General features: G+C 45.0%; 1 protein-coding gene across 1 annotated transcript; it reads right to left on the reverse strand.

Moving 5' to 3' along the window:
* Nucleotides 1–32,113: 32,113 nt before the first annotated feature.
* Znf365 (zinc finger protein 365) lies at nucleotides 32,114–56,534 on the reverse strand. The gene is made up of 5 exons (XM_057751927.1): nucleotides 56,243–56,534; nucleotides 53,093–53,851; nucleotides 40,911–41,091; nucleotides 35,886–35,923; nucleotides 32,114–35,166 (listed from the first exon to the last, which is right to left on the reverse strand). Exons 2-5 carry the CDS (start codon nucleotides 53,836–53,838, stop codon nucleotides 34,905–34,907), a joined length of 1,227 nt encoding a protein of 408 aa, XP_057607910.1. The 5' UTR covers nucleotides 53,839–53,851; nucleotides 56,243–56,534; the 3' UTR covers nucleotides 32,114–34,904.
* Nucleotides 56,535–60,948: the final 4,414 nt, after the last annotated feature.

A 60,948-nucleotide genomic window follows, 5' to 3' on the forward strand; every position in this document is an offset into this window, starting at 1 on the left:
CTTATGGACTATTTGGATAGGAGGTTTATCTGTGAAGGAAGAACTTTTTCTTGATAGTTAGAATAAAAAGGCTGTGGTGGCAGGAGACTGAAGGGACCCTGACCAGCACAAACATGGCTTTTCCAGGCCTTGGCCTTGCCCTATTCTCCCTGCCTTGCTAAAAACCATTAGATCGCATTACCTTTAGATAGAAGCGTAGGTCTTGGGCCAGCTAGGCTGGCACTTTCTCTCCCCACCCTCCAGCCTCCCAAAAGACCTCTCATTGGCCAAACCCCAGTGGAGTCCAGTCAGCAAGCCAGGCGGGTGTATCTGTGGGGATCAGGAACACATCTGGGGAGCAGAATAAGATGAGAACTTGGGCAATGGAGCCATGCATGCTACTATGTCAACTCTTCCCAGGACTCCAGGTCGGAGGGAATGTGGAATCTTCCCGGAGCAGTCTGAGGCTTCTCAGCCCTGGGAGAACCGAAGAAAGGGGAAAAGAGCTCCCCTAGACTTGGTAGCAGTAGCCAAGCCCCCATTATCGGTGATGTTGAAAAGGTTTGGCTGTAACAGATGAACATACTCTCCCCTGACTCATGCCACACTCCGTGGGGCAAAAGTTCAAGGGCACTAATCATTGCCTATCTAAGTTGGCATGATGAAGAGGCCTGGCTTGGTTTCATTGTTTATGTTAGCATCATTTCCTGGTCATGGGGATGTTCATCTGCAGGGAGAGAGAGTGGAGGGCACTTATGATCCTATTGCTGTGTGCGCAACTTCCCAGCTAGGAGGTCAGCACGGGGCCGTGACTACAGACCTTCTACCCATTTTCCTCTTGAAATCTTCAACTCCATTATTTGTGAGTTAAGAGCTACCATTTCGGTTTTCAAAACAACAGTGGCATCTATTTTCTGCTTAGAGAGCAGGGGAAGAAAAGCACCTCCTCTGGCTGGTTTTGACATTCTGAACCTTCTCCTCAAGGGAGACATACAAATGCCAAGTTATACCTCTGGACTGGGAACCCTCTCCAGCAAGCTAACTCCACAGATAAAAGCCATCGGAGCTGGGGCTGGCTCCAAGCGTGAGGGACGGGAGCCCAGGAGAGAGATTATTTGGGACGGTGTCCTTGGAAAGGCTCGATGTCCAGTTGTAGTGGATCCAAGGGAAGAAGCACTCAAAAAGATGCCATGAGTCTGGAGGGGTTTGGCCACTCTCTTCTGATCACTGGAGAGCGCAGTGACCAATTCGATGATTTCAAAAGACAGGGCTGGAACTTGTCATTAGAGAAAATCTGCTCATCCCAGACAGTGAAACTGGTCATTGATCCCTTCAATGCCCCATCACCTGGCTCAATGCTTGCTGTAAAAAGGGCCCCCAAGATGACATTTGTCTAAGAAACAGTAACAGGCAAAGCTGACCATTGTCAGGGTATCTGCCTTTAATAGAGTGTCCAAGGACCCAGAAGTTGGGAAGCTCTTGAGCACACAGGGGATGTTCCAGAGGGTACCTCTGTGGATCGCATTGACTCTGTGGGGGTGCTGCTTTAGAACTGGGGTTGGTCAACAGACACATGAAAAGGTGGGAGTGGGGGGAGTTACCAGGACAGGTTCGTGTTCCTCTCTAGAGACAGTTAGAAGTAGAAGGCAAGCCCCGTATCTGCCTCCCCTATTAAAGGATAAAGAATATCTTTCGGGCTACAGAAACAAAACGCCGCTGAGTGCAGGGGTCCAGATGGGGGTGGGGTCCCCTCTGAGACAGCATCTGAATAGTTGGGCTCGGTGGAAGAGAGATTGAGGAGCTGAGGGCAGATAGCTGGTGAGGCAAAAGGTATTTCTGCAAGGTTGGACATAAGGAAAGGGCCAAAGGGATTATTTAGATATCGATTTATAAGCGGTTAAACAAAATCTATGGCTTCAAGCTTCTATGGGTAGGAAGTAAGAAAACAAGTCCATTGTTTCAGCTCCAGCAATGGTAGCATAAGCCCGAGAGGACCCCATCTACCACCAATACGATCACCCTTAAGCGTCCCCTGGATTCTACATACGGTAATTAAAGCATGAAGTCTGATTGCGCACTTCATCCGCTCTATAAGTGTGAGTCAATGTATGGAATTTACATGCCAGCTTGGGTTAATCTTCAAACCTTCAATTCAGCAATGAAATTTTCCATTTCTCTTCCTGCTTGGGGTCCTAGCTCTTTAAATTCTATCCTTATTGGCAGGCTGTTGTCATGGAGAAAAATAACTTTAAGTAGCTCTTTGGAAAGTGTTGAGATGCTGTTCCCTGCTATTTAAAGACACCCCAGCGAAGCAAAAAGCACACTCTACTTCCATATAAGGCTCTGCCACTCCAAGACAAGAGTATCACTAGGGCTTGGTTCCACCCTCTCATTGCGGCGCAAGGCATGTCCCAAGTGTCTGAGGATCATATTTATTAAATATTCTCTATCCAGAATGAGAAGGCAAAAGAAAGGTAGGGTGCACTCTGTCATCTGGATCGACACACTGGGCTCCACAGACATTTCTTTTTCGTTTTTGGTTTTTTTTAAGACAGGGTTTCTCTGTAGCTTCGGGGCCTGTCTTAGAACCAGCTCTCATAGACCAGGCTAGCCTCGAACTCACAGAGATTCGCCTACCTCTGCCTCCGGAGTGCTGGGATGAAAGGCGTGCGCTGCCACCGCCTGGCTCCACGGCCTTTCTGAAGCAAAGCAAATGAGACCAGCTCAGTCCCAGACTCACCTGTTCCTCCTCTCACCTGTAGGACTGGCTGTCATGTGTCCATGAACTACATTGATAGAATCCATCTCTTCAAGAGCTAGGAGTCAAACATTTCAACACCTTAATTTTCTTCCATTCTACTCACAAACAATTTACAGGACACATGAAGAACACTTAGCCTCTGGCTGGACACCGGACATGGACGTATAAATGATGAGCCTGGCAGAGTAAGACCTAAGAGATAAGAGGGGATGGAGAGAGCAGATGGACTCCCCAGTGAGACGGAGAATGAGCGGATCCTGACTGTGGCTGACCAGGCTTCTTAGGGAGCATCTATTTCAACACACAAATCCCAAGTTCTTGGGTTGGCTCATTGACTCAGAGACTCTAGGAAAAGGCCTCAAGAAGCGGCAAGATGTTGCCCTGTGGAAAGTCCTGGATTCTCTATGATTCCTAACATCCCTGATCCTCTGTTTTGTTATCTATCAAATGGGAAGAGAGCACAGAAGGCACTTGGCTGCCTTTTCTAACAGTTCAGCTACTTGAAATATATGTGGGGAGAGAGAGAGAGCATGCGCAAGAGAGAGCGAGAGAGCGAGAGAGAGAGAGAGCGAGAGAGAGAGAGAGCGAGAGAGCGAGAGGGAGAGAGAGAGAGAGAGAGAGAGAGAGAGAGAGAGAGAGAGAGAGAGAGAGAGAGAGAGAGCATGTGTTTTAGATAATAGACAACACCCAAAGTCAGAGAGCTTGGTGGATAATGACAGAGCAAAGAAATCCCAATGGATGTAGTATGAACCCAAGCCGGGACTTGCAAGTCACAACCTCTGATTTGAAGCTCAGCCCTGTATCATGCTAGCCAGGTGGCCTTGGCCAAGCAGCACCACCTGTCTGGCTATCCATTTGTTAGCATTAATAGCAGTGTCTACTTATTGGAGTCGTTACAATGATGGCATCAGACAGAGGGAGCAGAGCACAGGGACAGGGCTCAATGATAGTGACAAGAACAATTCTCCCCGTGGGCGGCTTCTTTGTTATGTTTCCCATTGTTGGGACAGAAACCCCTGAAAGAGCAGCTTAAGGAAGGGAGGGTTTATTTTGGCTCACAGGCTCAAGGTGCAGTCAATCAAGATGGAAAAGTACGTGGCAGGAGCCGGAGGCCTCTGCTGTCACCAGGGCAAGCACGATGAATGTTCGCTTTCTCCCCTGTCTGTAACCCAGGACGCAAACCTATAGAACGGGACCATCTACCGTGGGTGGGTCCTCCCACCTCAGCTGACCTCATATAGCAAATCCCTCACAGCTGTGTCAAGGGTTTTGTCTGCCAGACGATTCTAGATGGCATCGCCTTGGCAATAGAGATTAGCCACCACAGGTGGCAAGGAGACAAAGGAAGTCCATTTGGGGCACAGCTCTGAGCCCGTGTGCACACGCTGCAAGGGATATGTCACCCTGGGTGCAGAGGGAGCAACTGGCTTGCTTGTTAGGAAGACAGAGGTAAGCTACGATGAGGTCAGATTATTCAGTGGTGTTGTGCAAACCCCTCAGCTTCTTGCAGCCAAACAGATCACTTCCTGGACATGGCACCCCGGGCAGATGCTTCACCAGTGACAGGTCCTCGGGCATTTTTCCTGCCCACACAGAGAATTCAGTTTGTGCTTCCCCAAAGAGTCCACCTGGCTTTGTCATAATGGGTCAGAGATAGCCCAGCTGACCTCAGCAGAAGAGGCGAATGCACATCTTCACGGGACTCGGTATGAGGAGACTCAGCCTTGCCCTGTGTTAAACAAGCAAGGTTCTTGCCAAGAAGAGACTCCGGGAGCGAGTAGAAAGCCGGTTAAGTTTTCATGAACTTGTAACGAATCCAGAGGTGCTCCAAGGGTCGGAACCTAAGATGATTTCCCTTGGTGCCTAGGCACCCAAGTCTTGTAGGATAAGCATTATTCTTGGTTTCTATTTCTTTTCTTGGTTTCTGTTTATTTACTTGACATCAAGGTAATTTTAAAAAGCTTCGTCTTCTTTGTTATCGAAGAAAATATTTTGCCTACTTGAGATTTTTTTTCTTTTTCTTTTTCTTAAAATGAAATGACTTGTTTTATCAAATAAACATGTTCGAGTCTAAAGGAATAACATTAGAGACTGAACCGTTGATGATACCATTTTCTTTTCTTTTTAATGATACCATTTTATTGTTTTTTATTTATTTATTTTCCATTCAAAAATTTACACTTCCTCCCCTCCTCCCATTCCCCTCCCACTCCCCTACTCACCCTCCTCCCTCCCCTTCCCTCCTTAAGAGAGGGCAGGGAACCCTGCCCTGTGGGAAGTCCAAGGCCCTTCCCCCTACATCCAGGCCTAGGAAGCTTTGCTTCCAAATAGACTAGGGTCCCAAAAAGCCAGCTGAAAAATGCCTTCAGTGATGTGGCAGGATACAAGATCAACTCAAAAAAAGCAGTAGCCCTTCTATACACAAAGGATAGAGAAGCAGAGAGGGAAGTCAGAGAAACATCACCTTTCACGATAGCCACAAATAGCAAAAAGCATCGTGGGGTAACTCTAACCAAGGAAATGAAAGATCTATTTGACAAGAACTTTAAGGCTTTGAAGAAAGAAATTGAAGAGGACACCAGAAAAATGGAAGGATCTCCCATGCTCTTGGATGGGTAGGATCAACATAGTAAAAAATGGCAGTTCTACCAAACGCAATCTATAAATTCAACGCAATCCCTATCAAAATCCCAACAACATTCTTCACAGACCTTGAGAGATGATACCATTTCCATGCGCCATGTGTATATGACTAGCTTCGCGAGGCACCAGACGGAAGTTCACGAACGTGTAGATTTGTGAATTACTGGGCAACTTGCAAAAAGAGTCCGACTCATCGTTTTGGAACAGGGCCTGGAAATCTGTTTTTAGCAAGGCTCGGATCGATTTGGAATGTTCAGAGCCAGTTTGGAAACCCTCGTATAGATGATGCGCGCATGAGTAAAGCCATACCTCTACTTCCAAGGACTTCCGGTTCTTCGTAGCCCACCCATTGAGTAGCTGGATGTACTTCCCCACTCCCAACTTCCTGCTTCCTCTCGCCTCCCTCACATTTACCAGTTTTGTGTACAGTCTGTAATCGCTGCACTGGCAGGGTAGACAGATGCAAAGGAAGCGATCTGCCCTCCGAGGACTGAACGCGGGGTCCGTCTCCGTCACTGTTGGGAAGACAGCTGACGGTCACCTGCGATAGACGTGCATTCTATGTGAAAAGAGCCTGTTAGCTTAAGGTCCCTCTCTGGATTCCAGGCTCCTAGATAAGCATATGAGTTTAATTACAAGAAGCCGCTTTGGTGGGGTACAGAAAAGAGAAAAAAAAAAAAAAAAAGAGCTCACAGTCACATGACACTTGTGTAGCCACTACTCCAACAACACCAGGCAGTTTTGAAGGGTCAAGATTTAAAATGAGATGTTTTAGAAGGCTTCTAATATTTATATTGAGTTGGATAAAATACAGCTGGTTCCCAGAACGGTAGATCAAATTAATAGTGACAAAAATAATTACGGCATTAAGTAAATGGCGTGCACTGTAAAAAGCAGGAAGGTGGCTGGCTGTTCAAGTTTACTAGCAAATAAAGCGCATCAACCGAGCACCACAACAGCGCTCAAGACCTGCACCGCCTGCGGGTCAGCTCCCAGCAAGCCAGGCTGATTCGTTGTCAGCTCTCGCCCCCTAGTGGTGAAGAGGAGACTTACCACGGCTCTGCGTTTATGAGCATTTTGGAAGTCAGAGGAAAAACAACCTGTGCACGGAACATACTACTACATATACATACTAACAAACACATATGAACACATGCTAACTTATAAACACACATGTAGTAATCTAACCACACACTAAAAACAAACCCATGCTAACACATACACATGAACACACACAGAAACATATTAAAAAGTAGGAACACACAGGCTAGAATACACAGAGCACACCCATACTATCATACACATGAACACACACACACAAATACACTCACGAACACACAAAATGCTAATGCACATAACAACACTACCATGCATACTAATATATACACATACTAACATGCAGAATACACCCCTACTCATACATACACTAACACAGAGACTCATACATATTAACAGACAAACATAAACATAGATATCCATATACTAAAATATACTAACCACACACCAAGACCCATACTCATTAATGCACACTAACATACACAAACATACTGATATACATATGAACACACATACCATACTAGTACTAATCCACACTAATCTATACATACTAACATGCAACACAGCACCCATAAATGCATACATATTAACATATATACATGAATACACAAGTATGCAAATTTAAGAGCAAAAGGCTTACTAGCCTCCCCTGAATAATACGGCAGCCTGTTAGCTTCCTGGAAAATACAGTTAGCAAAAGAACTCCTTAAAGGGCCTTTGATGTCGCCTCTATCACCACAACTGTTCCCAGAATCCTTCCCTTAGAGACATAAGGAAGAAGGCAGTAGGTGTCTCCTTCAGAAGAACAGGATTTCCCTCTCACATTTCCACAGTGACTTTATGCCATGGAGAGAACTTACAAAGGCAAAAGAACTGGGACAGTGGAGCTCGACTCTAAGACAAAATCACAGGCTGCTTCCTAAAGCAACTGAATTGGTGGCTCCTGTCGAGGCTGAGGCAGGGGGATGGATGGGACTTTGAGGCAGGTGAAGGACACATAATGGGTTTCAGTCCAACTTACCCTACACTGTGAGACCCCATCGCCAAAAAATTTCTTCAAAAGGAGTAAAAAATAAATTTATGGGGAAGAAGTGTGGCTCAGTGGTCAGAGCATCTAGCGTGCAGCAAGCTATGGCTTCGGTCCTCCACACCACGTAAAACTTATCACAGCGCCGCACAGCTGGAGTCCCAGAACTTGAAGCATAGCAACAGGAGGGTCAGGATCTGTGCTCACACACACAGTGCTCGGGCTCACTCATAGGCAGCCTCAACCACATGACAAAGCCCATGAACACTGTCTCAAAGAAATAAATAGACTAATGAAATGAGTGTATTTTCACAGCAGTTATATCCAGCCAAACTCCTAGTCAGAATCGCCAGATGCTTAAATGACTTCAGCCACATTTCCCTGTCTCTACCATCCTACTCCCTCAGACACCCACAGAAACGTGTATTTCTTTCTATGTGTGTGTATGGTGAAAAGATTTAAATATGGACGACTCACAGTGGTGTGTAGTACAATGCCTGCTCTACGGCGCTATGCACTATGGGACGGTTTGTGAGTCGGGGCAAGGGGCTGGAGATTGAAACACAGAGAGACACGGGTAAGGCCAAGAATGCCCACAGAATGCCCCTTTATTGTATCCCAGGGACGCTTACATAGGGTCTCCTTGACTAATAGCCACACCCTAACTCTCAGCTGCAAGCTCACCAGAAACCACTCCCCTGCCTTCAAGAACTCCTGAGGGTCTCGTGCTCAGAGCAGCTACAAAACAAGTTGTTTGCTCAGAGCAGCTGCAAGCATAGGAAAGCAAGGTGTTTACTCCAGCAGGCAGGGGGTCACAGGAAATTTAGGGTCTGGGGGTCCTCAGTCCGCAATAGTGGTGGGCGATCTGAAATCGCTGAGAGCAGAAAGGGCGTTTTCTCATCTGCGCATGTCCTTGTGGCATTGGACTCTCCTGCTCTGAGAGCTAACAATGAGAGCAAGGCTTCCAAGAAGATGCCCATCTGCTCAGAGGATACCCAGATGCGCCTCCACAACATCTTTTGGGTGCTGATTGTACACCACACATGGAGTTGGGCGTTTGATTCTCCTGACTACGTCACTGATAAGCCTGTGGGCGTACGTGAGATTCCTGACGCAAGGTTACCAGCTCCGGAACTAGATCTTAACTCCCGGTTGGCCATCCCTTTAGTTTTGGCTTTTTTGGTTAATTGGTTCTATGCCACGATAGGCAGGATATTAGTCATTTCAATAGTGTGGATCATCAAGGGCCTGGAAAGAGACTCAGGGGATGTTTACCTCCTCCTAAACACAAATTTCTACTGAAAATCTCTCTGCCTTGAAGTACTGAACTGGCTCCATAAATGACTAAAGTCTTTTTATAGGTCAACAAAAATTATCCTTATTTTTATGCATTATTGCCAATAATTGGACATACTGCTTCACTTTCTTATGTAGTTAAATTTCAATGACTATCAGCTGTGCCTGTTACTTTTCCTCCTAAATAAAAGGATTTGGCTCTGGGCTGGAGAGTTGGCTCCATGGGTAAAATGCTGACTCCTCAATTATGAGGGACTGAACTTGGATCCCCGGAATCCAAGTGACCTAGTAAACTTGATATGGCAGGGGAGGACGTCTCAACTGAGAGATAGCCTATATCATACTGGCCTATGGGGGTTGTCTTGATTGTTGATTGATGTAGGAGGGCACAGTCGACTGTGGGGGGCACCATTCTCTCTGCAGACGGTTCTGAGCTGAGGTCTAGCTGAGAATGGACCTGACAACAAGGCAGGGATCAACATTCCTCCAGGCTTCTGCTTTGAGTTTGCCCTGGCTTTTCTCCTGGCTTTTTTCCACAGAGGTACCCTGTGACCAGCAGCCCCTTTTCTTCCCCAGGTTGCATTTCGTCAGAGTGGTTCATCATAGCAATATAAAGGAAATTAGAGCACTGGGTACCTCCTGGGCTCAGTGACGGGTGTCCAAGGAGCACAGCAAACTTGAGCTTTGGTAGGAGACTGTGCCTCAAACCGAGGTGGAGAAGCTGTAGAGGGAAGGCAAGCCAGCATCAGCCTCTGGTCTCCTCATGTGCCACTCGGACAAGTCCGTCTGCATAGACACATGCACACACACGTCCCAGAAATGAAGAGGAGGAAAAGGGAGGGGGAGAGGGAAAAGGAAGGGGATGGGAGTTCTGTGTACCCTCTTTCAGCCATTAAAAAAAAAAAAAATCTCAGTAATTTAGCATCAAGTTTTTAGTTACTTTGTGGCAGTTAGTCGATATCCCAGTCTATTTAATTTGTATGGCTAGTGGGACTTTCCTATCTGTCTAGAAGAAAATTCCCATGCTTGCAAAATTGGCAGCTTGCCCAATGGGATTGCTAGTTTTCTGCCAACTGTAGTATCTTAGCTAAGGCAGCAGGTGGCGGTAGCTCCTTTGCACGTATATAAACGAACCTCACAAATACATGATCACAAATAGGATATCAGTGTGCATCATCTAACCCAGCCACAAAACTTTCGAGCTACATTTTGTCCCGCCTGCGGGATGTGTGGGGGTAATGCTGGCACAGTATTTGTGAGAGAGGCCAACCAATGACTGGTCCAACTTGAGATCCATGCCTCTAGAGGGAGCCACACCTGACCCTGCCTGGATGGCCAAGAACCAGAGGCTGGATAGTCCCGTGACCTAGGCTAGAACCAAATAGGACTCGCAAAAATAAATAAATAATTTAAAAGGTAGTGAAGTGATTCCTATGATACTCTGTTATATGTGCAGACTGGAGTCTAGCGGAATCATCGTTCTAGAAGCTTCATCCAGCAGCTTGGTGGAACCAGGTGCAGACCAGTAGTCAAACATTAGGCAGAGTTGGGGGAATCCTGTGGAAGAGGTTGAAGAAAAATTGTAGGAGGCAGAGGGGTCAAGGAAACCATAGGAAAACCCGCATGATCAACTAACCTGGGCTCACTCACAGAGACTGAACTGTATAGGTCTGACCTGTGTTCTCGGCATATATGTTATGACTTGGTGTTCTTGTGGGACTAACAGTGTAAGCAGGGACTGTTTCTGACTCTTCTGCCTGCTTTTGGGACCTTTTTTTGGCTACTGGGCCTTTTCCAGCCTTAATATGAGGGATGTGTCTATTCTCATTATAATTTGATATGCTGTGTTTGATTGTTATCCCTGGGAGCTCTGCTGTTTTCTCAATGGAAAAGAGGAGCGGATCTGGGGGAAGGGGAGCTGGTGTGGAGGAACTGGGAGAAGAGGAGGGAGGGCAAACTGCAATTGGGATGTAATATATGAGAACAATAAAAAAGGAAAGGAAAGAAAAAAGAAGGGAGGGATGGAGGGAGGAAGGAGAGAAGAAAGGGAGGAGGAGAGAGGGGGAAGGAAAAAAGGAAGGAGGAAGGTAGGAAGGAGGGAGGAAGGAAGGAAGGAAGGAAGGAAGGAAGGAAGGAAGGAAGGAAGGAGTGAGTTAGGGGTAGAGTTCAATCGACAGAGTGTTTGTCGTCTATGCCCAAAGCCCTGGGTTACCATACTTAGTCAACGGGTCAAAAAATATATATACTCATTTGATTTTGTAGTCTGAGGACTTAGACATTGCTAGGGATTTGGATGAAAATGTGGCTGCTAAGATCGATGGTAAAAATCACTTTCCTCTTAGTTTAACAGGATGAATGGGAACTGGTGCTGATGCTGCCGTCTCCTTCGGCTGAAAGCGAACTAGCTTCCCTTGGCTTTGGCAGGTGTCCAAATGCCTACAGCGCCTACTACCTTGCTGTCTCACCATTCCTGAAAAGGAGCTGCTAAGATTCCCCATTCTCCTGGTGGGAGAGCCTTACACTGTTCTAGCTCTCCCCCATTAGCCAGCCACCGGCTAGCAGGAAGCACATGCGCTCTCAATCAGATCTAAGGCACCTGTGTGGCCAAGCAGACTCTCTTCTTCGGGAGAAGCATTAAAAAGGTCAAGTCACCCAGAAACAAGTTGCTTCCAAACACTGGGAAACCTGGGCTCTGGGCTAAAATCCTGGTTAAGTCCTCGACCATCTAAACATTTATTTGGCGTGAGGGTTTTGCTATAACCCTCCCCAACCTCCCTAGGAAGAGGAGACAAAGTGGCTCTCTTCCTAATCATTCTCTGAGACCATTTCTCTGGGTCTGACAAGATGGCTCAGCTGCTAAAGTCTCTTGTTGCTGAGTACGATTACCTGAATCCCATACACATCCAGGGACCCACAAACAGAAAATCAATTCACTGGCGTGGTGGAAAGGGAACCACCACACGCGTTATCCTTCGGTCTCTGCGTATAAGCGTGTGGCATGTGAGTTACCCACCCCAGCCCTGTCACTTCCACCTCTTGCTTGTCACTTATCATTTGTCTCCCCTTGTAGAATACAGCACATCAAGCAAAGCCCTACAGCAGGGCCTGCCTGCTTCATGGGAAATCTCCAGAAATACTGCTGAATTCCCAAAAGGAGGCGTTTCCTTGATAAACAGGGTCCGATGCAGGAAAGGGTGAATTTTTAGTCTTCTGAATGAGGTTGCTCTTTTGTCAGGAGATGGAATTGTGAGAAGAAATGTAAGCTCCTTGAAGAAGCTGCCCAGGACTGGCGTTCCACGGAGGCAGCACCATGGTCATTCTGACTTCGTATATTCCACCTTGTATGGAGAAGGCTTCCCTTTCACCACCCCTTACCTGATGCAGGCATCCTTCCTCAGGTGTAGCCAGTTCAGAGGGGTGGGGGGGTTCAGAGCAGGTGAGGTCTTTGCCTGAAGCCAGTGTTGGCCCGCCCTGTTAACATTCTTGATGCCTCCCTCTCAATGACTAAAGATCCTTTTAAGTCAGAGTGAAAGACAGAAACAGGCTCTTGAGCTGTTTAAAGGACTGGTGTGTGTGTGTGTGTGTGTGTGTGTGTGTGTGTGTGTATGTGTGTGTTTGTCTGCTCTGTATGTTGGCATGGGTCTCCCCTGAGCTGGAGTGGTAGGTGGTTGTGAGCCATCTAGTGTGGGTGCTGAGAACCAACTCAGGTCTCTGGAAGATCAACAAGAGATCTTACCTATTGAGCCATCACTCACTCCAGCCACGAGACCCGTCTAAACTCTAGGATGAGTGACTGGACCTGGCCCTTTCTGAGAGTTGGTGCCCATGCAGAAAAAAAAGCAACAAACGGACCTTGAGTTGTCCAGGTTGGGTGCACCCGAGGCAATGTCCATCCACATTAAATCTTACCTCAGACCAATACTTCTCACCCATAACCTAGCTTGACTGTTTGATTCTTTTCTAGTTTAGAGAGAAATATAAAGAGAAGGGTCAGGATGCATTGAAGGACCGTTCAGCAAAATTAAAGTTGGCTGATATCTTACTGAGTGTTTCCTAAACTTCCAAACTCGTCTGAAAAGCAGTCACCCAAGGAGCCAATTAACATCAGTTCTCAGCCCTAATAGTTTACATTCAGCTCACGTGGAGTGAGGCTAGGCATGGCCCTATTTTTAACAAGTGTTCCAGGTGATGTTTTTGTTCAAGCAAATTTGGGAAATGCCAGTCTAACACAACCCTTTAACTGACCAAAATGAAGAAACTGAGGCATATAGAAGCTCGGGGAGACGTAAGCAGCTTCAGTTCTGATCTGGAAGTTTCTCCTACCTCACCATTTTAAAAAGTGATTTATTTTATCATTTTATAATTGTGTGTGTGTGCGCACACACATGCACACGCATGTTAATAGGTAGGTAAGTATGTGCAATTGTGAATGCACCTACCCGAAGAGTCTAGAAGAGGGAGTTGGCTCCCCTAGAGCTGAAGTTACAGGCAGTTGTGAGTTGCCCAACCTGAGGGAGCTGAATTCAGATCCTCTGCGGGAACAGAACACTCTGAACTGCCAACCACCAGACTCCCTCCACCCATTTTCCATCTAACTGAAAACGTCCGCACTGAATACACAGAACAAGAGAACTGGAAACTCCCTACAGCGGTTTTATTTCCTCAGTATTTCCAAGGAAATTCTTGGCCGATTGCTTTCAATATCCCCTCTTTCTCAAGCATCAAGACCTCCACTCCCAGTATATTCAAGGCCTACAGTGGATTTGGGGGTTTTAAAAACAAGGTCTGCAGGTGACATCTTGGGATACTTCTTGGCTCTCTGTTGGGGCTTTGAGGAGCTAACTTCAGCCTCTTGAATTCTACTCTGGAACCCTGTCCAGTACCACTCAGTACTCTATCAAGATGTTCAGAGTGAGGGTGTCTTCATCAGAAACGAAAAGCCATCACTAATGTGTTTTCACTCCCGAAGCCCATCTGTTCATGAGCAATGTGTAGTTTTCCTAAGAAGGACATCATAGTGTCAGTACACTAAATGCTTAATACTTAAAATCAACGAGACAGAAATATCCAGCAGTCAGACCCAGTTCTTCGCAACCAACCCGAGAGTAGGTGAGTCAGCTGCTTTAATGGCCCAAGTCAGTGAGTCATAGCCTACCATCTGAAGGAATTCACTTCAGGAACTCAACTTCTGGGGCTTCCAGAAATTTATTAAATCATTTAGTAACTCGTAAGCCCTTTCCTTAACCCTTTGAGTCTTTGGTTTTGTTTTGCTTGGTTTTGTTTCCTTGTTTTATGTCTGTTTATGCATTGTTTTTGCGTTTGATTTATTGAAGCTGGCCTCAAACCTATCACGTAATCAAGAATGACTTTCAATTTCTGACCCCCTCTCCCTTGGCCTCCTAAGTGCTGGATTACAGGTATGTGCTGCCTCGCCCAGTTTATATGGTCCTGGAGCTGGAACTCAGGATTTCACACATGCTGGACAAGCATTCTACCATCTGAACCACATAACTGACCCCATCTGTGTTTTTATTCATCCCCAGAGAAGTCCAAGTTGAACTTAGATCAAGCTTTTCCAAGGAGAAGCTCATACTACAGCAATGTCTACTTCCTTTTGGCTTGGTTTCCCTGCTAATCTGACCCTCAGAGGAAAACCAGAGTGTCGTGAGGCTTTCCCGGATCATACCCTTAGATGTCCTAAGCCTCATAATGACTGAAAATTGAGTGCCAAGCCTGGTTTACTAGGAGCGTGCTCAGTGCAATCCTTAGAGTTTAAAATGGAATATTCTGGGACTAGAGCGAGGGCTCAGTGGCTAAGAGCATCTCCTGCTCTTCCAGAGGACCCAAGTTTGGTTTCTTCATCTCTTGGGCAGCTCACAGCTGTGTGCAACTCCAGTCTCAGGAGATGTGATGCCCTCTTCTGGCTTGTGCACATATTTGCACACACATACACACAAATACAAATACAAATAATTCTTTAAGGGGCTATAGATACATTTGAGTGGTTAAGTGCGCACACTGCTCCTCCAGAGGACCCAGGTTTAGTTCACAGCACCCACATCTGGCTGTTCAACAATCACCTCTAACTCCAGCTGGGGAGATCCTGATGCCCTCTTCTGGCCTCTTCAGGGACTTCATACATAATGTACACAAACCTTTAGGCACACACATAAAATAAATACCTAAGTAAATAGATCTTTTAAAAAACACTTAAAATAGGATAGCCCAGAGGCAGATTTTTTTTCCTACTATTTGAAGCGAAGTTGTTTTCTGTGATTCTTTTTGATCTTACTAACATATTTGGAAGTCATTCTGACCTTCAACCGCCTCTGACTTGGTTCTTTCAAACTTAGCACTTTCGTGGTTAGATAGACTAGTGCTGGCTGCTCCATTATGCTGAGTGCTTATAGTTCTGCAACCTTGGACCAAATCAAAAATATAGGAATGCTGGTTACAGAGGTCTTCAAGACAGTGAGTGTTCACTCTCGAGGGATTTTGAAACATTAATTAAGTGAAGGATTTATAAGATAACACCTCCAAAATGCCAATGGTCAGACTACCTGCACCACATTAAGGGGTGAACAGCAAGTTGTTCACTTCAGAAATCTCACTGGGAAATTGGACCGCAGGATGGAGAGCCACTCGGTCCACAGGATCTCCACTACCAAGCTATTGCCATGTCTAAAAGCACTTCTGGTTTTGGAGGATGCTGAGGGTGGGATTAAGTAGAATGCTGCTTCATAGCCTCTCTGAAGCAAATAGAAAGATAGCTGGAGCCACATGACAGAGACAGCATGGGAAATATGACAAATGGTCCTCTTGACCCCTTAGCTCTCATCAGCACTGGCCTGGGCAAAGGCTGGACTCCTTACCAGAAGGGCTCAGATTCAAAGGGCTAAGGCCTGGACATTTAACCAGTTTCTACTCATAACTGCACCTCCAGACAACCCAGGTGATAGTCAAATCAATAAGAAGAACATTAAAAGTGGACTCAGAGATGTTCTGTATCTTGTAGGTGGGAAAGCTGAGGTCCCAGGAGTGGATTTGCCCAAGATCACAAGATGTATTCGTTACCAGCTCTAATACGATTCTAGAGGCTCCTTCTTTCTTTGTCATTATTAGATCTCTCTGTAGTTAGTAGAGCCATTGATCACAATGGGTCCTTATTAGGACCAAATATCACTTAAGGCTCTAGCTCGGCAGGGAAGGCAGTTGTGTGCAAGCATGAGGACCTGAGTTCGAGTCCCTAGTGCGCATATAAGAGACAAACGTGGAGGAATGTATCTGTAAGCCTGGTGCTGGGAGAGGGAAAATGGGTGGATTCCAGATTTGGTGAGAGACCTTGGTTCAAAAACTAAGGCAAAGAGAGGTAGAGAGACAGCGAATGTTAACCTCTAACCTCCACATGTAAATGTACAACACACATGTGCACACACACACACACACACACACACACACACTACACACCCTGGCAGACTGGAAAACCTTCCACAAGGTTATTTTTACAAAATCATTTTAAAAATATTGCCTGTCCTTGTCCATTCTTAAATCCCAAAGGCAGGCCTGTTTTGCTTTATTCTCATCAATGAAAGATCATTTTGTTACATATATCTTTGATGTGCGTATGAGTTCATGTATGCATGGATGCTCATGTGTGTGTGTGTGTGTGTGTGTGTGTGTGTAGGCCAGAGGTCAACCTCAAGTCTCAGACCTCAGATATCATCTGTCTGAGACAGGGAGTCTCACTGGCCTGGATCAGTAAGATAGGGAGAGCCTCCTGTCTCCACCTCCTCCACACTGGGATTATCAAGCACTTACCACCATGCCAGCTTTTAAAGCAGCTTCTGGGGATCAAACTCAGGTCTTTCTTCTGTGTCCAGCAAGCATTATACTGAGTCATCTCCAACTCCACATATACATTTTGACCTAGAGATTTGTGATAGTTTGAAAGAAAAGGGCCCCCAAAGACGTACAGGGAATGGCACTATTAGGAGGTGTGGTCTTGTTGGAGTAGGTGTGGCCTTGTTGGAGGAGGTGTGTCATTAGGAGGCAGACTTTGAGATCTCAGATGCTTTAAGATACTGCCCAGTCTCACAGTTCACTTCCTGTTGCCTGAGGATTTGGATGTAGAACTCTCAGCTACCTCTCCAGCACCATGTCTGTCTGCATGATTCCATGCATGTCTGTGTGACTCCATGCTTCCTGCCATGATGACAGTGGACTAAACCTCTGAACTGCAAGTCAGCCCCAATTAAATGTTTTCCATTATAAGAGTTGCCGTGGTCATGGTGTCTCTTCACAGCAATAGAAGCCCTAGCTAAGACAAGGTTTATCCTAAACATGCACTAAACATACATTTATTTATTTATAAATAAATACCATGTGATTTATTTTAAATACATTAACAGCAACCATTTTCAAAAACAAAGCATAACCATCAGTTGAGGACAGGCATAAAGACTTATCTGAGTCACACACAGACTGTGTCACTGCTTTTAAAAAGAAACTGAAAGATTTATACTCATTGATATAGAAAGGTGTTTAAGAAATATTGTAAAGCAAATGGAGAATTTCATGTGTAAGCCTCCTGTTGAGTTCTAAATGTTTTTATACATACATCCACCCTTGTTTCTGTAAAGGATATTCTGGAAGGATACCCAAGAGTAGTTTTGTTTTTATTGTTAGCATTATTGCTTGCTAATAATTTCACAAATAATTAGAAGGAGCAGAAAAGTCAATGTGTTGTTCCAAGTCTAGAGCTGCTGGCCAAAATCAATAGATCTGACCTATTTGTATAAAGGAGCCAGTCTCCCAGACAGAGCTACTGCAGCTGAAACCAAGGAAATGTGATAGAGACAGATGGTGAGGCCCGTGGCTTTTTACCAACTGTTCTGGTTTTTCCCTTTGGCCAGACACATCCTGAGCTGTTGAAAAGAGAAACACTATAATTATATCCCGAATGACAAATAAAACCAACAGCGAAGAACATGATGGATTCCTAGTCCTCATTACCACTTCTGTCAAAACAGGCGTGGCAGACACTCACTTGCTCACTTGGGAGCACACCTAAGACCACACCTTGATTGTCAGACGATACCTTGTTTGTCAGGTGTCTTGTGCTTGGTCTGAAGTATAAAGCAAAATAGCCAGGGTAATTTACTTGGCGCGTTCTACAGGTGAACATGTGTGACCACGGACTTCGCCGGTGCCTCTCTCTCCTTCCCATTTCTGTAGCTTGCACTTCCGTGACAAAGGAATGACTCTTTGATAGAGCTGTCACTAAACTAGCATTTTACGCTCTCCCTGGGGTCTGGGTGTTATGCTGAATAAAGCTTAAGTGTTAAAGGCCCGCGAAGGAGCTTGAGTACAAGGCTCAGTTGATAGAACTGAGAACGCTTTCTTTATGCACTGAGCCCTGTGATCGATCCCTAGCTCGACGTAAAGCAGACACAGTGGTGCATCACTGCAGTCCCAGGACTCAGAGAGCAGGGGCCGGAGGATCTGAAGTTCAAGATTGCCCCTGAGTACCTAGGAATCCCGAGGCTACAAGTCTCAAAAGTTAAATAATAAATAAAATTAATAGAAATGATATTTTAAAATCTCATAATAATGTCATGGAAAGTTCAAATAGAAGGATCTTTATAAATGTTTGAGGGAAACTCTGCAAGGGTACTTTCTATTCTATTCTACTGTTCAACTTCAGTGAGGAGAGCATTTGATACCATGCCTGTAATCTCAATCTCAGCATTCAGGAGGGTTGCTGCTAGTTCAAGGGCAGCCTGGAGTGTATAGTAGGTAAGGCCTTATCTAAAAATAATAATAATAATAGATAAGTAAAAGAAGAAAGAGAAACAAAACAAGAGCTTCAGAGATTCAGTGTAGTGAGATGAATCCCAAAAGCCACCTCAGGCATATAAAACAAGAACCTTAAGACGGTCATACAACCACTGTGTTTGTAATCCCTCTCTAAGTGACAAATCAGAGGCATGCATGGGATGTTCTGGGCTTACAGCATCGAAATGGAATGATACTTAACAATGGGTAATTCAATTATGCTATGTTTATGAGAAAGAACATACAGTATAATTTAAAACCTTTATGACAAACAAATATCAACTCTGTTTAACTCAACATCCTTTTGATCTCATGGTTCGCATGCCATCGCTGTCCTTGGGCTGTGGCCTGGTCCTGGCTAACGATCACCTAGGAAGCAATACTGTTGAAAGAACATCGGAGCCCCGTTGGCATTTTTTCCAATTCCATCACATTTATATCAAGTGAAGATGGAACAATGTTCATTATTTTTCTCGTCTCTGTGACCAAACACCTGATAAGAAGCAACTCCAGGGACTTTCTTCAGCTCACAATTTCACAGTGGGGAAAGCATGGCAGCAGGGACTCAGCCCATGGTGGCAGAGGGTTATAGCATGGCTTGATCTGTCTTGGCAGGTCCAGAGCCAGAGACCAGACAGGAGTAGTGCCAGGCTATGCCCTCAATCCCTCCCTCCAGAGATCCACTTTCTTACCACTTCCTAGTCATTCCACAACCCCTTGAAACAGTGCCACCATCTGAGGATCAAATGTACAAACATATGAACCCATGCGAAACACTTCACATGTAAACCATGAGAGGTTTTACCCATGCAGGACACTTCACATTTAAGTCATAAGCGAGGCCTCGAGGCTATGGAGGTGGAGGAGGCAAGGGAGGGTGCTTCAGCCTTCATAATGAATCCACCAAGCACTAAAGAAGAGAAGGATGGTGTATCACAGACAGACGAGTCACATAATCAGGCCCGGGAACAAAGCTGAAGAATTTGGCTCTGGAGTTACAAGAATAAACAGTCAAATATGGGATTTAATGTATAGGGAGGGAAGTATCCATATCAATTGACTGTGGATGAATTATTGCACTGTCAGAATGTAAAGCTATTATAACACTGTAGGAGGTGTGTGTCCAGATGTATGTAGGTACATGCACGTGCAAGAGGTCAGACGACTAACCCCAGTGTCCTTTCTCAGATAACGTCCATCTTCATATTTGAAATGAGTTCTCACAATAGCCTGGAATTCAGTGTAGGCTAAGCCGGGTCTTTCTCGGTCCACCCAACACTAGAATCACAGGTGCATGCTACTAGACTTTCCCCCCCTTTATTGTGGATTTTAGGAATCAAACTTTTGTCATGCTTGCAATGCAATCATCTTACCAGCTAAACTGTCTCCCCAGCTCACAACACTGTGTTTCGACTTGCATTTTTTTTAAGTGTGACAGAAGATCTTTTTATTCATTCATTCAACAGGACTTTATTAAATCACTACTATGTGTCAGGTGTTAGCTTAAATGCAAAGTATCATAGCAGTGAGTTCATGTGATCCTTCAGCAGGTAGTACCTTTGGACTTTGCTGGTAGAAGGACCTGGGGCTGTGGAACCCTTTTATATTAGTTACAGAGAGATTACCAACCAATCAAACAAATCTCTATTCATTTATTCTTTGCCACCTCTTTTTCTTGATTTGATGTATGCCTTTACACACAAAACATTATATGTTCAGTATAGAAGCCAGGGTGAGAGGTGGAGACAGTGGCAAGCAAAGTCCATCAGTTAGGCATGTGCATGTGTGCATGTGCACACACACACACACAAGAGAGAGAGAGAGAGAGCGCTCCGATTAGAGTTCTCAGGAATTGGTTATAATGAACCATTTTTGTTTTCCTGCAGATGATATTGTGTGGTCTATTATGAAACCTCATTAAAAACACAAAGTCATTTGTAATCAGATCTATTTTTTTCTTCATCAAGAACTTCTGCCCTTAATCTGTTTACAATTCTTTCCTCCTACCGTAGATCCAAAGACACTATGACACATGGCAGACTCTGTGAACCTGAACACATTGTCTAAGACTAAGTACATCCCGTTCTGAAAATAAGAATGATTTCAATAATCAGAAAAACCTAGTGGATAATCATGGCACCAAATATCATGCTAGTAATTATAACTATTTCCCGCTCTAAATCAATTGGTGTGCAAGCTCAAAGCTCGCATTTCATTATAGCCTAATTGGATTCATAGAGCTGCGTTCTCCTGGTAACCCTAGCCCCTGTTATAAAATGGAAAAAATCATCATTAAATTTGATTTACATAATTCTCTTTCAGTATCACCTACATTGCCCTTATAATAATCTGAGGAGAGTCTTTTATATCCTCAAAGTTAAAATAAAAATGTAATACTTTTCCCCTCATTTTCAAAACTAAATATTATCTCAAATCCTAAAAAAATATTCCAAAGAAATTCTGAAATCACTAATACTGTGACGGGTCCCCTTCATTCTGCTTGTCGTGAAATATGTAAGATCAAAACACATGGTAGTGCACTAACTCTTAGAGCTCTTGCAATTGATGTTGTTGTGTTTGCGTGTGTAAAATGTGTGTATGTGTGGTGTGTGTGAATGTGTGTGTGCATGGGGTGTATGTGGGTAAAGTGTGTGTATGTGTGTAAGGTGTGGGCATGTGTGGATATTGTGCAATGTGTTTATATGTGTGGTGTATGTGTATATAATTTGTGTATATTGTGATGCGTGTGTAACATGTGTGTGTGGTGAGTATGTATGTGTGTATATGTGTGGTGAGCATATGTGTAGCGTGTATGTGTATGTGTGATGTGTGTAATATGTGTGCATGTGTGGTGTATGTGTGAGTATGTGTGTTGGTGCATGTGCTCATATGTGCATGTGGAAGCCAGGAGTTGGGTGCTTTCCTTAAGTGCACCATCTTTTCTTTTGAGACACCCTGTTGACCATAAGTGGCTCTTACGGTTAGACTGGCTGGCTAGGAAGCCTCAGGGATCAGCCTGTCTCCAACACACTGACTTTAGCTCTTCTGCGTTAGGGTCCTGCTATCTTCGTTACACTAAGGAGTCTTTCCAGTGACAGCTTTTCCTGCTGTCACCTCTCAAGACAGATACTGTAGAGCTTTCCAAGGACATTTAACCCATTTTTCTCAATGTCTTGGTATGAGAGTGTCCCATGCGCTCTTCTTAAAGAGTCCAATAAGAGCAGACAGCAGGACAGGCATGACAGACCTTTATGGCATCGCTATCCCCCATTCCTGTAGATTCTTTCTCTTTGTTCTATCACTCATTTTGCAGAGGCTCAACTTGTTTAACACAGGCCACCATAAATAAACTTCAGCTTCAAACAGTTAAGTGCACGGCAAAGCCTTGTACTTCTTAATTGCTTGAGTTGACAAAATGAATTCAGGATTTCTATTTCTTTCTATTCGTTCATGAGAACACACTGACGTGGTCCTAAATGATCTAGCATATAATAAAACCCATTACTACACATATTTCCCAAGCTTCCGTCAACACAAATCAGACACTGCTTTGGTGTTTAAACTGTCTCCGGTGGCTTAGAATTTGTCCTTGATCCCCTACAGCATGTTGATTTGACTATTTCGCTACCTGTGTACGGACCTAAGACAAACTGGGGTGGGGCGGATCTTAAACAAAACCACGTCTATTTGCAGCAAATTCTAGGTGAAGTCATAAGAGGGTCTCTGAAAGGGAACAACTTGGTGGACTGGAGGGATTTACTGGATTTTCATAGTCACCCAGATCTCCTCCAGTCTGAGATTCAGGGCGTCAGTCAAGGGTTCACTTTCCCGAAAGACATCTCTCCTCACACTGCAGCCTGGGAGCCTGTATAATCAAAGCGACTGTGGCTTCAAGATGTCTCAGCATCACTACTACAAGAGGCAATATGTTATTTTAGGATAGTTGTAATTATGTTTGTTCAACCATGTTTAAACCCAGGCACTTCAAGTTCTGAGCTTGTAAATTCAGGCAGGATTGCCCACTGTCTTTTTTATTGTTCCTATCAAAATTATTCATGACGACAGCCATTTGGCTTCATAAAAAAAAATTCCTCTCCATAGACATTTTATTCCAAGCACAAATAAGTACAAATAGGCAAGTTCTTTCTTGAAGAATGTAAGCGAAGAGTTACCATCCACTATTGGCTACCAACGATCTTAAATGTAAGTAGACCAGAGTCCTTCATTGGAATGGTCATTTTCCAGAACTCTGATGATACAAAGTGCTTTACAGGTCAGGGTTCAAACAAGAAAACAGAAGCATTCGAGGAGGGATTGGGTGCTTTAACAGATCACTGAAAGAACTAGAAGAGGAAAAATCGAAGAAAGTAATCATGTGATTTCAAGATCACCATTAATTTGCAGAAAGTTAACATACTACTCTTGTGGCCCGGGCCAAGAACTCCAAAGACTGCGATGGAGTAAAGTTTGCTAAATACTCAGCCTGCTTCCCTTTGTTTCTTACCCTGCGTATAGTTAGGTAAAGTCATTAATACATGAAAAAAAATGCATTTACCCTGAATTATAAAAAAGAACAGTTTATGTGCATTTCAATAGTCTCTTCCTAGAATAAGGTTACCTAAGATGCAGGTTTCAGTTTGTGTCCTTACAGAGGAGGAGGGAATCCCACTGTCCTGGATCCCAGCTGCCCTGGCTTCTTTTATGTCAGTTTGAAACAGATCTGAGAGGAATGAGTCTCAATTGATAAAATGCCTCCATTAAATCAGGTTGTAGGCAAACCTGTAGGGCATTCTTACTTAGTAATTGATGGAGGAGGGCCCAGCCCATTGTGGGTGGTACCATCCCTGGGCAGGTGGTCCTGGGTTCTATAAGAAAGCAAACTGAGCAAGCTATGACAAGCAAGCCAGTAAGCAACACTCCTCCGTGGCCTCTGCATTGGTTTGAGCCTCCAGATTCTAGCCCTGATTTCCCTTAGTGGTAGTCTAGTACCTGGAAGTGTAAGTAAAAATAAACCCTTTCCTCTTCAACTCGATTTTGGTCATGGTGTTCTATCACAGTGATAATAACCCTAATTAAAATCTAAATGTGTATAGTAGGCTGCTCTGATAGACCTGAACTGCAGAAAAGAAAATAAAACTTAGATTTCCGAGTTAGTCTATTATTAATAAAAAAATAAGCTAGCTATTTCAAGAGATTGGCCTATTTTTAAAAAATGCATTTCTACATTGTAAAAGGAAATTGAGTCTATAAATAAAAAATAAACTATTCTTGTTCAGGTTTTAGAATTTCTGGTTCATAGAAATTTAACAGACTTGGGGTGTGTCTCTTTCTTTGCTACTGGCTTTCTAGATAATTACTGGAACATCACTCTCTTCAACGTGTCTCGGCTTTATAAGGTATCAAAATAGATGGCTCTAAATCCTTCCCATTTCCAAGAAAAAAATGACTCAGTGCAGTCTGTAATGTGGGTACTAACACACATCTAGCTTGAGTTTGGTAGACTCATCTCAGGAATGTCGGACAGTGTCCCACTGATTCAATTAAGGTGAAAGGATTTCCATCATCCTCATTTCCTAACCCAAACATCCAGAGATGAAGCCTACAGAAAGCAATTCAGCTGTATGGTATGTGGCTCGGACAAAGAAGCACGAGTGGACATTTTGTCCATGTTCACAGCAGGTCCCATGTATGCGAAACCACTGTGTGCTTCATTCGCGGGACTCATTAATGGCATTTGAAAAAAAAAAAAAAACTAGAGGGCATAAGATATTTAAATAGTCTGCTCCCAGACACTTCAGACCAGATGCCCCTACAAGCCAGCAGCAGGCAGGAGCACCAGGAGCCATTACTAGGGCACAGGTGAGGAGAGAAAAGCACTTTGCACTTGGCTTAGATAGGCTCAAGCATTTGGGGACCAGTGTGAGAATTTTAAGGAAAGATTTTTGGCAAGCAAGAATAAATGCATTTATCAAGGTTGATAAATACATCGATTTTGATCTCAAATCAGAGGGACCTGCCTGGAAGTGTCGTTGTACTTGGATTGGAGGGGTGCATCCATTATAAAAAACTCACATTCTGTGATTCTATGTCTGCTCACATGCCCCCGATCCAGTCAGACTTCAATATAAATAGAAAAGCTACAAAGGACCACTCAGTGATGTCATGATCCAAGACCTTTTAAACATCTTGAGTCTGCCAGCCATTTCCCCAACTTTCTGTCATCAAGAAGTGGGAATGAACAGGCTCTTCCTTCAGGATGCTAGGCGTTTGGTTTTGGATTTAGTAGTTGGAAAATACATGTCTTATCCTGAATGGATTCTTCAGAGAATTAATGCCAAGATCAAGGACTCCTTCTACTTCGGTTAGGAGAATGTTAACTCGGGTACACGCACTTATTCTATACCACACATCATTTCTTACATTTGATTCTTTTTGGATTTGGCTTATGCCGAATTTCCGTTTCAGAGCACTTCTGTTAGGCCAATTTTCAATCCACGGTGTGGGAGATGAAGCCATTTGACCTGCACTGGGGAAAGAGTGAGTGAGAGGTTTGCACAAAGCTGAAGGTAATCCAAGGAGCAGAATTCAGAGGAAAAAGCAAAAATGAAAAAGTAAAAAAAAAAAAAAATATGTGGTTGAACTATCAATCAAAAAGCATTTGTTTTGTTTTAATAAGAATTACCACCCCCTAAGCTTTTATTCTTTAATATTTGCATTGACTACTTAGTCCCTGATTGGTGGAACTGTTTGGAAAGGATTAAGAGGTGGGGCCCTTGTTGGTAGAGATGTGTCATTGGGGTCAGACTTTAAAGTTTCCAAAGACTTGTGCCATTTTCAGTCTCTCTCTCTCTCTCTCTCTCTCTCTCTCTCTCTCTCTCTCTCTCCCTCTTTCTTTCTTTCTCTCTCCCTCTCTCTCTCTCTCTCTCTCTCTCTCCCTCTGCCTCCTACTTGTAGTTTGAGACATGAGCTCTTAGCTGTTTCTGCTGCCATGAAAAGATATTTGGAGCCTCTGTGATTCTTGCAGACAATTATCAGTATTTAATTGCAAATAAAAACCTAGCTATGAAGTGATTAAGGATAATTTACTAAAAACAGAGGAGACTAAAATGCAACAGAAATGAAACTGCCAGTGACATGAATAATGAAGTCAACAGACAAAGACTGTAAAATTAAGGTGGGGTGGGGATTGTCACTCAGGAGTAGAGAGAGAACTTGCCTAGTATGTGAAAGACCCTCCGATCAGTCCCCAGCAGCAGCAGCAACTACAAAACTGGACTGGTATGCTTTGCAAAAACAGAGAAAGTTGTTTTTAAAGGCAGAATTTCCCAGACGACGGTATTTTCTGTTATCCCCGATGACTGTGTTGAGTCTCTCATAGACACATGACTTAAATGCATGGTTTCCAGATGGTGGGACTATTTTGAGTTCTAAAAACTCAGAAGGTGGGACTGAGCATGAGGAAGGAGGGTACAGAGAGCAGTGTCTTGGTAGCAAGATCATCAGAGATCAGACTCCTTCCTGCCTGATCTCTGCGTCTTGTCCACCGAGGCGTGAACTGCTCTGCTCTGCCATACCCTCCCCACCGAGATAGAATAGAGCAGATATTCTAGAACTTCTGAAACTGTTAGCCAGATTGAATCCTTCCTTCTTGAAATTATGTTAGCATTTTGGTCACAGCAATGGGAGAAGTAGTCAATACACCAAATTGGTATCAGAAGTAGGGTTATTGCTATGACTAAACCTAACCACATGGTTCCTAAACTCTTGGAACTGGTTTACAGGGAAACTTTGAAAGAGTCTGGAATATGAGGTAGCGAAGTCCTAGCATACTCAGACCTTAATGAAGGATTCTAGTGGGACCTCAAAAGAGTGGATTAAGGCTAGAACACTAACCAAAAGATGGACAGTAAAGGCCAACTCATGAGATTTCAGATGGGGACAAGGAATCTGTTAGGATTTGGACTAGGAGACATTCACGTTACACTCTGAAAAAGAATTGGACGTGCTTTGTCCATGTCTTAATTTATTTTGGAGAAGCTGAGTTTTTTTTTTTAAATGGGCTAATTAATTTGGCAGTAGAAGCTTTAAGAGAGACTAATGTTCAGATGTGGTATCACCGTTGCTGGTTGATTTGAATGAGCTTTGTAGTAAAAACTGAAAACAAAAAGCATAGCAGAAGGATCTGGAATTTTTGATGCCTGGCAAGAAAAAGGAATGAATGAAAAACTGTGGTCAATGAAGACACCCATACCATTAAAGAGAAGCCACATGCCTTTCCTTGGGACAAAAGGAAATTAGCCAGACCACAGGCACCATTGGGTCAAAGGTATGAAATGGCAAGGTCACGTGAAAGATTTTTCCTTGAGAGGAAAGAGCCACTGGGATACTCTGTTTGCAAGGGACCCCATCGGGAAATATTTCCCCAGATTCTACCACCCAGGTATTCACAGACTACTGCAACCAAAGTCCAAGATGGCCATGCAGGTGGCAGACCTTGGCCTCATCCGTGAGGTGCTCATTTTGTGGGCACACAGAATGCAAAAGTTATGAGGTTGTTGAGGCTTCTCAGTCCTTTAAGAATGTGTCTGAAGTGGGTGGTTTCTACAGAGAGGCTCTCGGAGTGCGGTGAATGAAGCTGTGATGTGGGCCCCAGCTACAAAGTACCCTTGGTTCAGGAGAGATCCCAGAAATGTGGAGTATCTTCCCATAACAGGTATAGGCTATGATTCAAGCCAGCCCAAGAAAATGGCCAGGTGGACTCCAGATAGCAAAAGCATAAAAACCCAAGCTTGGGGGAGCTCACATAAAACACTGGATCTTGGACAAGGAGTGGTAGGATTTAATGATAATCTCCGTGATTTTATGTCTTAGGTTCTGTGGTCATTTGAATAAGAATGGCTCCAATAGGCTCATATATTTGAATGCTTAGTCACCAGAGAGTGGAACTGTTTGAAAGGATTAGAAGGATTAGGAGGTATGGCCTTGTTGGAGTAGGCGCTGGCTTGTTGGAGCAAGTGTGTCATTAAGGGTAGACTTTGAGGTTTCCAAAGCTCATGCTGGGCTCAATCTCTCTGCCTGCTGCTTGCCTACCTATGGATCAGGATTGAGCTCTCAGCTAGATCTCAGCTACTTCTCTGTTTCCATGCCTGCCAAGCATGCCACCACGATGATAATGGGCTAAGTCTCTGACACTGTGAAAAGCCCCCAGTCAAATGCTTCCTCTTCTAAGAGTTGCCTTGGTCCTGGTGTCTCTTCCCAGAAACAGAACACAGACTAAGACACGTCCCATCTCTCCCATCTATGACCTAGTTAACACTGTGTACCATAATATACTGGAAGTATATAACTTTTTTCTTATTTTATAAAAGTTAAATGTAAGTATCAGAAGAATTTTAGTAGCTTCTAGAATTCGGATCAAAGGCATCTCCTATTATGGGCTAGCCATCAGCCTTTGGAGGCTAAGGACAGAATGTTATGGCTTGAATATATAGTGTCCCCTCTAGGCTCAGGATTTGAGCGTGTAGTCCCCAAATGGTAATGTTCTTTTGAGAGGACCTGGAAACACAGGCAGGGTGCTGACCTGGAAGTAGGCCACTAGGGGGGTGAAAGTGTGCATGTGCCCTTAGACACCAGAGGTCAACTTCAGGCGCCTTTCTCTATAACTCTCAAGTTATCTTATTTTATTTTATTTTTGAGACACGATCTCTCACTGACTCTGGAGTTCAGCCATTGGTTAGACTGGTTGGTCAGCTGAGCCCGTCTCAACCTACCACTGCCGGAATTATAGGTATTTGCCACCATCTATAGTCTTCTATATGGGGAAAGGATTTCCAGAGTCAAGACCTCATGCTGTACAGTAAGCACTTAACCCCTGACCCACCTTTCTAGCCCCAGAGGCATTGGTTGCTCATTCATGTAAAGCTGAATTTTAGGACACAGAGTCTTTGTGAAGTCAACCCATGTATGTACGTATGATCATCTCCAGTTTTAGCAGTGAAGAGGCTCGAAGCTGGAAACAAGAACCGGATAACATTCAGACTGACGCTTTCTGGCTCTGACTCCCGGGCCCTAGAAACTTCTGCAAACCACAGTAAGCCCTGTTTCCATTATAAAATATGATAAAGTCACCTTTGCAACTATTTTCATAACAAAGACGAATGTTGATGTAGAGCCAACACGACATGCCACAAACCGGAGGAAGGCACGACACTGGAGCCTGACATGGCACACCTCGTGTCTCACTAGGTCCAACACGGCCAAGTTCTCCTCAGTGCTGGAAAGGATTGCTGTTGATGCAATGGAACAGCAGATGAAGCAGCTGCTGGCTTGCCTTCAGGAGCCATGTTGTAACAAAAAGGAGCCTTCTCTGAGAGCATCGCATGCACACTCAGCCAAGAGAGACACACATCATGCCGAAGCCACTGTGCCAAACTCGCATCTCTCAGTACTCCGGCCACAGCTTCTCCACCTGCTCACAACAGCACAGTGCGCTTCCGGTTTCCCTACCTGTCTCCCAAGGACACTGGAAGGGCAAACGCAGACCTGTGTTTCAGAAAACTTTACAAAGCCCACAGCAGCAAGAGAAAATCTCCCAGATTAGTGTGTCACCTCTATGCTTGCTTTACATGGCCAACATTTACATTAATGCAATATCTGTACCTAATGTCATTACAACCCAGGACCACCTTAGAAGTAGTGAGTCTAACGCCACTGAAAATCCTACCTGTCATAAAGAGCTGCTCACAAGGAGCTCACTTGTCCCCAATGTAACCCTATCAATGCTGTACTTAAGACATTTTGATTACTTAATGATCTGAAGTCTGCTTCTTTTTTTAAAAAATTATTTACATTTTCTATACCAATCCCAGTCCCCCCTCCCTCCTCTCCTTCTACTCCATCCTTTCCCCTACCTCACCTCCTATCCACTCCTCAGAGAGCTTAAGGCCTCCCCTGACAAGTCAACTAGTCTTGTCCCACCCCCTCGTTGAGGCTGGACCAAGGTCCTCCCCCACCCCGTGCCTAGACTGAGCAAGGTATCTCTACATAAAGAATGGGCTCTACAAAGTCAGTTCATGCATTAGGGTTAGATCCTGGTCCCACTGCAGTGACCCCACATACTGCCCAAGCCACACCACTATCACCTGTATCAGGGGACCTAGTTCAGTCCCATGCAGGTTCCCCAGTTGTCAGTCAGGAGTCAGTGATCTTCCGCAAATTTGGGTCAGCTGATTCATGGTCTTGCCAGAACCTGAAAACAAGCTAGATGCTCCTCAACCAAAGAATGGATACAGAAACTGTGGTCCATTTACACAATGGAGCACTGCTCAGCGGTAAAAAAAAAAAAAACAATGACATCTTGAAATCTGCAGGCAAATGGATGGAACTAAAAAAACCATCCTGAGTTGGGTAACCCAGACTCAGAAAAACAAATATAGTAAGTATTCACTCATAAGTGGATACCAGACATAAAGCAAAGGATAGCCAGCCTACAGTTCACAACCCCAAAGAAACTAGAACCATCTTCTAGAAACAGATAGAAGCAGATACCGAGATTCATCACTGGGCCGAGCTCCAGGCAAAGAGAGGGACAAGCGATAACATGAACAAATGTTTCAAGACCAAGATGCTCCCCTGATTCTTCGTAATCTTGTTTTACTGACTCCAGCAATGTCTCCCGCAGACACAAGGCAGGCAGTCCTCCATAGGACACCACAGATACATGAAAGCAGCCATCATACCCCCGTCTTGTCACAAGACCAGGCCTCATGTACCATTCTGGGTACCTGCCACTGTGTATGCAAAATTTATCAGTGTCCCCATTACAGGGTGACAGAACCCAGCCTGCCCATAGATCAAATTCCTCTCCAGGGTAGTCTTTTCTATCCTAGGAAACGGCTGCCTATGTCTTGTAGTGGGACAGGGTAAGGAGTTCATACACATTCATACATGTTCATTTTGCTGACACAAGACATAGGTCCTAAGCATCTACTACCTTAATGCCACAAAAGGGATAAATGCAAATGATTTCTGCCCACCTGTGTCTATCTGTCTCACTTTCTTAACAATCCCTTTATGAAGTTTCATGTTTTGAAAAACTAAGTTCAGCCAGTGTTGTCTCTTGTGGCACACGGTGTGATGCCCGAGCTAACAAACACAATGAAAAGTTGACAAGATTTTGCCACCTTTACTTTAAGGTTTGTAATGGAAAGGTTTAAATGTGAGGTTTGTTTAGAGTGTGAACATCACTGTGTTCTCTGTGGAAATTTAGTGTTAGAAGCGTCTGTACGTCTCTTTTTTTATTACCATGTATTAATTATACCAAGTTCTTTCCTTCCTTCCTTCCTTCCTCCCTCCCTTCCTTTTGTCCTTCGTTTTTTCTTTTCCTCCTTTCACACAGACCCTCATGTATCCCCCGGGTCAGTCTTGAACTTTTTATGTCGCTGAGGATGACCATGAATTCTTGATCCACCTCAAGAAGCTGGAGACCTCCTGGGTACTGGGATTACAGACTTCACACCCAGCTCAAGTAAAGGCATTAATTGTCTCATTTCTTGTGCATCTGATGTCCTCGGATCGCGTCACCTCCTGCCACCCTGTTTTACTCTCTTTCCCCAGTCTCCTTCCTTTCCCGTTCTTTGTCATCTCCCCTTTAGTGTCATCTCTTTCCATTGCTCGGTAGCTTTTGCAAATGAGAGAAAACATGTTCAGACCTGACGGAATCAAATGGATGGAACTGATGACATCATGCTGGGCTACCGAGGCCCCTAAAGGAATCCAATTTTTAACATGAACCAGCAATCACTGTTTGAAATCTCTCCAAGCCTCCTGTTCAGAACTGTCCATGCATGCCATCCCTGGAATTCAAGACACTAACATTTCTGAATGACAGGGAACAGACGATTGTGCTAGTTCTCAAAAACAAACAAACAAACAAACAACTATAACATAGTACACCAACTAACCTAACCCTAGTCAAATACCGAGAGCAGATCAAGGGCATTTCACCAGTAGCCCTAACAGACTGACAATTGGAGGTCCCTGAGTTCCCACAGCTCCATGTTCCTTAGAAGACCAGTGGCTGAAAGGTTCCTTCCTCTCTTTGCGACCTGTTCCAAGTACTCTCTGGGATTTACAGCAATAAGGATGGGCAGCAGACCCAGGCTGAGGTACACTGTGACGTCTGTTTATGGTTTTTGCTAAGAGTTGACAAGTTTAAAACTGAGGAGTTGGGCAGGCTATTCATAGTCATAGAGGAAGACAGGGAAGGATGCTGAGCAGGCTTCTAATGAGGCCCCTTAGTGTGAACAGACGTGGAAAGAACACTGAGATATACGACCAGAGTGTGTGCAAACAAGCATGCTAGTTTTCCGGAAGGCCGAGAGGTGTGTAAGGCCGCGGTGATTATGTCCATGATGAACAGTTTATTTGTGAAACACCGTTTCTGTTCATTGTTAGTGGTGCAATCAACTCGACTTTCCCAAAAGACTTGACCTAGAAGAAACAGGCCAACACGTTAGTCAGAAATATAGCTTTATTATCATAATATTTCATAATCTAAAAACTTCCTTTTTTTCCATCCTGGGAACAGAAATATTCTAACTTCTATATAATTAACTGGCCCTGCAGAATACTAGAATACAGCATCTAAGCCAGCCACACTTACAGATAAGAATCTGTTTTAGTTTGGGGGAAGGGGAGTGAGAGGAAAGAACAGTTCAACAGATCCTTTCTCCTTCCAAAATAAATAATAAAATTCAATTTCTACTTTAGTGAAAACTTGAGTACGGTTTCTCAAAAACTTTGGTGATTTATTCAGAAAGCCACTCCCTCAACTCTAAGGTTGATTGCCTCAGGGGACAAAAAAAAATCTGAAAATAACACATAAATGGAACTTGGCCATGGTGTGAGTGAATGATCTGTTCTGTGAGCCAGTTCCCATACTTCAACAGCAGATTTATGTCTCTAGGAAGTCTACTGAACTTAGTACATTTCCTTGTATGGGGGTCAGAAACCAGTTGAAACTTAAAAGAATTTTTTTTTAATTTAGTAATTAAATCTCAAAACTATTTATCTTGTGTAACGTCTACAGAGTAGATACATTATGGTGCTGTTCAAAGATGAATGTGTATCACTGTTAGAGAGGGCTGCCATTCCTTCTAGGCATGTAAAAAAAAAAAAACACCAAAAATGAATTCGTTTAAATAAAATGGGAAACTCAAACTCTGGCTATACTAGCTTCCAACCCAAGCTGTCGCTGTGGAGCACACACTACGGGACAGGGGGCATGCAATACAATCACCCAGTCACATTTTCAGTGTGGAGAAAGCTAAAATGCAATCATGACATAAACATCAATACTAAATAACTATGAGGGGGATTTCTTCCCCCAAATAAATGATAACCTCACCATTTCCACAATGTCAGCCTCAACAGTGATATCTACAGCTGTGTTCTTTCCCTACTTGGTGCCTGCCTAGCACCACACAGAAGATCTGCCCCCAGAAGTCAGAAGTCAATGGAGACTCAGACATCAGCCTTCCCATGAGGACAGGCTCGAAATATCTGAAAATGATGACCTCTCCTTTTCAGTTCACTGGCATCCTAAGTCACTGCTTTAGTATCTGTTTTAATGCAATGCTACTCGGATGCTTGCTGCAACAACAATAATTCTACTAGTGTTAACTAGATTACAGTTTTAACTGGTAAAGCAAAAGAATTCGATTTACAGAAACAAAGCTATATAGTTTTAAAGCCACCCACCACAAACACACACATTTTCCATGAGTATTTAAAAATAAATTATTAATATACTTGACATATATATATAGTATATGTATTATGTATTTGTATAATTATGAACAACATTATCCCTGTTTTAGGAAGGATGTCAGCATGTGTACACTCTAGAGACCTGATGGTATTGTGCAATTTAAGGAAAAATATGAAAATTCCCTCCAAAAAAAATTTAAAGGGAGGAGATTCTTGAGAGTTCTTTTAAGGGGACAATACCATTTGGGAAGGATGGTGTCAAAGGTCAGATCCCACATACACCCTCTTTTTTCCTAAAATTATAATAGAATGTGCCACACAATGAACACCCTAGGTGTGTGGCTGACAGGTAGGAAAGTGGACATTAGCCCTGGAAGCTACAGGAGGTGAAGTGAGCTTCTGGGTAAGAAAAGAAGACAGCAAAGAGAAGGGCATGCTAGCTCACAGTTAGCAGAGAGCAAGCCAGTGGTCCTTCCGGGAAAGCAGATGGTAGCTAAGGCTGGGCATCCCTGCAGCATGCCCAGGGTGCTCCTGGCACACTGAATGAGCTCTCCTCGGGCACTTCAAGCACTTTGGTACCACATCAGTGATGCTGCCGACCCCAAGGGTTTTAGCAGCTATCTAGACAGGCTGGTAGACAGCTCTGAGGGTGTGGCGTGCTTAGCCAAAGAGGCAGGTACAGTGCGCCCAAATCGGAACAAATATGCTCTGAAGGACCCTAGATCTGAATCAAACAAACCTAAAGGCCATCTGGCAAAGTGAGAGCCGAGGTCTAACTGAACCTTCCCGGTAAACCACCCAGGAGTTTAAAGTCTTGATTAACCAGAACACTCAAGGGTAACTGGAACTTTTCTTATAGAGACTTTCAAATGGATCAAAGTTGTGTCTAAACACAAACAAGAACAAAAACCTCTTATTTCACTGCTCTCACCAGATTTGCACCCCCTAGCTGGGTGTGGCGGCACACACCTGAAGTCCCAGCACTTGGGAGGCAGAGGCAGGAGGATTACTGCAAGTTCAAAGCCAGCCTGGTATATATCAAGTTCCAAGCCAGCCAGGGCTATATAACAGAACAATGCCCTGTCTCTAAACACCAATAATAATAATATATATATTATTTTAAGAAGTAGAACTTCACAGTCACATTCCTTGCCTCATAATTCAGAGAGCAGCAGACACCAGAGCCCGGCATCTTGAGTGGCCCAAGTACTAATGACCACAGCATAGAAGCCCAGGTGGAAACTGGGCCAATTATTTTAGAAGTTACAGGTTCATGTTTACCAGAACTAGAGGACAAAAGCGCTTCAAGTTTTGCTTTATTATTTCTTAGTTTTTGCCTTGCTTGCACCTAAAGTAGATTGAAATACAATCTTGGTTCACAGAAACCCCCTCTGTTAAGTTCTGGTTAATCAGGGTGTCCCTATGTGTTTCTTGCTCTGCTATGTTTTCCTACGGCAATGTTCCCCAAAGGACAACCCTGTTGGCCCCCGGAACATCATTCCCCAAGCCCCAAGGTGATGCTTCTGAGACACCCATGCTCTAGATGATATTCACGATGGCTGTAGGTTTTTTCTTCACCATTTTGGGCCTGAAGTTGCCTTTCCGGCTCAGGCCCAGATGTTCCCCTTTCTTAGCTGGTCTGAAGAATTCTCTGGGAGACTCAGCCTGTTCGTGAATGGCCTTGGCAGGCTGCATTCCGGCTCTTTCATCCTTGACTTTCTTCAGGTAGCTCCTCCCTCTTAGATGGAAATGGGCCCTCAGCTCTGGGTGGTTGCACATAGAATGTGGGTGCCCTCGGATTCTAGAAGAGTGGAGGAGAGGTACACACAGAGAGAGGCTTCTTTATACCTTAAAAGCAACATAACTAACCACTGCTGTCCACTATGGCGAACCATGCTCCCACTGAAGATAAGTCACAGATACTGGTATTTTAATTCCCCACGGTCCCTGTGACTGAGTGATGCTAAATCCCAGGGAGATATTACTATATTACTAACTCTACTATTAATGATGAAACAGGCACAGAAAATGTAAATGACTTCCAGAATGCTGTGCAGACCTTCAGGTTGCAAACTCATATCTCATAATGCTTTAGGTGACCACCAGGAGACTCAGCAAAAGATGGTGTCAATATATTTAAAGTATGTGATTTATAGAAATAGTGCAATAGAGTAGTAATATACTATATTCACATAAAAATGTTATATATGTGATATATATATATATATATATATATATATGTATATATAATACATTAATAAGAAAGATACAGTAGTTAAGTCCTGGGAGCATCACTCCGGTGTTGCTATAGCATCACTCGCTGAGCAGCTGCTAGCTATTTAAAAGTGTCACTGGCCTGCAGGTAAACATCCAGGTAAGCCTTTAAAACTCCATGTGTGGATAGCTACCTTCTCAAACACAACTGGCTTGAGAAATCCACTCATCGACATCCAATGCAATAGGAAAGCTTACAGGGTAAACATTATCCCATGGCCCAAGTATAAACAAAGACATACGTACAGACATCTGGGCTTCCTATTCGATGAGATGTCTGTGAGCTGATGGGAAACAAAGGAGAGAAAACATTAGTTCACTTAAAGGCTGGGTGTGGTGCCTGTATGTGCATGTGGTTGGGGGGGGGGGTGCTAGTGAATAGAATATCCAGTGGGGGCCCACAGCAGCTAGAGAAAGACACTGGATGTCTTCCTATGTTAATCTCCACCCTAGTCTCTCAAGACAGGGTCTCTCGCTGTACCTGGAGCGTATTGTTTTCACCTAGGCTGGTGGCCAGTAAGTCCCAGGGATCTGCCTGTCTCCTGAACCATCACCCCTGCAGTCCCAGGGTTACAGGCACACAGAGCCACGCCCCACTTCTTATGTCTGCCCTGGGCATCTGAAGTCAAGCCCTCTTGATTGCATAGCAAACACTTCACCTACTGACTCGTCTCAGCTCCTGGACGGCGTTTTAAACCCTGTCTTCTTTAAGACACGCTATTATCATTAAGGAAATCTGTAACTAGGTGGTGGCATTACCTAAGGAGCATTGCATCCAAGAACAAGAGTGTCCCAGATTGACTTACCTAGTCGGCCTCTGTGGACACCTATCTCGGTTTTCTAAGGTGTGTGTATCAGAATATTTCAAAACTTTCCAAAAAAATAAAAATGAAAACTAAAATTAAAAAAGCTCCCCAATAAATCCAGGTCAGAAAAACAAAAACAAAAACATTTCTTTAAAACCAAGCACAATGGGTCATTATTTCTAAGGATCTGGTTGTATTTGCAGCTGATTCAGTACAGCTGTAGCTAGTCACAGAGTACCAACGAAGAGGAAATGAGCGTCAAATGTTATTTCCTAAATATATCATTTCTAAACTGAGAACATATGAAGACCAACCCCACAAATGTCCCCAAGGCCATCTACCATCGAGATGATGTCCGTTCCTAATAGCCCATGCAATCCAATATCTGCTTGCACTCTGTGGCTCAGCTCAGAGTGCCTTCTTTGGTAGCACAAATAGATGATTATCATATTGTGACCCAGATGTCGTCATTCTGCATATGGGGAAGCCCAGGGTATTGCCAGCCCTAGGTTCCCAACCTCCCTCAAGCTGTTCTCACTAGGATGAAGCCGGGCCACATCTTTAGGCAGATTCAAAAAGGAGAACGATGGAGAAACTACGGGAAGAAGGCCTCCTTGGGATTCGGGACAGGGGGATTATGACACGTTTAATATAGGTGGAGGATTCGGTCTCACTTCATTTCAGGCCACCTTCTCAGGTGATCCTCCAGCAGTTCGCTCCTGATCCCCCTGTTCTCCTTGATGTGGGATGCCCCTCTGTATGCTCTGAATATGTTTTATGACCTTTGGTTAATAAAGAAGATCCTTTGGCCTATGGCAGGGCAGAATATAGCTAGGTGGGAAAACTAAACTGAATGCAGGGAGAAAGAAGGTGGGGCCAGGGAGACACCATGTAGCTCCCAAAGGAGAAAGATGCCAGAACCTTACCAGTAAGCTACAGCCTCGTGGCAATACCCAGATTAATAGAATTGGGTTAATTTAAGATATAAGAATACATCTGAGCTGTTGGCCAAACAGTGTTGAAATTGATATAGCTTCTGTGTGATTACTCGGGTCTGAGTGACCGGGAAATGAAAGCGCAGTCTCCAATCATATCCCCTGATCAGCGTGATCCTCCAGCAGCACCCACTGGCCTCCTCAGCTCTACTCCAGGATGCTCCCCAAGCTATCACCTCTGTACTCCTCTGCTGCTCCCTCCCAGCCACCACCTCTCACCTCCAATCATCACAGCCTCCTAGCATCTCTCATTCTGATGCCCTTCCATGCTGGAAGCCTCTCCATAGCTTCCCGGTGCACTGGGAATGGATTTAACCACCACCCTCCCCCACACACATTGTGACCGGCAACTTTGCCTCCTACCACTCAACCATGCCAAGCTCGCTCCTTCCTAGCATCGTACCACAATGTCCTTGCCTACAGCATCCTGCTCTGACTTTCCACAGAGCTGTATCTTCACATTATCCAGGCCACGGTGCAGGGTGGAGCTCTCCTGCCCCTCGCCCCAAAGCATCCCTCCAACCCGAGCACTTCACACCTTTGCAGCAGCCACCACCATGCAAGAGGGTCATTGTTGATTTGTTCACCGTCCACCACGTAAGATAAAAAGGACCTTGTTGGTCTTGCTCATGGCACTGGCACCTCATGAGCACTGTGCCTTCAATAAATAAATGTTAAATGAATTACTGCCAGTCCTCAATTAGCAGCCTGGAGGAAACAATGCAGTACTTAAAACAAGATTATCCAAGCTGTTTCCCAGTCCTCTATCTGAGTGGTTCTGAGAACGGATTTTGGCAGATGGAATATTAGGTCACTTTGTGTCTGATTTGACAGCATTTTTTTTTTTTAGAACACTAAGATAAAGTATCTGAGTAAGCATACTGTATTTTTAGAAATCAGCCAGGTGAAAAAGAACATAAATGCTCAAGGGGATTCAGGGAAAGATGCAGGATGCCAAACATTGTTTCAGAAAAAGAACAAAAGGCGAGGGGAAGGAAGTTTCCCCTGGCACAGAAGGACACAACCCTAATAGTCACCTTCTAGGGGAGGCAAGCCACTTAGCACGATAAGAATTGCCCTTCTCTCAGGAGTGCTTCGCAGGGAAGAGGAAGAGGAGTGGGTACTGGGGAAGAAGTGGGTGGGTCCACAGTGTGTCCTCTGTAATGAGGGGTGAGAGCAGGACTGGGGGGCCAATTTTCCTAATCACTCAGGAGGAGGGACTTGGAGGTGCTAGGAGGAAGGGATGAGAAGGGGGAGAGTCAGGTAGGATGGCGGCTTGTCCTGTGTGTCACCGAGGAAGAAACTATTCTGGGTGACTCCAGAAGCCTGGGTCAGATGGGCGCTCTGCGACCCGCGAAACTGTGCCAAATATCTGATTCAATGTTCTTCCCGAGCACATCCAAGTTATTGCATCTCCACGGCTGTTTTACCTTCTTTACAGTGGCTGCGCATTAAGCTATTAGCAGCCCGCTGCTAAGCCATAGCCTGGGGGGAATTCTGTTTCCCCAGACGAGGGCTCTGTCACAGCCACTAAAGGTAGTTCTTACTAAATCTCTGTTGACCTAATAACACTCAGATTCCAAGGTTAGGGTTGAAACCTGTGAACTCAGAGAGTTAGAACAGCAACTGGCTAACTTTCTCTCTTTGCTGGTGTTCCCAGAAGCAAGCCATTCCAACTTCCACAATGCCACAACAACAACAACAAGCTAAGCTCCTCCCTGTTACTTCCTGTCGTCAACCAGTTGTTAACCCTGCCACGCTCAGTCCAAGTTAATTTTGTTTAATTAACGCAACTGCGACACATCTTTACATAGTTAACAAAAGCAACAGGAACAAATGTAACACATCTTCATAGAGTTAAAGTAATATTACACAGCATAAACAAATGTGACACATCTTTGCCCAGTTAAAATAATATTCTATAACACTCCCTAGTCGCAGAGAGTGTGGGAGAGCAGATAGAGTTCTCTTTCTATAGTAAAGGCAGAGTTCATTTTATAGACAGATGCATATGACTACAATGAGAGAGGGAGAGAGAGAGACAGAGAGACAGAGAGGGGGGGGGAGCGCCCATTGTAGGGTCTGTAGACTGCCCAACTTGACCCTAGAAAAGGTTGAGGAGAAACAAATGAGGATGAACTAGGACTACGTGTGCCTAACCCCTTCTGAAATAATCCCTTACTCTGGTCTTCCCAAGGTCAGAGCTCCAGTCCACAACAATTAGGCCGTTTCTCTGACTACAGCCTGATCATGCTAGTCACACAGCTCTCGTACCTAAATTGCTCATTACAATCTCAACTGCACTTAATAGCATTTGGATTAGCCAATGCTTTCTTAGGCTGAGCCAGCTGGCTTAAAGGAGACCATGTGGTTGAACCATAAAAGAGACAAACATAAATACTTAATTTCCTACTATGTATGAATGAGTCCGTTTGTGTACATTGTGTAAATATATATATATATTTATAAAATATGTATGTGTGTATACTATGTGACTTTGCATATGTTTAACATGTGTGTATATGTCTGTGTAAGTATAAATACGCTGCACGTGCACATACAGTTTTGCATATGTATATTTGACCGGAAGAGAAGGGATATTATTCAACTTTTAATTACAAGATTAAATTATGTGAAATAATTATTGCTATGCCTCTCAAAAGACTTGATTTTTCAAGCTGGGAAAAAAAGCTGAGCCAAGGGCATGAGCACAGGAATATAAAAAGGAGGAGGCCTGAGTATGTTGAGGGGATCTGGTTTTATATTGTTTTATATTTTATTTTATTTATCTTTCATTTTTCAAAGGTTGAATTGTACAGCAGGCAGATCTGAGCATCCACTTGCCCTGCCTGGAGAGTGATCAGACATTCCATTGCCCTTCAGAAGCCAGGAGTCTTGATCAAGTCTCTTAATGACTCCTGGATCCCTAACACCCATGGGGACGTCTTAAGCCTCTGAAGGCCCTGGGTGACATAGTATAGGAAAACCTATCACCTGCCATGGATTCTTTTTGAATAGCCACTCAAAGCAAGTTTCACCCATGAGTACTGTTGACGAGCATCTTCCTCTCTTGTCAAGAAAGTTGAGTGTATACGGCTGGATCTTGATTTCCTGAAATGATAATCCTCAAAATACTGCCTTGAAGAAATACCTTCTGATCTACCTGGAAACTAAGACTGGAACTTGGATATTTCCAGATTTGTTATTTTACAAGTAAAAAATATGTTTAACAATTTAACTTGGAATGGAGGTCAATGAGGAGCGGGTGAGTGTGTGCCCCAGACTAAGCCTTCTCCCTGGAGCCGCGGTACCAGTCAGGCAGAGGCACGACCTGGTCCAGGACTTAAATTGACACCTACAAAGCCCTTGTGAATCCCACAGCTCCCCTCTCTTCCATCTTAGTTCCTTCTGGATCCATTCCTACTGGATTCAGGGGGCCTACAGCTGGAGGCTGGCTGGGTTGGACTCACCACGTGCTCGCTAGCATCCCGGCTGAAGCCGGAGGCCTGCTGGCTTTGATAGTACTCCAACTGCTTTTCCGCCAATTCTACCCGCTGCAGCAGGTTCTCAATGAAGTCCTGGAGCCTTGCTTTTCCTTGAACCTCCTTCTCGGCAGCTGCTTCCAGGAAATGGTTGAATGTGACAACTTCTCTGTAAGGACAAAACACAAAGAGACACTGGAAGTCACTCATCCATTGCCTACTGACGGACACCGACATCAGTGGTGAGGGCCATGGCAACGACAAAAGGAACGAGACTGCGTCTCAACAGGGAGACAGTCACAGAACGCCAAAATAAGGGCGTACATAACTTTGTATCAGTATAACTTTGTATCAGTATATCAAGGGCGTATGTCAGAAGGTAGGTTAACAACATTGAAACTAGGCACAAGGTGACAAAGTGACTCGGGGTTGGGGGCAATGTTTCAGAAAGCAAAGTCAAAATCAACCTTTTAGGTGGAGACACCTGAAGAAAGTCCTGAGGAAGACGCCATAGAGACGCCTGGGAATTGTAAACCAGATACATGCAGATGGATCTGACCAGTGCCGGGCTATGCATGTAGAGAAAGGGACTCAGACCCCAGACTTAGGAAAAATGGCATGAGAGACTACTGAGCACCGAGACCCACCCCTTTATTTCCCTAGGGGATGGTAGGGGGGTGTCTGGATAGGGAAGACGGAAAGTTAGTGCTAAGGCAGTAGCTCAGTCGCTAGAGTGCTGTCCTCGCATGCACAAAGCCCTGCATTTGATGCCCAGAACCACACAAACTGGGTACCATGGTGCCTGCCCGTAAGCTCAGCATTTGGAAGCTGGAGGAAGGAGGGCTAGAAGTTCAAGGTCATCCTCAACTACCTAGTGAGTTCAGGGTCAGCCTGGGCTACGTGAGACTCTGCCTCAAAACTAAAACAAGAAAAGGCGGGACTACGTGAGACTCTGCCTCAAAACTAAAACAAGAAAAGGCGGGAGGTGCCTACCGCATGGGGACGAGGCTAATGGTAATGCATTTATAAAGTCTTTAGTAATTATTCACCAGATCATAAAACACTTGCTCAAGGTACCCAACAGAACAAGGGACCTCAAGGTAAGAGAACAAAATGTTCATGATCTGGCTTCTGATTCCACAGAGGAGTTATTCTTTTAGAAACAGCTACTTGTTGAGTTTTGGCATAGTATCATCTGCGGTCATCTGGAAATATTAAAATGCCCCTCAGCTGTCTCACTGGGTCTCTGTGTGATCCCACACGTCTTTCACGTATTTCCGCCCAAACAATAAAATGTACAACTGCAAAAGTCTAGCTGTGCTCGGAGAAGCTAGATATTAGAAGTATTCATTGGGTGGGTGAGAAGGCTGGGTGGGTAGGAGATCTTGCAGCAGGAGCCTGCACCCTAGTTTGGTCTCCAGAACCCACAAAAAAGGAGAACCCCAGCTTCCAAAGGTTGTCCTTTGACCTTTATGCCACCATCCACACACACAATAATAATGAATAAAACGTTAAAAATAAAGCAGTATTTGTGCAACATTTAAAACAATATCCCTCTTCTTACTAAATTGTCTGGGGGGAAATAGTTATTGTTTCATAAAACCTGTGGTTTGTGCTAACAGAAATACATTTTATGTGGTGGTTAAGGCAGACATTACAAGGGTAGATCCTGAAATATCCAACAACCAAGATTTATTGGCTGAGAAGAAGGACATGACACAATCTCACACAACAGTGAAGCCTGGTCATGGTTTTAATTTAGGTTATTGCCCTGCTGAGTCAGAACGCTGTGTGAAGAAGCTATGGAAGGCCAGAGGCAAAGACAAGGGCCAGCCTTAGAGGAAGTCAGTCAGGGTACAGGGGGAAACAATCTCTTAAAGCACTCCTAAGTCACTTCCTGTTCTATCATGGACTTATCACTTAATTTTTTAAAAAAGAAGAGTTAAGTATTATTAAATCCAAGATTGTATGAAAATGTCTATTAAAAGCAACAGTGACTCCTGAAGGGGAAAATACCAGTTACAGTGTAAGAAATTGCCATGGGAGCTCATTTCTATGCAGAGCGATTGGCGGCCTCGGGACTCTTGATTCAGCCCCAGGACTCAAAGGCATTTTGAAACCAACACACCCGAGAAAGGCACAGGGGGAAAAGTCCTGTCTATGAAGCCAGAAATTTAATGAGGAAAAAAATTGCTTACTCATGCATTCGCTCATTTATAGGACAGCCATAAACTCTGCAGCCTGCAGAACATTAGTTTTATTTATTTCTGAATTTATTTATTTAGTGTGTCTGTGCGTGCGCACACACATGCACACACATGCACACATATGCACACAATGCACACTCTTAGAAGCATGCATGCACATGCTACAGTGCATATGTGGAGGTCAGACAACAATACACAGCAGTGAGTTCTCCCTCCCTGTCACGTGGATTCTGGGGTTCAAACTCAGGTCTCCAGGCTTGGTAACAAATACCCTTAAGTTACTGAGTCATCTCACCAACCTGTTATATTTGCGTTATTAGAGATTGAAGCCCCCGGATTACTTCTTCGGAGATGAGTTAAAGGCAGCTAACCTTGGAGAAATCAAAATGGCCTGTCATGTGATCGGCAAACTTAGAAAGTGACAGAGGTAGTGAGCAATGGCTCAGTGAGGAACAGTACCTGTGTGTGGTGGCTCCCACTTATAATGCCAGCGCTGGAGAGGCGGAGACAGACAGAGGCCAGTGGATCTATAGGGAATGGTTCGTCCACCATCCTAGACCACGTAGTGAATCCAAGACCAATGAAAGACTGCCTCAAATAAAACAAGGTCGATGACACCTAAGGAACTACACCCAAGGCTGAACACACAGGCGCACACACACATACATGCATACACACACACACACACACACACACACGGCGGGATGGAGGGACTGACAGAGTGAACAATAATGTATTATGATATTCACAATTTGCATTCATTGAACTGCATTTTTTAAAGGATGGGCAATGTATCACCTATTACAGCTTGGCATCAAAAACCATCTCTTATCTTTCTTTCTTCATCCCAGCACCCAGCCAGAGTCTCGCCTTGTGACATGCTGTTCTCTCAGTCAGAATCTCTCCCTAGTCCCCTGTCTGAACGCTCTCCCTGGAGGACCCATTCCCAGACACACCCCCAAGCGTAGTGATGGAGGGCTGTGGACTCCCACGGAACCTTTAGCCGGTCAGGGAACACACCACAGGAGACTAGTCGTGGGGCTTACCCACTTCATCATAAAAATCACTGACTTGGGGGGCATTTTAGTTACTCGCCTTGCTGTGATTTTTTTTTTAAAAAGTTATGAAAACATCTTAATGCAGAAAACACTTATTTTGGCTCAGAGACTCTGAGGGGGTGGGGGACTCACCATGTTGTGAGCTTTGCGCATCCATAGTTAGGAAGCACAGAGGGACTCCTGCTGGTTCTCAGCTCACTCTCTCCTCATTCAGTTTGGATCTTTCCACTCATAGACCCTAATTGAGATAATCCCTCACAGATGCGCCCAGAGATTTGTTTCCATGGTGATTCTAAATCCCTTATGGCTGACCATCAGGATTAACCGCCACCGTGTGGAGTCCGCGGGAGTCCAGGAGATAACAGAGACCTCACAGATCCTTAATGATGTACAACCACAGCTCTAGCTGAGCATCACAGCCAACAGAAGACCCTTGGGTTCCTTTGTCCTTTTAGAGACCAGTCTTGGGGCATAAGCCAAAAACTAAACCACAGACACCTCCTAGAGGAGTAGGGTGGAATCGACAATGGGTTCCCGTCTTCAACTCTTAAAAAGTACTTTCGGCCGGGCGGTGGTGGCGCACGCCTTTAATTCCAGCACTCGGGAGGCAGAGGCAGGCGGATCTTTGGGAGTTCGAGGCCAGCCTGGTCTACAAGAGCTAGTTCCAGGACAGGAACCAAAAAGCTACGGAGAAACCCTGTCTCGAAAATAAAAAATAAATAAATAAATAAAAATAAAAAAAAATAAAAAAAATAAAAGTACTTTCGGCTGGCTGGCTTCCCCTTCCCAAAGGAAGCCTCGATCACATCATTTAAGTGCCATTTTCCATGACTGGTCTATGAGCCCTTTCGAGAGTTTATGAAATGATAAAAATACCTCCATCTAAAAATAGCCCCACCTCAGATGGTCTGTAATGCCAGCTATGGGGCAAACTGAGGAGCAAGAGTCCCCCCCTTCCAGGCACCAGGAATGGAGCTGCAAGCTCAGAAGCCAGAGCATAGCCCCGCAATCCATAGGGAGTCACCCGATCTTGAAACCGGCTACTCTCTGGTTTTGTGGCCTTTTGCCCCACCTTTCTTTTTCTTTTTTTCTTTATTTTTTTTTCTGGCTTTCGGTTAAACAAGTATGTTCTTCATTAAGTTGGGGAAGATATCTCAGGGGGTAAAATGCCTGCTGCAAGCATGAGGACCTGAGCTCAGATCCCCCCAAAACCACGTAAAAGTTGACTTGGTAGCACATCTGCAACATCAGTCTGAGCAGAATAGAGACAGATGAATCCCTAGAGCTCACTGGCCAGTCAGCCTAGCGGGACTGATGAGTGTTTGGGTGGAAGTTCCAACACAGCCCCCACCCCTGGGAGGTGCCTCGCTCCAGACTCTGCCCCCCCCCCCAAGAAAGGGCTTCCATCCAAACAATGAGTTCCAGGTTCACGGGGAGACCCTGTCTTAAAAGACAAGGTAGAGAATGCTAAAGGAAGACACCCAACATTGGCCTCTAGACTCACATGCACACATATAACTATATACATCCACAAAGCATGTACCTCTCTCTCTCTCTCTCTCTCTCTCTCTCTCACACACACACACACACACACACACACACACACACACAATTTTTTAAGTTTTTCTAACTAGAAAATTGAATTAATTTATTGATTCTAATCAGATTAATACTACAGCTGAAATTACTCAGGCAAGGAGAGAAAAGAGGAGGAAAACAGAGAGGAAGGCAGAACCTGAAATTTTTTCCTATATTTCTAGATTTTCCCATATGCTACACCTAAGAAAGCCCGTTTCACCTCCTGTTCATTCTGTCTCAGTCTGTATGTCTGAAAGCAACAGAGATCACCTATAGAAAATGAATTAAGGGCTGGAGAAATGTCTCAGAGGTAAAGAGCAAGGGCTGCTCTTGCAGAGTACCTGGGTTTGGTAGCCAACACCCACATGGAGACAGACTCACAGCCATCTGCAGCTCCAGTCCTGGGGGTGGCAGGTGTCTCCCTCTTCTGACCTCCGCAGGCACTGTGCCCACACGATGCAGATACACACATGCAGGCCAACACTCATAAATTAACAACAAATAAATCGTAGAAATGAACTAATAGTGGGAAGCCCACAGATCCCTCCCTGCCCCGGTGACCGCTCCTTCTTGAGAGACTTCTTTCGGCCACCTTCCAAGATGAAGACGGCAGAGACACCATGTTGTCCACTCACTGTGGTAGCTGATCCCGAAATAGGAATAACATCAATAAATATTCAATTTTGCCCTTGTGCATGTGTGTAGAACATGCGCGCATGCCTGTGTGTGCGCGGAGGCCAAAGGCTGACTGTGGGTTTCCCACTCTCATGCTCCACCTTATTCCCTTGAGACAGGGTCTCTCGCTGAAGCTGGGCCAGGGAGGTGGCCAGCAAGCCCAGCAGCAGTATGGTAACAGGCACGTGTGCAGCCAGCCACACTTAGCTTTTAATGTGGCTTCTGGGGAAATGAACGTGGTCCTCAGGTTTGTACTGCAAGTGCTCTCTGACCCTGAGCCATCTCCCCAGCCCCAAGCTTGCCTGTATAAGGCCCACATTCCACACAGAAATGCGTGTCGCTGACTCAGACTGCCCTCTTAGGATCGGGTTTCTATCATTTTCTCTCTGGTTGATCGGTTCCCCGAGAGCAGGGACGTCACCTTGCTTGCTACTGTATGTCCAGACCCTGAAACAGAACCTGACACTTATCAGGCTCTCTTGGAAATATCCATCTCCTGCAGGGCTCTCGACTGGAAACACAGCAGATGACAGGGGGAAGCGGCAAAGGGGTCTGTCTACTTGAGCTTAGAAAGTACAGGCGGAAAGCAGGGACGGAATCAGAGTCCCCCATCTCCATTCCAGGCTGACAGTGGCATATGCCCCACCCTGACCGGGTGAGGGCATCTGGAGAGCCTAGCTGGAAGCTCTGAGCTGGGTATTCCAGAAACTTAGCATCATTACCCTGCGGCAATACCACCAGGTTCCTGCCTCCGACACCTCCAATGCCAGCTGACTCTCTCTTTATTCATATCAGAAAAATAAATGATGTCACCGCTACAGCCGTCTCAAAATAGCTGAGAAGCAAGCTATTCCAAAATGGGCCACGCTTGGGGATTATGTAAGTCCCGAGGCGTTGGATAAATCTCACATCGTCAGAAGTCTAGCAAGGACACAGTGAACCTCGGCAAGAAGATGGGGCAACTGGGTTTCACACTCAGCTTTGTTACGGGATCTGTTCTTAGGCAAGTCACTTCTTGGCTCTCAGGCTTTTTTTCTTTAACTGAAGAAAAAGAAGAGTGTCCCTCTGAAGGAGGCACAGGGCACCTTCCAGTTCCAAAATCACCAACCACAGGGTGCATCTAGGGACTCTGGCTTTCAATGCCACTGGCGCCTGCCTGCCACAGCAAAAGAAGGCCTCATCTCCCTTCCCTTCTCACGGGCTCTCTAGGCGGAAGGGTCTACTCTTCAGTGTCTTTTTAGCTTAAAATTGTGGCCTCCACTTAGGCACTTGCTAAAGCTGCCCTGTCGTCAAGCATGGTGGCACACACACTTGTCATCTCAGCAAGAAGGGGTTAAAGCTACTCAACAAAGCCCTGGGTTTAAAAAATACAAAAAGAAGAGGAGGAGGAGAAGAGGGGGGCAGTGGTGGTACATGCCTTTAAACTTGGGAGGCAGAGGCAAGTGGATCTCTGAGTTTGAGGCCAGCCTGGTCTACACAGTGACTTCCTGGACAGCCAAGGCTACACAAAAAAAACCCTGTCTCAAAAAAACACACAAACAAAAAGGAATGAGAGGGAGGGCTGAGGAGATACTTCATTGAGTAAAGGGCTTGCCTTGCAAACATGAAACCTGAATTTCTGAATTTGATCCCTGAAACTCACTTTTTAAAAAGATGGGTATGGCCAGGCAGTGGTGGCACACACCTTTAATCCCAGCATTCGGGAGGCAAGAGGCAGGCGGATCTCTGTGAGTTCAAGGCCAGCCTGGTCTACAAGAGTTAGTTCCAGGACAGTCTCCAAAGCCACAGAGAAACCCTGTCTCAAAACACACACACACAAATAAAACAGATGGGTATGGTGGCACTTGCTTGTAATGAGAGAGAAGAAAGGAGAATCCCTGAGGCTCAGCCTACCCTATTTGGCAAGTTCCAGACCAGTAAGGAATATCTTTAAAACAGTTCCTGAAGAAAAAGAGTACAGTTATGTGTGTGTGTAGTGTGTGTGCATGCACACACACACTACACAAACACACACATATATATATTATATAAGTATATATATATATATATATATATATATATATATGCATACATAAGTCTATATATAAAACAAGTCCTGCCCCTGTGTTCACACAGGATCTGCTTCTGGATATGCTTTCTACTTTCTGCATATACATCTTAGGGAAAAATATGAATCTTATGCTCTCCAGACATCCCTAGCACCACACTAGGCACATCAAAAATAGCCCAGTAGCATGTTCCAAACATACTAGCTGAAAGCGTGTAACAAATTTGGTGTTACCGTATTGCCAGGAAACTCACAGAAGTTATATCTAGCCTCATTGTTCTGGTTAGGGATCCCTTACTGCAAGGTGGCCTGGATTGATTTACCTGATTAGAGACAGGGCTACCGCACAGCTAAGACTGCTTGTCAATAAGTAAACGCATCTCCCATCACCAGGGCTTTTAAAGTCACACTGACTTTGAGAGGATGATGAGCAGATTCTTTTCTCCTACCTGCACTGCAGAGCTTGTAGACCCTGCCAAGGGGGAGAAGGGCAACAGCCCCAAAGGTGACCTGCTCAAATCACCTCCTCCACAAAGGACTGTGTCACTGCTGGAAACTGGATTCATGCAGCCTGGAGGTGGCTCCAGGGCTTTGCTTGTTTGGTTTGGATTTGAGTTTACTAGACTTTTGAACAGGGTCTCATTCTGGAGCCCAGGTTGGCCTGAAACTCATTCTAGTTTTCTTTCCGTTGCTGTCATAGAATATTTTGATCAAAAAGCAACTTAAGTTCATTCCGTTTATGATTCCACATCACAGTCCATCACCGAGGGAAATCAAGGCAGAATCCTGAAGGCAGACCTGTGTCCTACTCCACAGAGTATTACCCCCAAACAAGGAACTCAATTCACTGCCAAAGAAACACAACAGAAACCACAAAGGATGCTGCTGGCAGGCGTGCAGGTTTATACTCAGTTATCCTTACAGAGTTCGGGTTTATCGACCTAGGGCATGGTGCCACTCACAGTGGGCTAGGACCTCATACATCAGTTAACAATCAAGATAGTCACCCAGGCACGCCCACAGGCCAACCTGATCAGGCAACTGCTCATCTGAGACTCCTTTCCCAGATAATTCTAGGGTGTGTCAAGTTTCAGTAAAAGCTAACCAGGGCACCCAGACTAGCCTTGGATTTTCGAGGCAATCCTTGGCATCAGCCTTCCAAGTGCTATGATTGCAGGGATATATTACCATTGTCCAGCTCTCCCTGGGGCTATTAATTTCAGTTTCAATGAAAGGCAGTGTAGAGGCTAATTACATTTGCTTTCTTTACATGTTCGTTTGTCTTGATGAAATCTGCTCTCTGAATTTTAAAGTTTACCCAGATTTAAGTGAATCTGAAATGGGACAGTAACAACGTATAATTGCACAGAAATGAACTTTTAGCCTAGACCCTAGAGCCCAGAGAGCTCACAATGGGACATCTATTAGGAATTATCTGGAGGTTTCCTTGGCTGGGAGGGGTCTTTCCTATCAGAAAGGCCATGTCTCTGGGAGGTATAGTCCTCTGAGAGAATGGTACCATGGGAAGGGATCCAGCCAGGCAAACACAATCAAACCAACTTAGTTGGGATACACTGATATGGCTGAAGGGCAGCTGTCTCTGTGTTCCCATTCAGATGGCAGAGTGAGGGTGGGGGGCAGGGCAGGGACCAGGATCTGCAGATACTGAGGGACAGAGGGGACTGTCTTTGTCTTTGTTGCACTCAGCCCAAGTGATTCAGTGTCCTCCCTAGGAACAAGACCCTTTCAGTTCCAGTTCATGTACAGAGAATGTGTTTATTTAAGGCACAGATACAGAAATTGTTAAGATGGCCTCACATGGAAGCTGAGAAAAATGATGACTTTATGTTTCAAAGTTTAAGGCAATGTCTCTATATTTTTATTCCAAGTGGGTTTCTGTTTTCTTTTTAAGCTAAATATTCCTCCCCCCTTTATCCCAAAACGTGACATATTAAAAGTCAATGATGCCAAGACCGTAGCTCAGTGGTCATGTCATGTTTAGCAAACATGAGTCTCTGGCATCAGTTCCTGACAACAGATAAAGAAGTGCCAGAGTATAACTCACACGAATGTGGACAAAGATGTCACGAGAAATTGGCTACAACAGGACATTTAATTCTAGCAAAGTGGTGCATTCCATCGTGCATTGATTAAAGCAGCAACAACGTAGCCACACCAAGGACTACCATACAACAGCCCGCAGGAAGGGTGGAACTCTGCGTACTGTACAAAAGACACCCAAGAGGCAGGCCACGTGAAAGCACAAGACACCCTAAAGGCAGACCGCGTGAAATCACAAGCACCTGTAAGGTCCAGGGGAACAGCGGCAATTGTCAGGGTTCCATCTAGAGGAACCTTATGAGTGTGTGTTTGAGTTACAACAGTAGTGTGCACAAGAGATAGGCCTGGAAGGAACACTTTCTCCTGAGGCTGGGAAGGGGTGGGCTCGGAGAGGAGAGAGAACATGCACCCCTCCATCTGGCGGGATGTTTTGTTTCACGAGCCTCTGTTCAGGTGGCAGTTCCGGATGAACGGAAACCACCACTCTCTACCCACAGATGGACCACACTTACTTACTAATTAACGAATTAATTAATGTTGAGAAAGGGTCTCGAGATGCCTAGGCTGGCTTTCAAGCCCCAAGGGAGCTGAGGATGACTTTGACTCCTGATCTTCCTGCCTTTCCTTCCTAGTGCTGGATTATAGGATTACAGGTGTGGACCACAATAGTTAATAAGTGCTGGCCATCGAACCTGCGGCTTTGGGCAAGGTAGGGAAACACTCTACCAAATAAGTGTCTGCCTACCCAGCCGTTAATCTACTCTTTTGAGGACTAAATTGCTGGTTGAGTGCACCATCTCATATGAAAGTGAATCCTTGACAATAGCAGACATCTGACCACAGGAACCACCTTCTATTGCCGTCAACCCACATCTATACAGTCACTAGCCCCAAACCCATATCCAATATTATTTGTACTATAAGCGAATTATAAACTATAAAAAAAGAAATGCAATAATCTGTGACCCTTTTAATTTATAGCTACTAAATCAAACAAAAGCATAAGAAAGTCAGCCTAGGTTTTACTCTTACCACTTCCCCGTCTCCACCTCTCAGCATTGCAGCGTAGGTCATCTGGGTCGCCTCTGTGGACCCAAACACCTACTTCCTCCCAGGAAGCACCCGGAGGCCAAAACACCACAACAAAAATGATGTATCCATCAGAGATCACTTTCCTAAGAATGAAAAAAAGTCCTATAGATGTTCAGGCTTGATTGTCGGCTGGATGCGGTTTAGAATGACCGTGCATCCCTGAAGCTTTACCAGAATGCTTTACCCAAGCTGCTGTCCTATTTGCCTTTCTGCTGCTGTGATTTTAAAAAAGAAAAATGTAACTTAAGGGAGGAAGGATTTATACAGATCACAACCCCAGGTCACAAGTCCAACATATCAAGAAAGCCACTGTGGTAGGAGCGTGAAGCAGCTAGTCATATCCAGTCAGGAGCAGAGAGAAAATGAAGACATGCACGCCTCCTTGTGCTCAGCCCCCTCTGCACTGAACATACACAGTCTGTGTGGGACGCCCTGCCTAGGGAATGGAGCCACCCATTGTGGGTGAGGTTCTTCCACACCAATTGAAGTAATTAAGACAATCCTCCCACAGACATGCCCACCAGTTGATCTCACTGAGACTCTGTTTCCAGATGATTTTAAACTGTGGCCAGTTGACAATTAAAATTAATCACAGTCAGGAAGACTCAAGCTAATTAACTATGAGACATAATCTCATGGGCTGGGTCCAGGGCTGAATAAAAAGAAGAAGGCAAACTGAACATCAATGCTCATTTCTCTGCTCGACTATACATGCAACATCACCAGCTACCTCATATTTCCACCATGACTTCCCGGGCATAATGAACTGTGACCTTGAACTGTGAGCCACATTAAACTCTCCCTTCCTTAAACTGCTTTCGCCAGGCATTTTGTCCCGGCAATGTGTAGATGAACTAATACAATAGCTGATTCAAAGTCACCCTATCTATGTAAATTTTTAAAATGTCTAGCGTGACTAAACAATACCTGGGCATCCCTTCAATGGGAATCTAAATATTTAGCGATAGCAAACGAAGCTCTCTTAAGTAGGCAGTTTTCCTGGACATTTTAGTTAGTATAATTTAAGAAAGAAAAGTATCTCAGGCAAACAAGCCAAGAGTACCTGTATTTGGAACATATTTTATATTAGAACAAGCCCTCGTCTCATTCTTGACTATTCTTGACTATATAATCTACACACATCAGTGGACCCTCGCACGCTGTGGGCTCAGGTTTACAAACCAGCTGTGCTATCCTTCTAACGTCATCCATCTGAGTTTCCAAGGTAACCAGGAGTTAGATATTTAATTAGATTAATGACGCCAGGTTGGCCACCATCTCCAAGGAAGGTGAATAATGCCAAAGTTTTCTGCATCCTGGCACTAGTGAACCAGTAAGGAACCAACGCAGCCAAGACATGCGCCAGTGACACACAGCAATGAATATCTGCTTGTAACTTGGGGAAAGGGGTCCCCCAAGCAGGGGTTAGCGTCCAGTTTCGGCAGCACTTACTCCTCTTTCCTCAGGAGCTCCTCCTCGGATTCTGTCAGGCGCTGTTTCAGCATAGCGATCATTTCCACGGCCACGTCCACCTGTCTGTTCAGGGCCCGTTCTCGCCTCTGAACTTCCTGCTTCTTCTGCGTCAGCTGCACGAAGGCTGCCCGGACCTCCAACAGTTCGGCGGTTTTCTGGGCCAACTCTTTGGTGAGTTTATCGATTCTCTTCTCGATGGTCCTGTCCACCGCCTCTACCATGCGATTGAACTTTTCTCGGACGTGGGCCTCAAAAGCTGCTTTGGTGTCCGGGGTGGGAAGTCCTGGGCTCGAGCGGGGAGCTTCCAGAGAGTCAGCCCGAATGTCCACGGCCGTGTAGGTCTGCACATAGGACACGGGCCTCTCTGCCACCATCTCAAAGGGCTTCGGGTCCTTGGAGTGCCCGTGGGAGATGCTGTACAAGTTAACATAGCTTGGTTTCTGCTTGGTCACCTTTGCGTGGCCCCGGAGCAGTTTTCCCTGCTTCGGGAGTTCTGCGCACCTGACTAGCTCTGAGTCCTTGAGAGATGGCAGGAGGCTGCATTTCGTCAGGAGGGTCTGCTCCTCGTAGCTGTGACTGAATTCCAGATGGGCCCTCAAGGATGACAAGCTTCTAAACCTGGTATGGTCCCCACACCTCGGGCAGCGGAATGGCAGGCACACAGCGACATTCTCCAGCGAGTCCTGCCAACGGTACCGGCTTTCCTCAAAAGTCGTCTGTTGCATCACTCTGAAAGTCCTGGGAGGGGGAGAAGACAGCCGTTTATGTGTCTGTCAAAAGCTTCTGAAGTGACACCAACCGACAAAGATGGCTGCTCCTTTCCAGAGAGGCGCTAGCTTTTTGTTTTTAATTAGCTTGTTAGTATCAATCAAGTAACTGGTTTCTTGGGGCTTTTCATGTTTATTTTGTTCCTATTGGTCCTCTCCCTCGGTGCCCTCCTACATCCGCCTGCCCTTCCAGAGAGTCCCCTTTCCTCCTGACCCAATATCCCACCTCCACTTTCAAGTTACATGTACTGGAGATTAACTCCTCTCTCTTTCTTTGAGATGCCCTTTTATCCTTATTTCATCACACACACACACACACACACACACAATTCTAAGACCCTTGTTTGAGAGAAAACACACTACTTGTCTCCAGAGTCTCACTTATTTCATTTAACACATTGCCCAGTCCCACTCGTTTTCCCAAAAATGTCATACTTTTAATTTTCTCAATCGCTAAGTCAAATTCCATTTTGTATTTGCACCGTATTTCCTTTCTCCACGCTTATGTTGATGGGTACCTGAGCTGGTTCCAATGCTTGGCTGTTGTGAACACTGCAGTAATAAATTTGGGTGAGCATCTCTGTACTAGGATATAGAGCCCCTTGGGTTTATGCCCAGGCGTGGTATAGCTGGGCCATATGATACTTCTATTTTCAGTTTCCTGAGAAATCCCCATGCCAATTTCCATAGTGACTATACCAGTTCAAGCTTCTTGGGCTTTAAGCAACTATTGCAGTTAGTATTTAGAGTTGATTTTATGCTGAAATTCATACCTAAACCCCTATGCCAAATGTGGCCACGTCCACCCTCATCTATATCGCCCACTGCTTCGGCCGCACAGGATCACTGCAGGTGGGTTACAGAGGGCAGGACCTACAGAGGCAGAAACATTTCTAATTCAGCTCCAACCTAGCTGAGTGAAGGTGGCTAACACTCTTAGACAAATGAAAAAAAAAAAAAACACAGCAGGGAGAAGTGACAGGGCCCCCAAGAAGGGAGGAGAGTGGTCAAGTTTTCTGTCCTCCTGAATTTGGAATACTACATGGAAATGTGTCCCAGACAAACAGGTCTTAAGAGAGCAAGCTTGGCAATCTTTTCTCAAGTTGGCTTTAAGCACACAAGCTGAAAAAAATTCAACCTCACATTTTGCTTAATATTTATTTTTTATTTTAAATAAAATTTTCTTATTCCTCTCTGTCTCTGTCTCTCTGTCTGTCTGTCTCTGTCTCTGTCTCTGTCTCTCTCTCTCTCTCTCTGTGTGTAGGTCAGAGGACAACTTGAATGAGTTCTCGTCTTTCCCCATGTGTGTCCTGGAGAGTGAGCTCTGGTCATCCAGCTTGGTGACACATGCCTTTACCTGCTGAGCCATCTTTTCTGCCCATGACTTAAACATTTTTAATTACTGGTGTGATGACAAAAATCAAAGTGTTAACATAATAATAATGGCCCAACACGACTGAAATTTGGGAACCCAAAATGTCAGATATCATTTGATATATAGACGCGGGGGGGGGGTGCACGGCTGATAATAGAACGTTCTAGGTGAATCTGCCTTGCCTATGATGCTGTTTTTGGCACAGCTTCTAGAGTGTTAGAACCGGGTGGGCCTCGGCCAGCATAACTCCTCCAAAAACAGGAAGTTCTTGTTGCCTTTGCAAATTCATCACCTTTGCCCTCGCAACAGATCCCTATAACAACCCAATTTTGCAAGGGGCCCTGTACCCATTTCCTCCAAGAATGGTCATGAGCACTGGGTCCCACTAAGAAGGGGCCCGGATAACATTTTAGGGTGAAGAATCCGTGTTACACCCTCAGTGGCATCCAGAAGCTGAGATGGAAACCCTATTGGCCAGGCAGGCGCATTTTCCAGGTTACTAAGTCTCTGGATCTCAGCAAAGGGGAACCTTCTTGTACCGAACTGGGATGTTTAATAGGATGCAATCCCTGGCCCAGCCGGGGGCTGAAGGCTGGCAAGGGGTGCAGGGATAGGAAGAGATGCTTCTAGAGCGGCAGCAGGAAGAGAGGCATGTTTGGATGGGGGAGATGGAATAACCACGCACTCCCCAGCTCCAGGCTTCCATTCGCTCAGAAGAAACCCCAGGGCACACACAGGTTAGCAAAAAGGGCTGCGATTTCCTGTGCAGAGCTGGGCAAGCTGGGCAGAACCTGCCTGGGGTCCCCGCTTTCCTAGCCCCCGCTCCGACTGATGATTGCATGGATTCGTGCTCACGCGAGTTCGTGCAGGTGGCTACGGGAAAGCCGGCCATTCCGACTCCCCGTGACGCTGCGCGACAGGGACCAGCTCCCTGCGTATCCGTGGGGCAGGGGGCGCGGGCGCACGGCTCCAGCCGAGCCCACTTACCCGACTTGTTGCTGCCGCTGCAGCCGCCTGTGCTGATGGTGCGGGAGCCGCGCGAGCGGTTTTCAGCAGAGCCGTAAATCAGACTGAGCCGGGTCGGCTCCCACGCGGGACGAGAGGCGACCGGGGCGGAGCATGGCGCGGGCGGGACACGGGGGCGGCGCCCGGGGACGCGAGGCTGGAGCTTCGGCCCCGGGCGGCCACCCCTGGGTCCACCCCATCTGGGCTCCTCTAACGGAGATCCTCGGCCTTTCCCTCAATCAAGCTCAGGATTCCGCTGACATCACGGGGAGGGATCCAGGATGGTCCCCCGGGAGGGAGGCGGGGACGCACGCCAGCCTTGCCCAGCTGAGATGCTGCAGGCCCAGGAAAGTGCTTCCCAGTAACAGGGGCCAGGGAAAGTGGGCGTAAAGATGGAGCTGTGTGCAGGCCAACCATTGCAGAGGGCTGCCAGCAGGAAGGCCCTGGTATTTATGTTAGAACTTCCTGCAGGCAACCTGGCAAGGAGGGACTACCCTACTCCAGTCCTGGAAGGGAGTGTCCTGGGGGCTAAGTTAAACAGAAGTGAAGCTAGGAAAAGTGCAGAAGTTAACACTTATATTCAGCAGCCTGAGGTCTGCATTCTAAGGGCAAACCTCAACTCCAGTCTCTCAGTGGAAGGGAGATTTAGCCCTCTGAGAAGTGTCATTTCTTAACTGAAGTCTCAGTGTGTGTGTGGGGTGGGGTGGGTGGGCTTTGAGGAACTGGAGAGATGGCTCAGCAGTTCAGAGCACATACTGGTCTTGCAGGGAACCTACATTGATGAAATCAGCTACTGCTGTCAATATTATTTCGTTGATATTTACTAATAATTTCACAAGAGGAGCCTTCGTGCCTGGAAAATTCAAAAAAACAGAGCCAGGGAGTCACTCCCAAGAAATGGGTGTTGGCAGCTGCACTGGGGCCTGTTCTCCTGGAAAATATTATTTTTCACTGAGGTTATTTATTGAGGATATTTAGTGCAGTGGCTTATTAAGCTAAAAAAAGGAAAAGAAAAGAGAGTTCCAGTCTGAGGGTGCACCCAAGAGAGAGTGCATGGGTCACTTTAAGCAAGCAGGAAGCTCACCCAGGCTGCCTTTGGGGCAGGATGGAAAGTGTGGTCTGGGGGATAGAGGGGACACAAAGATCTAGGGCTCAGTCCTTTCCCATCATTGAGGCAACTTGTTCACATCTCCTGGTCCCGAAGTATCTCCACTTCAAGTGAAACTGTGGAGATTTTCTGGGGCCTTTTCTCCAATAATGGCATAAATAGTATCAAATTCTTCATTAAACCATAATTTACATATAACAATACTATTTCTATATTAAATAACACCATGGTTGAATGATTTGATATAGTTTTAAATAGGGAAAATCTTTACAATAAAAAATCCCCAGAACAATTTAAAAAAAATAATCACCTCTAAGTATGTCAATGTGTCAGGCATCAGTGACAGGCCATGGCTACTTCATGTTGTACTAAGGATCAGTGACATTAAAATAAAGCCAACTTCCACAACCCCCTGTCTCAAGAGAACAGTGCATGCCGGATCTTTTAGAATGCATATACCATGCTTGCTACTTCAATACACAGAGAGTTGAATGTACAAATCCACAGTGGGGGAAAAAAAACTATGACAGAGATAAAACTTCAAAAACCATAAACAAAACAACTTTATATCCGCTTTCATGACTTATGTTCTAATCGCCCAGTATTGCCCTCTCTTGGACCCCTTCCTGAAAATTAGACTAGACCCCTCCCCCCAAATATTTGTACGTGTGTACATTATGGACTGAGACTTGCTTATGAGGAAGAATACCTGATTTATTTCTGAGTGTGGATCACTTTGCTTAAGATACTCTCCAGGTCCATCCATTTTTCTGCAAATGTCATGATTTTGTTTTCTTTACAGCCGAACAATAGCCCATACCGTCTCTGTATGCTTGGCTGGTTCCGTGTCCTTGCTGTCATGAACAGAGCAGCAATACACAGGACGTGAAAATGTCTCTCTGGTAAGATGCAGAATGCTTTGGTGTGTGCCTAGGAGTCATATAGCTGGGCCATATGGTAGTTCTATTTGGCTGTCTAGTCTGCACTTTGGACTTGGATCAGCAGTGACCCAAGGCTCCTCTTTTTCCACATCCTCTCCGACATCTGTTGGGTATCTGGATGATAGCCATTCTGACTGGGGCTGGCGTGGTGTCTCAAGGCAGTTTTAGTTTGCTTTTTCCTGAAGACTAGAGATGCTGATCACTTCTTGAAATACTTAAAAACGAACACAGAGAGGTTGTGCACAGGCTTGAATCGGACATTACGGGAGACATGGCTTTGGTTCATAGGCAGAAAGGGCCTTACAGTTTAACCCAGTGGCTTCTGAAGGGCCCATATAGGTGTAGTACTTTCCCCCTAGCAATTGGAGCATCTGACTTTTGTTAGAAACATGTTTTGATGGTGATGTGTCGTACACATAGAAATCTGTGTTGCTACTGATGGATCCCCAGCCATCTGCAAAGGTTTGACAAGCCTTCCTCATAATTCCGATGATAAGTCATTTCCCACACAGCAAGACTTTAGTTAGGAAAATCCTCTACTGTCATTTCTCAAGGAAGGGGCAAGGGAAGCTGGTCCACATGGCCTTAAACATTCACGTTAGTGGCTCAGATTCCTGCTGGTCTAGCTTCCACCTCAACGACAGGCCTGTATGTTTTCCTTTCACGGTGCCACAGTATACCTACTGTGTGCCAGCACAACTGGCTGATATTCTTTAAGCTTCAAAGTCATAACTGTAATCTGGCTTTAAAGCCTCCACCGGCGTAATCCTCTAGAAAACTCTATTTCCGTTACATTCTGTTGTCATGGCAACCACCAAGCAACACCCTGGAAAGTGTCTCAAATGCAGCAGCAGTCTGTTAGCCTAGGTGAATTTGCAGGGAGTAGGCCATCCATAAAGGCTAGAAATAGACCTCTTTTAACAAACTGAACCTCCTCCCCCCAGTACCTAGGATGTGTATTACGAGGTACTTGTGCTTTTTGGTGGGGTCACACATGAGCTGGACAAGAAGATGGGGCAATGCTCCATGTTGTAGGCCTCCACAGAACAGTGCCCGGGCTAAACATAAAGGCCCCAGATCTAATATCTGCTGTGCCCCCAGTTAGCAATGGGAGTCTTGCTTTAATCTTGGCAACCTCCCTGGGCTTCCATATTCTCATTGGCAAAAGGCAAGAGTTAGATGGAATGAAGTCTTTCCAGTGCCCTTCTCCTTGTAGATGGCTCTCGTCACTCATTTTTATCCCAGTGACAGCCGGGATGGGTGCCCAAGACAGAGAACAAAGCCGGCGATAGTGTTAGTGCGGTGCTTTGCTGATAGACAAATTGGCCAAACTCACCAGACATTGCTTCTTAGGGCCACAGCTCTGTGTTGAAACCTTCCCACATGCCAGGACGACTCTATGTGGTTTCCGCTTTCTGTACCACTTGGCTTTCCTAACAAGGCTGGAAGAAAGGGATGACCGCTATCCTTCGTTCAAAATGAGCCAATTTACTCAGAGACAAGGAAATAGCTCACTTTTACAAAGCCGGTGCCTTAGATAGTGAGGACTTGAACCCGGGTTCCTTAAATTAAGTATCTAATGTGGGGCTGGAGAGATGGCTCATCGGCTAAGAGCAGAGTTCAGTTCCCAGTCCCCCACTCCTGTTGGGCAGCTCACACCACCTGTAACTCCAGCTCCAGGGGATGCTACCCCCTCTTTCTCGCACCTGCAGGCACTTGCACACCCATCTTCCCCCACATTCACACTCCCCACCCACACATCTACCCATACCAGCACCTTCACCCACTCCCCCACCCACATACACATACACAGAGAGGGAGAAAGGGAGAGCCCACAGATTGTTCCATCATATATCCTACGCCTAGGTTCCTCTGCCCCAGCTTCCTAAGGACATTAGAAAAGTAACCACTGGGCATGCAATATGTGGTTGGTGCCCTAGAGAAGTCCCCGTGCTCACAGATCTTCAAGCCCCTTCCTTTCTTGGCAGTTTGTAATCTGAAGACAAAACCTTTGAGACATACTCTCTAAGCAAAAGGGTTGTGGGAAAAGCTAGAGAGCTTGTTGCTATGGCATGAAGTATAGCAAAGAGGATACTGTTCAAACGTGGGGATTGTTAAATACTGAGCTTCAATTATGCAACAACGTGGAGCACACATTACAGAACTGATGCCCTGTCAAAATAAAACCCGCTTTCTAGGACCTAAAACACATAGGCAATTTTATTCCTATGTTAAGTAAAAATTGCCTGTGTTCTTAGACGCAGAGCATTTTGCCATAGGTAAGAGAGAATTGAATTTGAAAATAAATATACATAGACTTTTCCCTAGCACAGAAATGAAGCAAGTGGAGCACATTAAAATGTGATTAACTCATACCCCAGGAGTACAGTCTGAGATGAATCACTTTAACTATATATATATATATATATATATATATATATATCATGTATACATATATATTAACTTTTATTGTTATATTTATTCTGACTAAAAAGGCAAAAGAATCTCCTCTGGTACCCTCATCAGTGCCAACCTGGTTTCCTGGGTTGTGCAAAGCAATGCATTTTACCAAGCATAATACACTAAAAATTAATTTAAGATATAATTTCTTTAGAATGTTATTATTATGGTGTTCTTCA

This window comes from Chionomys nivalis, chromosome 19 (genome assembly GCF_950005125.1).
Source record: "Chionomys nivalis chromosome 19, mChiNiv1.1, whole genome shotgun sequence".
NCBI classification, from domain to species: Eukaryota; Metazoa; Chordata; class Mammalia; order Rodentia; family Cricetidae; genus Chionomys; species Chionomys nivalis.

What these genes read in the sequence shown, in the direction of transcription:
- Znf365 (XM_057751927.1), bottom strand. Translation starts at nt 53,838, where the DNA reads ATGCAACAGACGACTTTTGAGGAAAGCCGGTACCGTTGGCAGGACTCG. An exon ending in GAGCTCCTGAGGAAAGAGGA is followed by an intron (nt 41,092 to 53,092) that starts GTAAGTGCTGCC and finishes TTGTCCTTACAG; the next exon opens with AGAAGTTGTCACATTCAACC. An exon ending in GGGATGCTAGCGAGCACGTG is followed by an intron (nt 35,924 to 40,910) that starts GTGAGTCCAACC and finishes GTTTCCCATCAG; the next exon opens with CTCACAGACATCTCATCGAA.